This window comes from Cynocephalus volans, chromosome Y (assembly GCF_027409185.1).
Source record: "Cynocephalus volans isolate mCynVol1 chromosome Y, mCynVol1.pri, whole genome shotgun sequence".
In the NCBI taxonomy this organism is placed as follows: Eukaryota; Metazoa; Chordata; class Mammalia; order Dermoptera; family Cynocephalidae; genus Cynocephalus; species Cynocephalus volans.
This window is the reverse complement of record NC_084479.1, coordinates 8930748-9000669: the sequence shown is the minus strand read 5'-3', so window position 1 is coordinate 9000669 and position 69922 is coordinate 8930748. Positions and strand designations below refer to the sequence as shown.

The window sequence follows — 69922 nt, the reverse complement described above, 5'->3', positions numbered from 1 at the left end:
GCAGATTCTCAAAGGGGAGTCTCCTCAGCCACATATACTGGGAAGACTTTTCCCCTTCGACTAGGTTGCTTGACCCAGTACTTGCATTTTGAAATTCTTCTAATACACGGAAAAATGGTAAGAAGAGCAAAATGAACACTTAGAGATGCTTGCTAGTGACTCACGACTTGCTGAGGTTTTGCCATGTGTGCGTGGTGTATCTCTGCACCTGCTGTATTTCTGCTGAACTTTTGAGAGGTTGCAGCCCTGTGACCAGGGATGGGTGTGTTAGGTAGCGAGACAAACAGACTAAAGGACTCCGAGCCACACGTTATCACGTAAGAGAGTTTATCTCCAGCAAACCTGGAGGGGAGATTGAAAGATCAGTTTTCTCCCCCCGTACAGACTAGCGAAGGAGGGAGTTGGGGGAAAAGCCTAAGTTCTGAGAAGGGGCCGGGCAGCTATCCTGACACGAACAGCTTTGTGGTTTTTTTTCCAAGGTCCTGTATTGTGCCCGATGTTATCAGAATACACCAGCCTTGAGGGAAAGGGAGGGGATAGGGGACCGCGTGAGGGAGGGTGACCGTGTCTGTGCTTACCCTGAGCTGACTCTGAGGTCTAACGGGGGACGTCTTTGATACCAGACAGCGTCATTTTCAGAGCTTGGTCTGTTGGGTGGAAGCTGGTACAGCCCTCGGGAGGTGGACAGACCTTCTGGGGAGACTAAACTCCCCATGGCTCTTTAAGGAATCAACAAGAAACAAGATTGTTTGTTTAGGCAGACAGTAGCGGGTTACAGAAATTGTTCAAAAAAAAAAAAAAGAGAAGAAAAGAAAGAAAGAAAGAAAAGAAAGCCTGGGAATGCACCATGGTGCAGTGGCTTTGGAAGACGACTGGCAGTTTCTTACAGCACTAAACACTCTTTCGTTGCGACCCAGCAATCATGCTCCTTGGCATTTAGCAACCGAGCCGTAAAGCTATGTCCATACAGAAACGTGCCTACACGTGTTTATAGCAGCTTTGCTCATAATTGCCAAGAAGCTAGCAGATGTCCTCCGGTAGGTGAGCAGGAAACAAACTCTGCTACACCTACACCGTGGAGCGCTACTCAGCAATAAAAAGAAAGAAGCTATCGAGCTACGAAAAGACATGGACGAACATGAAATGCGTGTTGCCGAGTGAGAGGAGCCGTCTAAAAAGGAGCATCGTGTATGATTCCATCCACATGTCACCTGTGAAAGGCAAAAACCGTGGAGACAGTAAAGAGATCAGGTTGGCAGGGGTCAGGGAGGGAAGGGTGGACAGGTGGCGCACAGAGGGTGTTTAGGGCCGTGAGACTACAACTTCAATGGTAGATACATGACATTCTACATTTGCCCAACCCCACCGAATGCACAACACTGAGAGTGAGCCCGTGTGTGTTAGTTAAGAGTAACATGTCACTACTGGCTCCTGGACGGTAACAAAGCACACTTCAAGGCTGACGTTAGGGGCTGATGTCAGGTTCTCAAAGGCTCTGGGCTTCCTTTTGCTTGTTAATGCCCTAAGGGCAGGCTGGCCAGCTGGTCAGAGGTCAGCAGCCCCAGAGGTCGGCGGCCCCACAGGTTGGAGGCCCCAGAGGCCAGCACACTTTCTCGCTGGGTGCTGAACCGTCGTTGTCCTGAGACTTGGTGCCACATCCAAACCTGAGTGTGAGGCTTTGTCCTAATCCTCTGAAATGCAGGTGGTGTTGGCTCCCGTGAGGGTGTCCCGGGATGCGCAGACTTGGATCTCTATTTGGAGAGGACATACACACTTGCGCCTTCCAGGTCCTCTCTGAGCAGTCACGGTCCTGCGCTTGGACTTCTCTGCCAGGGGGCCCAAAGCTTTCAGCACTGAGGCTGTCACCGGCCATGCCCATCACGCTGCCTGGGATGGACGGCGTTTGCCATCTCCCCTGGACCACACTTTTCGACACTCTGTCAAGATCACTCAGCAAGGCTCTCTGCCTCAGCATGTGTCCTGGCAGCACTGAGAAATTGTCCCGGCTCTCCCACCCATGGATGCTTGCAGAGCCACTCCCTCCATCCCCACTGGATGGCCTTCCTCTCCTCCTGCAGAAGCATCTACGCAGCCAACTGCTTGGATGGGTCCAAGCCACTCTCCCGGATTTTCCCTTCAAGTTTGGTCCCTGTTGGAGGAATGGGAGGGTTTTCCCCACTGCAGAGGCTCAGGGTTTGGGGCCACATTGAGGTCCCGCATTTGCACCATCTCCCCCAGGGGTGTCTCCTGTCACCTACTGTATCAGGCCTCCTGCTCCTGGGACTCTGAGACCTTTTGCATCTTGGATGCCAGAGGTAGTGGTGTGGATATCAGTGTCCCCTCCCCGGGACCCGTTGGCTCTGTCTCTGTGCAGGTGGTCAGTGCTGTCACTGATGACGATCTCTGTCCACTTTTTTGGAGTTTGCATTCTCCATGGGGAAGGCCTAATGTGGGGTGAAACCCAGTGGGCTTCCACTCAGGGGCTGGGCCCGGGGCCTGCTGGTCATACGCAGACACCGTGAGGTCAGCTGCCGGCCCCTCCAGAGCCCACCCTGTCCTGGGTGCTGAGTGTTCTCGGAGGACAGTGCTGGGGCCGCCATGCACTTGGCACGGCATCTTCTCGTCTTCCAAGACCAGCATCTGCTGACCTGCCCTGCTGCTGTTGGCAGTTACATACTTGTGACTTTACTGCTTCTGTGGCTCTCTTCTTACACTGCCACCAACACAGCTACACATCTGGTCGTGTGAAAGATGCCTTATAAAACTCAATTTATTAGTCTTCTGGGTCTCTACTGGTCTTATTTGTTGAAGAAAAAAATGTAGAGGCCAAAGATGGACCTCATAATAAAATCCTGCAGTGGGTGGAGCAGGACACCCCAAAATTTATGTCCACCCAGAAACTTGAAGAGGATCTTATGTGGACACAAGGTCTTTGCAGATGAGATTAGTTAAGGACCTTGAGATGAGGTCATTCTGGATCACGGTGGTCCTGAATCCAATGACAAGTGTCCTTATAAGAGACAGAAGAGACAGATACAGAGGAGAACAAGGGACACCTGGAGCCACCAGGAACTGGAAGAGGCAGGAAGGATCCTCTCCTGGAGCCTCTGGAGGGAGCGTGGCCCTGCCACACCTGGATCTCAGACTTCTGTCTCCAGATCTGGGAGAGGATATTTGTATGTCATTTTAAGCCACCTGGTTTGTGGTCATTTGTTATGACAGTCCTAGGAAACTCCCACACTGCACAGGGGGACAAATTCCTATGGTTTTGGGCTACTGGGTTTGTGGTACTTGTTACAGCAGCCCTGGAGACTAACATGCGTCTCCACAGGAAACCGCTTCTCTCAGAAGCAGAGCTGAGGTGGAATCAGTGCTGGACACAGGCAGAGGCTCCTGGCTGTGGTGTGGGTCAGGGCTAACCAGAGAGCAGGTGTCTAGCGGGTAACAAAACACCACACACATCGTGTTAGTCCTGGGACACTGGATGCAGACCAGGTTTAGAGCCAAGCTGAGGTAGAGGTTTGCAAGACACGCTGTGCTCCCAACCCATACAGGCACCCAGTGTTCTGAGTGTCCTGGGGGTGTCTTCTCTGTGTCCTAATCCCCTGTCTATAAGAACACCAGTCATTGTGTGAGGGCTCACACTCTATCAGGACAACCTCATTAACAATGACCTCTGCAATGACCCTGTCTCCAAATGAGGTGTCATTTCAAGAGTTTGGGTGGACTTAAATTTAGGGGGACATTATTCAACCCAGCACATCCCATCAGTTAGAAAGCGTGAGCTCCACACGTGGATCAGTCACATCATTGCACTTTCACAAAAGGAGATGGAACTACAAAGAGAAGCAGAAATCCCCATCCTTCCTCCATGTCCTAACAGATGGCAGTGCTTGTGCTCTGAGGGACCTGCTCCTCACTGCAGAGACCCCAGCCCAGATCAGACAACGTGACAACAAAGGCGTACCCCAAGGTGGGGGTAGAGGGACGGGCCGGACGGGGGACTGGGGGAGGGGTGGGCAGGGGATATGGGGGAGGGGTGGTGGAGGGCAGGGGAGTGTCTCCGTGGATTTCCTGTTCTGGACATTTCATACAAACGGAGTCACCCACTGTGTGGCCTTTTGTGTCTGTCATCTGTCGCTGAGCGTGATGTGTTCAAGGTTCATCCACATGGTAGAGTGTTTCTCTGAGTCTCGCTCCTTTTCATGGCTGCGTAGTATTCCACTGTGTGGACAGACCACGCTGTCTTCATCCATTCAGGTGCTGATGGTCACTTGTCTGCTGTGAATAATCGTGCATGCGTTCTTGCTTCAGCACCTGTTCTGGATTCTCTTGGGGACATACCTAGGAGTAGAACTGCTGGGTCATGTGGTAAGTTCATGTTTAACATTTGAGGAGCTGTGGACTGCTGTCCAAAGCGGCTGCACTGTGTTACATTTCCACCAGCAGTGCAGGAGGCCTCCAGTTTCTCCCCTGACTACCGTGTGTCTCTTTCAGTACAGCTGCCTCAGTGGATATAACGTGCAATCTCACGGCAGTTCTGCCGACCTGCCAGATTCGCACCCTTTAGTATCAAACATTTTGTAACACTCCCCTCACTTTGTGAAGTGAAATGCACTGATAGCACAACCTCTCCATACATATACTACAATTAAACGTATGTGTCTATGCCATCCTAATTACAACATACAGGAGAGATAAAAGTAGATAACATGTTAATAAAATAAAGTATGGTTTACCATGTAAACATTTGGCCTTAGTTACATGGAAAGCATAGTTAAGTAACCACATGTGTTCTTAACCATTTCTTCAATTTAGATTTAAGATAAGACAGGTGATATTCAAGTGTATTCAACCTTTTTATTTAATATTTTTAAATGGGGCAGATACAGTTTCAAAACACCAGGGTTACAGCGATGCTTGTGCATTTACTGACAAGTCAAAAAATCTGAGCTATTTCCCCATTTTCCAAAATGGTAGAGAACTCTTAGTAAATTTCCAAATAAAAAGGAGAACCCTCCCTAGAATCTCATAGTAGTTATATTCCTGCAAAATTCGTTTTTAAAAAAACATCAAAATGTATCTTAAAATAAGTCCTGTTTATAAGTAGAACAGAGTTCGTGTCTCGGCTCAGAGAATCACAGGTGGGTCATTCACCAGGAGACGGCAAAGGTGGGCAGCACCTGGCACAATTCTGCACCCTATGGATGGTGGCAGCTCCGGGGGGCACCACATGCCAGGTAGCACCCCAGCCTGTGTCAACCCCAAACCCACAGTTCCAAGGGACCCCCTGGGAGAGCTGGCTGGGGCCAGAGGTCTCCAAAGTGGCATGCCACTGTACCCGGCACCAGTGGGAGTCACCTCACAGAACCTCCAGTCCCTGGTGCTCCTCAGACGGGCCTGTCCCAAACCTCCCTGTCCACAGCCAGATTTTCAGGTCAAAGCCCTACAGCAGCCCCTCTTCCCAGGCTGGGTAAATGCAGGGGTCCAGCCTCTCCCGGCTTCTTCAAAAGAGGGTTTGAGATGCACAGGTGGGTGTCGTGAGTGAATTCAGCTACGTGAAGTGGCATGGCTTTTTTGCAGCTTGCCTCTTACCTGTCCTCCAGTACCAAGAATCAACCCCTCCAGGGGAGCGTTGCTGAAAAGAGGGGTGGATAGAAACCTCCACGGCTCAGAGTGAGCAAATCCACTCAGCCCTCCTCAGCCCCCAAGCTCACATGCTCATCAGCTGCAAAGATTGTGACTTGGGCTGGCAGGACAGGGTGGACTGATCGTCACCCCCGAGACTGGGCAGTCAGGACAGGGTGGGCTGATCGTCACCTCCAGGACTGGTTTGTAAGGACAGGGTGGGCTGATGGTCTCCTGTGTTACTGGGCAGTCAGGACAGGGTGGGCTGATCGTCATCTCCAGGACTGGTTTGTAAGGACAGGGTGGGCTGATGGTCACCTGTGTTACCGGGCAGTCAGGACAGGGTGGGCTGATCATTACCCCCAGGACTGGGCAGTGAGAACAGGGTGGGCTGGTCATTACCCCCAGGACTGGGCAGTGAGAACAGGGTGGGGGTCATTACCCCCAGGACTGGGCAGTCAGAACAGGGTGGGCTGATCGTCACCTCCGGGACTGAGCTGTGGGACAGAGCAGGGTGCTTTGGCTAAAAGCCACAGAGCAAACTTTAGGTCATTATCCTGATGTTGGGGGTGGCCCCACAGTGCACCCAGGTGTGAAAACACATCAAATGTGCACTTTAAACATGTGTATTTCATTGTATGTCAATCCACATCTCAATAAAGCTGTTGGAATAACTTGGAGTTTTAGCTAATAATGCATCATGACAGATTTTGCAGATTAGTAAGAATCAGCTTTCTGATCTGTCTTGCTTTCATATCTTGTGAGATTGGCAGTGTTTATCAGTTCTACATCACTTTGATCATGGCAGGGTTGCTTTTACAAGTGTATCCTGTATCTTCCTTCTCACTGGTTTTCTATACTTGCTCTCAACACAAGCGCACTTTCCTTGTGGGGAAAAGTGAAATGAGCCTTTGACGATCAGGGAATCTGAGTGGCCGGCTGGCCAGGCAGGGAGCCCTGGACTCGCTGGCTGCATTTTGCAAGTGCAGAGAGATAAATATGCAGATTTGTCGAAAACACACTTACAGCGCATCCTGAGAATAAGAGTCTTTCTCATAATAGCCAGTCTATTATAAAAAAGACAGAGAATAACAAATGCTGGCGAGGATGTGGAGAAAGAGGAACCCTCCTGCACTGTTGGTGGGACTGTAAGTAAGTACAGCCATTATGGAGAACAGTATGGAGCTGCCTCAGACAACTACAGATAGAACTACCATATGATCCAGCAATCCCACTGCTGGGGATATTTCCAGAGGACTGGAAAACATCAGGTCGAGGGGATACCTGCACTCCCATGTTTATTGCAGCTCTATTTATAATAGCCAGGATATGGAACCAACCTAAATGTCCATTGATGGATGACTGCATAAGGAAACTGTGGGATATATACACCATGGAATACTACTCTGCCATAAAAAAGAATGAAATACTCCCATTTGCAGCAACATAGATGAGCCTGGAGAAAATTACCCTAAGTGAAACAACCCAGGGACAGAAAGAGAAATACGGCATGTTCTCACTCATAACTGGCAGCTGAATCCATAAATACACAAGTGAACAATAAAGAAAGACAGAGAGAAAGAAAGAAACAGCAATCACAGTGATACGTTGAACTTTTAGAAAACTAGAGGTGGAAAAGGGGAGGCGGGGGGAGAGGGAGGGGGCTGATGAGGAATTGGGCAATGGACATGAAGAATGATTGCGTATTGTGCTGACGAATAAGCTAATTATCCTGATCTAAGCACCACACATTCTCCACAATTATTCAGTCAACGTTGCACACCATATGTATGTCTAATAAAATAATAAATAAGTAAATAAATAAAAATAACAGTCTTCCATTTGAAATAAAACTGCATCAGCAAAGCGGGAATAAAATGGACAATACTCCAGATGTCCTGAGCTCTTTGAGCTTATCAGGTGAAACAAGAATCTCTCTAAGTGAGAGAGTAGCTGATAAAATCAATAACTGCTAATTTGCTAAGGGCTGATAAAGCCCTTGGCCCGCTTCCCAGAAATTAAGAAAGGCAGCAGTTGTAATAAGTGGGAAATAAATCCTTTCGAAAGTTCTCAGTTTGCTTTCAAATTGTCAGCTGACAGATCACCTCACCTTTATGTAACATTTGAGCCTGCAACCAGGAAGAAATGAACAGAAGTAGGTGGTGTATTTACAACAAAACTTCCACTCTGACTACTTGTTTATGGGAACAAGGTACCTTAGTGCTAACCTCTGAGAAGTAAGAACCAGGAATAGATCTGATTATTGAATCTTTCTCTTCCCAGCAGTGACACATGGTCCTCCTCAGATTCATGAACAAATTGGGGGGAAAAAGAAAGAAAAGTGGCATTCACTTCATTAAAAGATGCCATTAAAATAAATGCTTGTTTTCTTTAATAATTATTTAGAAAATGTGTAATCATATATTTGCAGTTTTAATGAGTTAGAACTACTCGTAATTATAATGATAATTCAGGGGGGAAAGTAACACTTAGAGCTTTATGGTCGCAGTAAATAAAACAAAATTTATAATCCATTTATAAACATTTTTGTTGCAGAGAGGTCTGTTAGGGTGATTGAGAAAACATTTTAAGGCATAAGAGTACGTTGCATTGGAAAACCGTTCTCTGAGGGGAATGGAAATACAGTTCTAAATAAAAAAAGATGAGCAGGAGCCAGTCTGAAAAGGCCACATAGTGTACAGTTCTGATGGGTTCAGGACTTGCTGCCCCACAATACGGCGCATTTGAGAAAACAGCAGGAGCAGGAAGGTCCCTCTCGCCTTCTCCTTGTCCTTTTCCCCTGAATCAGGTCACGACGCTCATTCGAGAGGTGACCTCCCTAAACCTGGAGGACAGGAACGTCCTTAGCTCTGAAGACACAGGACCTGGGGAAGACTCTGAACACACAGGCCTTGCTGAGATCACCCTGTTTACGGCCATTAGGTCACAGCCCTGTGTCCAGTTGTATTTCTCCACGTCTGTTGACTCTTCATCAAACTTAGCATGAAACACACAGGTTTCCCTGTTTCTTTGGGTCTTCGTTTCTGAAGGCTGCTTGTCACATAACACACTAAATACATTTGCATGATCTTCTCCAACCCGGGTCCATGTCTCCCTGGGTAGAGCGCCTGTCTGTGCTGGTGAGGTGGAGGGGGAAGAGCTGGGTGCCGGGATTCCTGTTCCTCCCTGCTTGGGAGGGTAGAGGTGGGAACTCTATCCAAAGTGCTTTCTGGCAGGAGCAGTGGAGTGAGCAAGTCAACAGGAGATCAGGGGCTGCTAACAGAGAGAGACCAGGACAGTGCAGGGCCGGCCTGTGGAATTGGGGTTTGCAAGCTCAGGAGGGGGTGGGGTTGTCTTGTTGGACCTACTTCCTCGTCTGTGACCTCAGAAGACCTGGGTCCTATTGTTGGGGGAGCAGGACTGCAGCCATGTTGGAACCTCAAACTGCACAGGCTCTAAAAGATTTTTAAAGGACCCGGTTTTTTTCTTGGCATGCATTTCTCTGAGTTCCCTCTTTTCCCGTGGTCAGTTAATATTTTGAGTCTTGGTTATAGGCAATATGACATCAGTTACATGAATGTAAAATTGTTTTCATAGAATTAATGTCATGGAGCCACAGACTTGCCACAAGGCACGTACTATCCAGACCCTGAGAAACCAAGGAAGACATCGACCGAGCTGTGCTGATTCCACCCCGAAGCAGGACCCTGAGATGACAGCAAGGATGGGAGTGGAAACCAGGTGGAGCCTTGGCGAGACCTCACACCTGGCTCCTTGACTTTCATGTTGTTTAGTTTTGAAAGGGAGCAGACAGCCGGACCTGGGCCAGGTAACACCATGAGGTGGGGGTGGTGAGATCAACTGAAAAACAAATCTGGACTTAGTCAGGGGAGACTTTACTCAAAAGGATTATTGCAAGGTGGGGAGACTCTTTCCAATAGGGGAGGGGACTGCTGTGGTTGGGAGGGGGCTGTGGCAGTGGGGAGGGGGCTATTGGAACAGAGGAGGGGATGATTGCAATAGAGGAAGGGAACGGTGACAGTGCGGGGGGGATTATTACACGAGGAAGAACTCTGACCAGGCGGTCTGAAGGTGGAGGAGCCAGAGTCTCTGCGTCCTCAGGTGAGAAGTGGGCAGAGGGGCTGCAGGAGGAGGGTCCAGGGACAGGGGTCAATGGGCAGGGGAGCTGTTGTTACTGGGTTTGTGGTCTTCTTTGTGACTGATAACAATTGTCCAGACCTGGGTAGATGTGGTGATTGCTTCACATTGTGAATAGGCTCAATTCCACTAATGCTAAATTTTATGTTCTGTATTTTTTATCAAAGTAAAATAAAGTTTTATTTATCATGTATTACATTAATAAATTTTATATATTTTGTAAATATATACAACTTTTATGTGATGCATTATATATAACTCAGTACTGTGCACATTACATATGCTTATAATATAGCTTATACTCTATGCAGAACATGATTTTTTACATATGAAAATTTTGCATAATTATATATATAAACATAGACGGTTTTAACCCTCAAATGACGAAACATGGAGCTTACGAACTGCAGACCTCATCGTTGATAGAAATCCAGGCAGCAGGACATATTAAACCCTAACTGCCAGGGCGCCCCCAGTTAATCCATCCTGAGGACACACTGCAGATGAACAGCCCAGTTTCTTCAAGTGAAAACTGCAAGGAGGAAAAGATGGACAGAGACATGACAGCCAGTTACACAGCCAGCAACCTGCACGCCTGGGACTGAGGCAGAGGCCCCGGCTCATCCAGCCTCAGTCTCCCAACAGCCAGTGGCACTTCATGAGCTGACCTGGACACTGGTCCAAACAGGTGCAATAACTTTTTCAATTATGAGACAATGCAGAGATGTGAGAATCAAGGCAAGTGTCTACCTATAACCAGCTAGAATTTATGACTCAAGACAGACTCCAGCCCAACCAAGCTGTAATAATTAAAATGTGTGTGTTTGTGTATGTTATGGATTGCGTGGTGCGTAGTGTGTGCGGTGCGTGTATGCAGTGTGTGTGCTCTGTGTGTGGCATATGTGTATGTGGTGTATGTGGTATGTTATGGAGTGTGTGGTGTGTGTGTAGTATGTTTGTGTGTAGTGTGTGTGTTTGTGTGTGCTGTGTGTGTTCATGTGTGCTGTGTGTATGTTCATGTGTGCTGTGTGTGTTCATGTGTGCTGTGTGTGTTCATGTGTGCTGTGTGTGTTCATGTGTGGTGTGTATGTTCATGTGTGCCGTGTGTGTTCATGTGTGCCGTGTGTGTTCATGTGTGGTGTGTATGTTCATGTGTGCTGTGTGTTCATGTGTGCTGTGTGTGTTTATGTGTGGTGTGTATGTTCATGTGTGCTGTGTGTGTTTATGTGTGCTGTGTGTGTGTTCATGTGTGGTGTGTATGTTCATGTGTGCTGTGTGTGTTTATGTGTGCTGTGTGTGTTCATGTGTGCTGTGTATGTTCATGTGTGCTGTGTGTGTTCATGTGTGTTTTGTATGTTCATGTGTGGTGTGTGTGTTCATGTGTGCTGTGTGTGTGTTCATGTGTGCTGTGTGTGTTTGTGTGGTGAGTGTTTTTGTGTGTTCTGTGTTTGTGTGTGGTGTGTGTTTATGTGTGTCTGTGTTTATGTGTGTGTGTGCTTATGTATGTTTTGTGTGTGTGTTTATGTGTGTGTGTGTTTGTGTGTTTATGTGTGTGTGTGTTTATGTGTGTGCTTATGTGTGGGTTGTGTGTGTGGCACAATGAGGGGAGGGTAGCAGCTGGGGACAGGAGCAGATGGCTGACAAAGTAGCTGTGGCCTGAGCTGGTCGCTGTGGCCCGGGGTGCTGCCAGCACCACGGCTCACTGGACTAATCTTTCCACTCTTACCTGGTTTGAAATTTTCCACAAGACCAGGTTACAATTTATTTTGCTTGAGCCAAATCATCAAATTTTCCTCTAATCCTGCCTCAGCACGTGTGGACGGATCGACTTGTGTTTCTGAGGACTGTGTGGGCGGGTTGGGTGCAGTTGTGGTGACGAAGGGATTGAAAGATCCTGGCAGAGAGGAGGTGGGGAGTGAGCAGTGTCCTGTGGGGACATGGGAGGGATGACAGCAGAGTAGAAGACTCCTTCAGTCCCTGTCCCACCACCGACAACAACCCGAGTACAAATCTCCTTGAAAATAGTACCAATCGCACTGCCACTGGCTCCCAAACAAAAGTCAGGAGGGCCCCTTCCCCACATACAGGGTGGCGCCCAAGCAGGAGGCCTGTCTCCAAACTGGTGTCATAGGACAGGAGAGTCAGGGAGCTTAGAGCTCATAAATAAACAGCTCATACTAAATTAATGAGCTGCCAAATATCCCAAGAGGAATCCTAAATCTCTTTTATAGCCCAGGTCTGGAAGCCTCACAACATGCAAGCGGCTGCGCCTCCAGGTGGCAAAGGCCGGAGGCTACCTGCGAGCCGCAGGCCTGTGTCTCCTCCCATGTCTGCAGGGTGGGAAGTGTCTGCCTCCAGGACCAGGCCTAGCCACGGAGCAGTTGTGGTCTTGCCCAGGGTCACATGTCCCCAGCGGGAGAGGTGAGCATGGACACCGGCATGGTCCCGCACTCACCCTTAGCTGTGGGTTCCCAAGGTGCCACCATGTGACTTTGGGGTTCGTGTTCCCCCAGTGCTGTGGCTCCACCTTCTGGAATCACCCACTGAAGACTCCAAGTCAACCATCCTGAAGGCCTGTATTACTCCTCAATAGTGTAAGGGTGATCAGCAGGTAATGGCAAGTGTGGGGTCCTGTGGATGGTTCCAGAACGTGACAAGACAGTGGCCACTTCCAGACAGTGCAGTGTGAACCTGAGAGGGCATTGAGCCTTTCAGAGCCACGGCTCTATACCCAAGCAGCTGAGCAGTCACACCCCGTCTTTGTAGGGTGGTCGTGTGCCCATCATGGTGACGTGGTCTGGAAGGTCTGTTCCCATGAGACTTCCCATGCGTGTGAAGCGAGGTGCCCAGCCTGGTGTACTGGCTGGTGGGTGTTGTGGGCTCACAAGAGACAACCCAGTGCATTTCTTCCCAACTCTGGCTTTGGTTGTTTGCTTGAAATCAGCCACGGTGGGCGTGTTCACAGCATAGACATCGGCAGGTGCTACAAAGCTTGCCGGCCCACACTGGTCCAGAGATTTGACACCAGCTGGTGTCAGGGCAGCTACTGTACCGCTCCAGAATCTGCGGCAGCCTCTAGTGTCTGGGCACTGGCTTAAATCACTCCTGATTGTGTGGAGCCCCTGCGATTCGGTCCTGTGGCACTGAATTCATTCATTCATTCATTCATTCATTCGTTCATTCATTCATTCACTCACTGTTCCACGTGTTGGCAGATGGCAATGAGATTCTACCTTGTTAACTGGAAGGAAAAATATGAATCTGGAATTTTTTTAATTAAAATTTTTTCCTGGTGGCAAAAGGGAAAGCGATCTTCCCGTTTCCTTCAGCATCATAAGGGCTTTCTGGATCTGAGACGTAAATCTTAAAACCTGAGTGAGCCGCGGCCAGTTTTACATGCGAGGACTGTCTCTCCTGCAGCTAAGCAGCCTCTCTCTGCCTGGGAACCGTGGCGAGGCCCCACCCCCACCCTGTCTGCCTGTCCCTCTGGGAGTTTTGCTCCAAGACGTAACTTCCTGTTGTCAGATAGACGTGAGCAGTTTTATTTTTCCTTTCAATAAAGACAACTAACAAGTATGTAATCGGTTTTATCCACCTGGCTGTGTAAGAGAATGAGATTTTTCTTTTCTCTTTGCAATTTCTTTGGCTGATTTCCTGTGATGCACATCTCAGCCTGGTTGCGTCAGTCTGCTTGGGTCGCCTAAGAAAGCATCACAATCTGGGTGGCTTAAACAACCGACATTTACCTGTCGGTTTAAGATCAAGGCGTGGCAGGGCCGGTTCCTCCTGAGGCCTCTCTCCTGGGCTTGTAGACCCGGTCTTCTCCCTGTGTCCTCACATGGTCATCCCTCTGTGCATGTCTGTCTCCTAATTTTCTCTTCTCATAAGGACACCAATCCTCTTGAATCAGGGCTCACCCTGACCTCATTTTACCTTAATCACCACTTTAAAGACCCTATGTTCAAATAGTAACATCTGAAATCCTGGGGGTTAAGGCTTCAACCTATGAATTTTGGGGGACACAGTTCAATCTGTAACACTGTTTAACGCTTATTTAATAACAAGTTGTTTTATTTTCTTTCCTATATTTTGTGGAGAGAAATCTCTGGGCTGGCAGGAGATTTTATTTTTAATTACGGTTTCTCAACCTACCTCATTTATCATAAGTACTGTTTATGATGTGGTCATGCCTACTATACAGCTGAGGAAAGGGGGACATTTCTCAGGTCCCCCCTAAGATACTGCCGAGAGCTCATCTGTGCACCAGGCACGTGGGACCCTTCCCAAGCCCCCAATCCCGGGACCAACCTGGCAGCAGCAGGAGAGGGGAGGAACGTGGGCTCCATGAGTGATGAGCGAGCCCAGGACCGGCTGGAGCCCCCTGGTGTGGGGACACAGGCTGGCTATGGCATTTCCACCCACTTCCCACACAGTTCACACAGAAAGACACCTTGGCCCACCTTTCCCACAGAGAGGAGGTAATCGGTCACCACCAGCTTTGTCCCAGAGGCATCAGAAAACCCTGCGATGGTGAGAAGTATAGGCTTTAAGATGGGTTTGGATTCCAGGAGGCAGGGCTGAGCTGGCTCCATCCAGAGCAGGGTGACACTCCCCGAGTACCAGTGGGCCCAGAACAACCACACCGTGTGCACAGGCTGGCAGTGACAGCCTGCATCTCTCATCCCACCCACACAGCCTGGCCTGTTCCTGCCCAGTGCTCGTCTGAGGGCTTGGGGGTCTCTGACGTGCGGGGATGCCTCTGAGGGGTGTTTTGGTTCGGAAGTGGCCAGAGTGCCCGCAGCATTGGCTGAGACTTTCTCAGGTCAGTGCCCCTCGCCCCACTCCTCAGCTTTCACAGTCATTATCCCCAAGGGGCTCCAGCCTTCTATAGTGTGTTGAATGTGGCCACAAAAAGACGTGCCCATATCCCCACCCCTGGATCCTGGAAATGGGACCTTATGTGGAAGTAGGGTCTTTGTAGACGTGATTAGTTAAGGATCTTGAGATGAGATCATCGTGGATCAGGGAGGCTCTGAATCCAAAGATTCAATTAAAATTCATTCAATTTAAAATTCACATAAGGGCTGGCCAGTTGGCTCACTTGGGCCAGCGTGGTGCTGGTAATACCAAGGTCATGGGTTCGGATCCCCGTACTGGTCAGCCACCAAGAAAAAATAAATATATAAAAGGTACATAACATCAAATTATTCATTTCAAAGTGTGCGTACGTTGCAGTGGCATTTAGTGCTAGGGTACTTCAAAAAGTTCATGGAAAATGCATTTAAAAGATCATAAGACTTTTTCCATGAACTTTTTGAAGTTCCCTTGTACGTTCCCAACGCTGTGCAGTTTTGCCGGTACATCCCCAACATTTCTTCTGCACTTACACAACACAGACATTGCTGGACTTTTTCATGCAGTAGTTTGAGGACACATTCCCGTATCAGCACATACAGATCTATCTCGCCCTTCAAGGGCATCTTGGTGAACCCTGGGGCGGAGGATAGACCGTTATTTCAGAACCAGTCCCTGTGGGGACACTTTGTTTCCTGTTATCGGCTGGGGTGGACGGCCCTGGGTGGCTCTGTCTGCTGGGTGAGTGACTGGAAGCCACAGCGCAGGTCACAGACTGAACGTATTTCAGATTGGGATGGATGTTTCCAAAGTGGCTGGTAAAGTACAATTCCTGTTCACACAAGACACGACCCTCTGGCAAGAAATTCTGGACTCAAATGATTAACGTCAGTATTTTCATAATTTTTCTAACTGGAGATATTAATAGGTGTCTGTGGTCAAAAAATTATAAAAGGCTGCATGAGAAGACATACAACACATATTGTTATTATGTATTCTATAGCATATATTTAATGTATTACGTATATTTATACTTAATTATACGCGGAGGGGGAGGGGGAGGAGGGGGAGGGGAGGGGGAGTGGATGGAGGAGCTGACGGGGAGGAGAGAGGCCCTGGGGGGAAGGGCCCCTGACCTTGGTCCCCGGTCACCTGCAAGTCAGCAGCGTCAGGAAGAGCAGTCCGGGTGTGGACTTGAGCCGGAAGCGTCCGGCTGCAGCAGGTGAGGCCCTGGGCGCTCAGGGAAAAGAGCGGGGACACCTCAGTGGAGGACACCAGAGATCACATGCCGGGGGCCGCCTGCTGCCCGAGGAGCTGCCCCTCTGCTGACATGAGCGGGCTCGTCCGTCGGTCCCCTGGTGACAGCGGCAGTGGACAGGGCCACAGAGGGGCCCGGCAGTCGGACGTCCTCGATGCCTCTCTGGCCACCAGGACCCTGCAGGCACAGTCAGGATGTCCTCGGAGTCCCTCGTGCCCTGACCACGAGGGCCACGGCCAGCTGTCGGGACGTCCCCTTGGGGGTCTCCGCGGCGGGGGCGGGTCTGCGGTGTCGCGGTCCGGTGGTGGCCGAGCTTCTGTGTGGCAGGAAGTGCCGTGTCCCGCAGAGACCAGGCCGCGCTGCGGGAACCGCGAGACAGACTCCAGCGCGCACCGCAGGGCAGCACCTGTCCCCTCCGCCTGACCCAGAGCCCGGGAGGGCGTGTCCGCAGCACGGGAGGGGACAGCGTCCTCGTCGCTGTCGCGCAGGCCCTGGGGTCTTCCTCCCTGCACCCTGGGGTGGAGGGGCACGAAGGGGCCAGGGACCGTGTCACCCTTCGGGGGGCGGGGTCCGGGCTCCCTGGGTGTAGTCGCCGTGGGATGGGAAGGCGCGGATTCGTCCCCAGGGTCAGACCTGCGGCGACAGCGCGGAAAGCACCGGGCGGCTGCGGGCGGTGGCGAGACGGGACAGGGGACAGGCGCGGCCCTGAGGGCTGAGCTGCGCGGGGGGCGGAGGGACGAGGGCGGGCACGTCCGGGGCAGGTGCGCCCCTGCCTGGTTCGCTCACCCCACAGCTATTCCCGGAGAGGGGGCGACGTGCCAGTCACCAGGAGTTTCCTGCGGGGACGGCAGGTGGGGACTGTCCGCGTCGCACCTGCGGGACGTCGGCCTGGACGCGGACCTTCCAAGCACAGCCTCTGACGCGCCGCGACATTGCGGCCACCGCGGCCGGGAAGGTGCGTGCTCCGTGGGGACCGGCAGGTGTGCGGGGATCTCAGGACCCGCTGAGGTGGGCGGTCGGGAGGCGAGGGCCGAGCTGCCTGGGAAGGGGGCTGGAGAGGAGGATCCCTGTCTACACGACAGCATTATCCCGTGATGGGCAGAAGCCCGCGGAGGACGTGGCGACAGGAAGGGACAGGGCACTGCTCATGGCCAGGGGACCTGGGGTGTGAGGGAGGGCCTGGAGGACATGGTGATGGGAGGGAACAGGACACTGCTCATGGTTAGGAGACCTGAGGTGTGAGGAGAGGATCTGGAGGACGCAGGGACAGGAGAGGATGGGACACTGCTCATGGTCAGGAGACCTGGTGTGTCACGGGGAGCGTTGGCAGGTGGCATCTTCATGAGTGTCAAGGGCAAGACAGGTGAGGAAATCAGCTGGTGTGTTGGGACATTCGTCTCCCCATCAGCTCCACCTTGCTCACACCTCTCTGACCAGCCTCCTCGCAGTCCCAGCGGTGGTGACATCCTGCCATTGCTTGGTCTTGGGGTTTCAGAAGGTCTCAGAGGGTTAGGGTGGGAGCATCTGGCAGCATCTCCTATATCCTGGGTGGATCTGTGGGGTCATTGCCCTTATAATGTTCGATCCCCAATCAGAGATATTTCCCTACGTTTGCATCATCCTTCTCAGGTCAAGGGCGAATATCCCTTGGAAATCCTGTTGTTGGCCTCTCAGTATGAATTAGTTAAACCTAATTATTAAATTTCAACCCTTTCTTGGGATCCTCCCTGAAAAGCTTCGTCTGACTAAGGGGGAAAGAGGGGATCTAAGAGGAGCCCTTCAGGGCGCACAGGCATGGGCCCTGCTGTAAGAGCCTTTCAGCCCCTGTGAGGCATGTCCAGTAAGAGCAATTCCACACTTATTGAGAAGGTGTTGTTCACAAGGACTGGAGCACTGGGGAGTGGACGGGAGCGGTGGGGAGGGGACGGGAGCACGGGAGAGGGGACGACAGCGGTGGGGAAGGGACGGGACCACTGGGGAGGGGACTGGGTTAGTGAGGTGGCAGAACTCTCTGACCTGGAGGTCTGCAAGCTTCTCCCAGTTTAGGTAACAGGGGTTTCATCCATAGGCATGAACAGAAGTAAACAGGTCCGCCTGTTCTCAGGAGGGGCCATTAGCAGGGGTCTGTGCATTTACTGACCAGTGGGGACCAGCAATTCTGCTGATCCGTCCTGAGACAAGGGGCGTGGCTGGAGGGTCAGGGTCTGACCTTCCCCTAGGGAGGGCGGGCATCTCTCTGTCTCCTCTGAGTCATACAGGGCGAGGGCTCTTTGCAGGAAGCTGCGTTCTGCTCAGGAAAAGTGTAAGGGGTTCCTTACCTTTAGGTAAAATCAACATCCTCATGTGGGACTTTGTCCCATGTCACAGGTGGGGAAACTGAGGCTCAGAGAGGCTTATGAGTGAGATGGGTCCCAGTGTGCACATAGGAGAGCCAGGGTGGCCTCCTCCTATGTGGTGGGGGAGAGGGGCCCCTGAACCAGTGCTCCCGAGCACTGTTGGGGGGCCCGGCTCTCCTTGGAAATGGGGGCATTGTGGCTTAAAAGTGATACACCTTCAGCGTTGGGGTGGAAAAGGCAAGCTGGTGGAAAGGGCAGCAGCTTTCTTAACCTGCCCCTCTCTGCCGAGGCCACTCCGGGACCACCAGCCTGTTACTGAGAGGGGGAGGGGACACTTGGAGACTCGGGGCTGCCCCTCTGGCCATGGGCCACCTCTCAGCGTCTCTGCGCAGCTGTATGACAGAAAATGGGAGAAGTGTATTCCTCCATGTCTTGTCCTTCCCAGGCCCGCGTAGAAGGACGGCTCCCTGCCTGGGCCTCCCTGCAGTACAGGGATGCCTGGTTTTCTCAAAAGAAGGAGACTGAGGCAAGCCAGTGCACTGGGGCCCACCACTGCGTGTGCCTCCATGGGCTCTCAGGGGCCCTCCCTCCCGAGTCACTGCAGCACACCAAGGGCCACTGTGGATCTGACAGGACTCGGGGTCTAGGAGGGAGTATGTCTGGGAAGACAGAACTGCAGACAAAACCTCCAGCCAACCAGAGACGCTCCACAAAGGTGGGAGAGGGTAACCAGCCTCGCAGAGGTGGACAACCGCACCCTTGTCCGCAGCCAAGCAGGGACTTGATTCACAGCTCCTGTGTTCATGACTGATTTGTCTTATCTTTATGACCAGAGGTGACTTCGGACTTTCTTCTCCCGGGAACCAGCCATTCGTTGTGTTCTCTGATCACCGCGTTCCTCAGAGGTGGCTCCCAGGATACCCGCAGGAAACGTTCCTGAGCTGCGGACCTGGCCGAAGGCTCGCTCCGCCGGTAAGAGACTTAAGGACGTTTCAGAGGAAGAGCTTACGAGGGACCGAGTCACCCGAGGTAAATGCTTTGACAAGGAAGTCTGTTCCCTTAGTCTCGGCCGGGAGGACCGAGCCTCCTGTTTTCAGTTTCGACAGCCCTTGTCACCAACAGGCCAGGCTCGGCTTGTCCTCTAGCATTAAACAAATGACTGGAAAGTCCAGGAGTTTGTGCAAGGATTAAAGGTTTATTCAGATGACCGGCATCTGGGGGTGACCAGGCTAAAATCATCCCCCCTTCTGATGCCTGTTCTGGGGTTTATAAAGGGGAAGAGGTGGGAAGATGAGGAGAGGGTCTTTGTTCTAAGAAAAAGTGGGGGAAGGGTCTGGGAGCAGCAGATGGTCTGAGTCAAATGTCAGGGTCCCGTGATGGATTGGAAACTTCAGTGTCACAGAGTCTGTGGTCAGCTTCAAGTCTTTGATGTCACCTCGAGGTTGGAGTCCTTATCTCCTCGGGAGAGCTCAGGGATAACAACCTTAGTCAGACATCAGAAATATACCTGACTTGGATTTCTAATGAGCATGAATGCAGTTTTCCTTTAAGTGAGAGGGGAGTTGACAACCAGCTCGGCTGTCTGCCTCTCTCTTATCTTTCCTTTGGGTAAGAAAAACAAGAAACCCAGTTTCAGTCCTTAATTGCAGGCGCACAACCTCTGACGTAAATCAGCATAAGGGGTGATCACATCTCCTGCAGCCTCTCGATTCTTCTGCTAACCTCAAGGAATTGATGATTATCAGTTCCCAAGTTAAGGGCTGACTGAAATTCTGCTGGATTTTAGTTACCCCAAAGATGGTTGTTTTTCTGGCTAAGGTCCCTTTCACCCTCATGTGCTGAATGTGCAGCCCAGGATGGGGTGTTCTTTGTACTTGAGGGCAAAACTCTCAAGCTCGCTGTTTTAGTCACTCGCATTACAGGTAGACTTGTTTTTCTGTCTGTCTCGATGTGGATAAGGCCCAGAAATGATTTTACTTGGTTGGGGATTAAAATTGTAAAACTATATGCAATTAGTGGAACAATTTCCACCACGACCCGTGCTCCTGAGTCTGCTGTCACTAACGTCATTGTGAGCAGCGAGTTCGTTTGAGGCTGCTAGAAAAGTGCATGGGCCAAGGGTTCTGGAGAGGCTCAGGGAAGGGCAGCTGTTTCCCATTCTAAAAATTTACATCATACCTGGATTTTCCTGCAGGAGTCACACATACTACACATAAAAATTTCTGTGCACCTGTCAGGGTGGAAGAGCTGTTAACATGGACAGGCGCTTGTGAGTGTGTCTGGGTGTGAGCTTTGTTTGTTCAACAAGTACAGGTTGAGGGTGTGGGGAGGGAGAAAGCTCTTTTCCCCTGTTGGAAAAATAGGATAATTTAATCAGGCCCCCTAGCCTTAGGTACAGTTGGGGGTGGTGTGGGCCATTCTTTGTAAGCAATTTGTGTGTGTGGGTGGGTGGAATTAGTGCGCAGCCATGCTCTCAAGCCTACGGCTCCAAGGAACTTTTGGCTGGTTATCTAGCTCATAGACCTGCGTTTGAGGGGTCTGGTGACCCAGCCTGGCATGTGAGGGGCCTGGGGACCCAGCCTAAGACTTGAGGGGTTTTTGACCCAATCTGGACAACAGGCTTGAGGGGTCTGTGTGCTCCAGATCCAGACCTATCTTGACACTGGCCCAGTCGGCAGGATTACCAGCAGGTAAAACAGCCTGACATTCCTCCAGCCCTCTTAGGTTCTCAGGCTGGGGCCTTGTAAATTAGACTAACAAAAGGCAGATTATCCAGAACAAAACAAGTATGTTTATTAACACGCGAATACTCGCGAATCAATAACTCAAAGGGATGATAGAATTTGGGGTCGGCGCACCTACCTTAATACAGGAAAGAGAAGGGAGGGAAAAGACACTTATAGAAGAGCAGAGGATGTTTTTGGACAGGTAAAGGGCCCTCAGGAGAATGAGAGAGAGTGTAGTGGGGTGTGGCAGGGTCTGCTGGGGGTGGTGCTGAATTCTCTCTGTGCAGAGAAGACCTGCAGTGGCTCCTGGGAGTGGATTTATGACAACTGAGTTTTTTTGGGAGACTCTGCTTTCAGACAGGTATGGGAATTCAGGAACTCAAATGCCTCTGGCTCAAAATAACTCTTGTGCTAAAATGGCATATCTTGGGGTGGCTGGCATGTCCTGATCTTCCTCAAGGGTCAAGAAATACGTGTTGAGTGTGTACAGTCCAGCTACTAGGACAATGCTAGGTAGACAAGCCCCCTGTTTTGGGGGTGACTCCAGAATTTCTGTGTCTGTGGGGCTTAAGAGTCCCTCTGTGTGATGAGCTGCTGGGTGACCTGTTCATCTGTCCATTCACCTATCCATCCATCTATTCATCCTTTCATACAACTATCCATGAACACATCTGTTGAACAATCAACACCACCATTTTTCCACCCATCCATCCATCCATCCACCCACCTTTCCATCCATCCATCCATCCAACCATCCATCCATCCATCCATCCACCCATCCACCCATCCACCCAATTATCCATCCATCCATCCATCCACCCATCCACTCACCTACCTATCCATTCATCCATCCACCTATCCACCCATCTATCCATCCATCCACCCATCCATCCATCCACCCATCTATCTACCCATCTACCTATCCATCCATCCATCCACCCATCCACCCATCCATTCACACATCTACCTATCCATCCATCCATCCACCCATCCATTCATCCATCCACCCATCCACCCATCCACCCACCTATCCACCCATCCATTCACCAATCCACCCATCCACCCATCCACCCATCCACCCATCTACCTATCCATCCATCCATCCACCCATCCACCCACCCATCTACCTATCCATCCACCCATCCATCCATCCACCCATCCACCCATCCACCCATCCACCTACCCATCCATCCATCAATCCATCCATCCACCCATCCACCCATCCACCCACCCATCTACCTATCCATCCACCCATCCATCCATCCACCCATCCACCCATCCACCCATCTACCTATCCATCCACCCATCCACCCATCTACCTCTCCATCCATCCATCCGCCCATCTACCTATCCATCCATCCATCCATCCATCCATCCATCCATCCATCCATCCATCCATCCACCCATCCACCCATCCACCCATCCACCCATCTACCCATCTACCTATCCATCCACCCATCCACCCACCCTTCCACCCATCCATCCACCTATCCACCTGCCCATCCATCCACCCATCCATCCATCCATTCATTCATTCTGGGGTTTGAGAGATATCGTGGTTCACTTGAGTGACACCTTCTCTTCCAAGGATAATGGGGTTACTCCTGCACATAAATGTTCCTTAGCAGCGGTATTCTTGTTGACTTCTTATGCGATGGCCTTGGCTTTATCATGACAATGTTAAGACTGCCACTTGGACACCCATGTTTCCACTACTACATCTAGCAGGATATATTTGCTAGGGGATCAGAATATGCCACTTTCGCATAAGGTATATTCTGAGCTGAAGGTATTGAGGAAGAGCTGTCACACAAGAGCTCTCTTGCCCACCCCTTTATGCCTAAAGACAGGACATACATTCCCTTTGTGAAGCTGACATACATTTCCATCTGTGAAGGTGTTACCCTCTCTGTTCCAGAAACACCAGAGACTGCACTGAGATGCATATGCAGAACAGTCTTACTAAACCACCCTTACCACTTTCTAGTCACCTTCCCACAATTTACCACTCCTAGGAGCCAGTCACTTCTGCACAATTTATTACTCTTTATTAAAATTGTATTTGAGCCCCTGGATCTAGCTGCTCCTTTGGGTTTCTCACTTTTCTGTGAAGACCTTGTGCACGTGAAATAACATTTGCATGCCTTTTCTTCTGTTAATCTGTCTTTTGTCACTTTAATTTGCAGGCTGCAGTTACAGAACTTTAGAGGGTCAAGATTTTTTCCTCCCTTATACTCTGTTCACTGCCTACGTTGACATTTTTGCATACACAGAGGGGCCATTTTTATCCTGTTTTATCCTAGCAGCAAGTTGGAAAATGGAGGTGAAAGTTTGGAGAACCGCTGTCACCTTGATCCTCTGGTCTTTTTTGCAGTCTAATTGGTATTTCAGGTGAGACTTGCAGAGTGTGAGTTTTACCAAGGGCTAGGTGAAGGGCCTGCAGGCAGGGGTGTGCTGGTAAATGATGTAGAAGTAGCTCTCCAGGAAAAATGCATGCACACATACATAGTTTATTATGTAAGCTGATACAAAGGATGTGTACCACACAATTAACAAAGGAAAATACTATATTACTCTTATCTGATAGACTAATAATACACAAGAGTCTTACTGTAAGTGACTCTCCAAAGAAAGGAAGCATGCACAGATACATACATTTATATAAACTGATATGAGGGGTGTGTGCACACAGTTACCCCAAAATAATAACAGATGATACCCTTCATTGGAAATTTCACATAGCCAACTGAGTGTCATGATGCTTTTGTTCATTTTTGCTCAACTCTTGGATGATTAGCCAAGCTACGGTTGCCATCGACCAATGAGTGTATTTCCCACGTGATGAAGCTTGGTTGGTACTTCTATTCCTTTAAGTTAATTAGTAAGACTACAAACCTGACTGTGAGAAAAACTCACTCATTCCTCAGTGATGGGTCAACCTCTTTGCTGAACTGGATAATTGTATTTAAATACCAAATTGTTTATGAATACTGCTATTTACTGTGTAACAACCACACACACACAGACACACACAAACACACACACACACACACACACACACACACACACACTTTTAAGTTTAATCTGCATTATTAACGTTTTCTCCGTCACTTTCATAAGTCTAGGCAGTTAACAAAAGAATAAATCAAGGCCCGCCAATTTCTGTCGTGTAAATCTTCCCACCATGGACAATTTCAGGCTAGTTTGTTGACCATGGAGTTGCGGGGCGGAGGGCGATGGCTCACCGTTAGTGTTTCCACCGTGCCTATACTATTAAATAACGGCAGGAGCAGAAATAACAGTAAAACGCAGTGCAATAACTAGAAGTGTTGAGTTTTGAGTATTCGTTAATATAACTTTGTTATTAATATAGCTTATTCAAGTGTAGGGTCTTAATTTAATTTCTGGTAATAGCTGCGTTGCACAACTGGTTCACGCAATTCCTGAAAATTTAACACTGGGCTTTGGTGAAGGGATAATCGAGTACCTACCGTTTGGGGGCACCAACCTTCACAAGGGTTGGGGTGCAGGTGGTGTTTGAAGCTTGACAGTCTTTTCCTCTGGAAACAAGATGGCAAGTTGATCCCTGTGAGATTCCCTGGCAGCCCTGCAGACAAGCTTGTTCACCAAATTAGTCTGAGGGTCTCAGTCCCCGGACCATTGAAGCCTGACCTGTCCCATCTGGGACAGGACTGGAGAGGGGAAAGGGTTCCGTCAGTGCTGCAGCTGGATGTTAAAAGACGCAGCAGTCATTTGAGAATGAGTCTAATTGGACTAATAACCAACAGGTCACCCCCATGGGTCCTGAGGATGGGGTTCCAGGCTCTGAGCCCTGGCCCTGTCCCCAGGCACGTCAGATTCCGTGAGGGGGTGCCAGAGGCAGAGGCATCATCGTTGCTGATGGTGGGTGCTGGGTGAACCAGCTGCTGCGTGCCACCTGGCAGACTCCACCTGGACGATTGCTGCACGAATGTCACGGGGCGGCTTAAACAACAGACATTTATCTCTCACGGTCCTGGAGGCTGAAGTCTGCGATCAAGGCGTGGCAGGGCTGGTTTCTCCTGAGCCTTCTCTCTTCGGCTTGTAGATCCCGTCTTCTCCCTGTGTCTTCACATGGTCGTCCCTCTGTGCATGTCTGTGTCCTCATCTCCTCTTTTTATAGCGACACCAGTCCTACAGGATTAGGACACACCCCAATGACTTCATTTTACCTTAATCACCTCCTTAAAGTCCCTGTCTCCAAACACAGTAACATTTGAGGTTCTGGGGGTCAGAGCTTCAACACAGGAGTTTTGAAAGGACACAGTTCAGCCAGTAACAGTGTCCCATTGGACACTGTAAGTGAGGGGACCTCATGGACAGGGTGGCTTTGGCATCAGATGGCCATGGGTGGAGGCTCTGGTCCTGCCCAGGCGTCCCCACCGAGCAGTGTGGACCTGATGCTCAGGCTGTGTCACCTGTGCAGGGCGTGGCTGGTAGTGCACAGTCACCTGCCTGCTTATCGTGAGAGCAAGTTGATGACTGTGCACAGGTATTTGGCACGCACATTGCAGATGTCCAAGGGCAGCAGCTGGGGTCACAGTTTAGCAGCACATGTCTCTTCCGGCTTCCTTCTGCCCTCAGTGTTTTGCGGGTTCTTTGAAGGAGACGTGTTTCTGTAAAAGGTCCGAGCAGGAAAAAGCCATCAGAGGTTGGAGAGTAAAGCAGAAAGAATGCAAATCCAAATTAACACTTCAATGTAAACCCAGTTTCAACCTAGTGAGAAGGTCCATAGTTAAAACTCATAGCCTATCTGGAAACTTGTTTCTAGCAAACAGAGGCAGGTGGGACATTTGCTCCAGGATTCTCTTAATCAAAGCAAAGAAAGATTTGGGGAAACCAAGATCTGGGCAAATACCCGGCATTATTTAGAAAAAGGCCCCAGTTTTTAACTCTTTACTTTTTTATTACCCAGATCCTCTTTTTTATAAGTCAGAAAGATTTCCTGCACCCGAGCCTGATATCCCAACAGATGGAGGCAGAGCAGCCACGGGGCCAGGCTGGGAGGTGTGGAGCCCAGTGCTCCCCCAGGCAGGGCCCTGAAAGGCTGTGCCATAGCCAGGAGGGGGGACCCTACACCTGTGAGATGCTGCAGCTGGAAGACCCCACACCCAGGAGACCCCACACGGGAGACCCTGCAGATTCACCGCTGCGCCCCTTTCCACAGTCCTGGATTGTGGGGTGGAGTTAGTGTGTGATCTGAGGGCAAGGGCTCCCCTGGAGGCAGGACACATGCTGCAGCCACTCCAGCAAAGGGGCTTTGTGGGCTCTTAGTGTGGGGGTGCCCCAGGTGGCTCTGGGCACCTCTCTTTCTCTCCCTCCCTCTCTCTCTCTCTCTCTATTCTGTGTGAAGACGAAGGGGAAAAACCCTTTCTCTACCCTCTTAGGTTCTGTGAACAGGGTCCTGCAAAATAAACTGACAAAGGACAGATGAACAGGGGAAAAGGTTTATTTCATATGCATGTGGTGGCCTCACAGAAATGAAATGAAAACCCCAAGAGATGGTCTCTTAAACAAAGGGTGACGTGTTTGTGGAGAGGGGACTAGACAAAGGAAGGGATCTGAGCTTCTCGGAGCCATAAATCATGTGTGTGTGTGTTGGGGGGGTAAGTATCTGGGGAAACTAAAGGGAGATGGGTCGTTGTAGGAGGTTTGTTCAGTGGATTCCTCTCGGTGAGTCTCTGGGCTGCAGAGCCTGCAGGTCGCCTTGGTGACTGGGACCAGAGCTCCTCACGTGGGCAGCTGTTTCTCAGGTGCCTTTGCCTCAGAACAGTCCTTATCTACCGTGGGTATTGGGGGGCACTTTCTGGTCCCCTGCATGTTTCTCAGGACCCCTCCTCCTCTCTCTCCCTCCCCCGTCCTCAGGAACCCATCTCCGATCTCCCCACAGCCCAGACCACCCTGTCCTCCTCCGGGGAAGTCTGTTGGTTCTTTTTTATTTCAAACCCATGCTCCCTGTGTAACCAGTACAAGTTTTCACCCTAAAAAACCTCTTTTCTTTCCTCGGGTTGCACAGGGCTTGCTTGCAATGGGCGGCCAGGTGAGCGCTGCCAGCAGCTTCCCGAGCCTGCGCTGTGGGAACGCCAACGCGGACTGGATGACCGGGCTGTGCCCCCAGCTGTGGGACGTGCCCCTCCACTACCTCTCCTTCCCAGGTGAGGGCGAGGTCGTCTCTGCATTCCCAAGCAGGGATGCCGGCTGCAGGATCAGTCCTGGGTGTGGGGAACCCCGCAAAACACACACACACGCGCACACACAGATGCACACATGTGCACACACATGCACGTGAGCACACAAATACACGCGTGTACACATGCATACATGCACACAAATGTGCTTATGCACAAGCATGTGCACGTACACACAGGTATGCACATTTGCACACATCTCCACGCACATGTGTACACACATCTACATGTATGCAGAAGCATATGCATGCACAAGCATGTACACACATGCGTGCACATATACATACACCTGTCCTTCTCTGTCTCCTTCATCTTGATTTGGCTGCAGAGGGCACGTGGTGCACCCCAGGACAGCACAGCTTTGGCAGCCATCACGGCTGAGGCATTAGTGGCTATGCTCCCTGCGACTGGTCTGTCCTTGCTTTGAGGACACCGGTGGGAGTTCCAGGCCCCTCACTGCTGCATTCATCATCCCCGTCAAAGGTGCATTGAGCATCTTCTGTGCTTGGAGTTCCAGTGTCAGGTTTGGCCCACCAGCAGGGCAAACTTAAATGCTCAGGGACTTCTTAATCAAATGAAGAATGCTTGACACGAGTCTATAGCAGCAAAGGCCACGGTGGCCACTGCAGGTATGGGGATCCCAGGGGGAGGGGCCATGGTGTCCCACCTGTGCCCATGAACTCGAGCACATGTGGTTCACCCTCCACCATGGTGTGGGTGAGCCTGGATCCCCACCGCCAGCACCGCGACTGACAGTCCCCGCTGCACCTGCGTGAAGGTGGGATGCTTTCTGTGGTGCTGCGCATGTGGCCCTCCAGCTACGAGGGGGCCGAGCTTCTTCTCAGCAGAGCCTGCCTTTGTGCCTGGGCCTCTCCTGCTGTCTGCGACCCATTCATGTGAGCCTGGACACTCAGTCAGACACCATTTCTCTCCGAGATGCAGTTTTGTGTGCTGGGGTTCGTTGCCTTGATGCCTATTGGGTTTCTCTGCTCACCACCCCAGGAGGCACCACAGCTCACAGGCTCAGCTGGGGGACATTCTGTTCTCTGGATCTGCCCAGCACCCCCACTGTGGGAAGGGCCAGTGCACACCTCAAGGAAGAAAGGTCCTGTCAAGTACCCTGAACAGTGAGGCCCTGGGGTCCTCAATGCTCTGTAAACAAGGAAGCGGGCTCTTCGCTCACCTCCTGGCCAACCTCAGGCCCATCAAGGAGCTCCAGCACCAGGTGTGGCCAGGTGCGGTTGGGGTAGGGCCACCTGAGGTGACCGGCAGGTGGGCCCAGCTGGGAGGAAGGCAGTTTGGAGGGGGAAGGGGGGACAAGCCTCCTCTGAAAAGGGGCCCAGTCTCGTCTCCCAGGAGACACTCCCCTTCCAACCTTCAGACATCCTGGTGGCAGAGGACCAGGCCAAGGGTCAGGCCAGCTGACCTGTGGCCCTTGCTGCTCCAGGGTGGTCTGTGGCTCAGCTCAGGACTTGGGGTTTCCCTAGACCTGCAGAATCAGATCTCCCCTTCAGCAAGATGTGCTGCTCATCAGACCTCCCCCGATGGCTGAGCCTCCTGTGGCAGGTTCTGGAAGGTGCCCAGCACGGCTTCCCCATGCTGCCCTCGGTTGTCCCCGCTGCCCGCAGGGCCAGCCGAGTGGGATCTGCCCTCCTGGCTCCCTATCTCGTTCAGCATGAGGAGGCTGGTCTTGAAATGCAACGTGGAGCAAGAGAGGGAGACAGGAAAGGGACGCAGTGGTGTCTCTTTCAAAGGAGCTCATAACCAGTGGGTTCAGGTGTGACATCTGCCCCTGCACACTCTATTCTTCATGCTTTATCAAGATGTAATTCACACACCACACAAGTCACCCATTTAAGGTGAACAATTCAGGGGCATCTAGTCCATCCACAATGTTGTACAACCACCACCTCTATCTAGTTCCAGAACATTCCCACCACCCCAAAAGGAGATCCATCACCATCAGCAGTCCCTCCCCCCTCCCCCCTCCATAGCCCCTGGTGACCACTAATCTGCTCCTGTCTCTGTGGATTTGCCTGTTCTGGACATTTCATGTAAATGGAATCACACACTGTGTGGTCTTCTGTGTCTGGTCTCTGTCACTGAGCATCATGTGTTCAAGGTTCTTCCACGTTGCAGCAGGTGTCAGAGCTTCACTCTTTTCATGGCTGTGTAATATTCCACTGTGTGGGTGGACAACATTATGTTTATACGTCCGTCTGTTTTTGTTTCTGTTTTTTGGGTTTTTTTACCATGGTTGTTGAATCGTGTGCATCCATCTGTCCCCCGAAACATTGCCAGTCAGCACTCTCCCCACCAAAGCAATCCATGTCCTGACTTCTTCCACTCCAGGTTCCTTTTGCCTCTTCTAGAACTTTCCACCGAGGAAATCCTACAGAATATACTCAGGTATCTGCTGCTTTCACTCAGCAATGCTGTTGAGATTTGTCCATGTGTTTGCTGACCCTGTTGGTTCTCTTCCAGAATTCTATAACCTTTAAAAAGACATTTAAATCTTTGATTCATGCACTTATTTTGGTGGAGCAGGATCTGATCTGTACTTTTTCCGGAGAGCTGCCAGTTGTTCTGCCACTTAGACTCCCCCAACGGCCTCAATCCTACCACTCGAATGGCCTGGCCGTGCGGTGCTGTCAGGACTTCAGAGAGGAGAGACCTCCCTGGGTCAGGCCTGGGCCTGAGGCACGACTAGGTGTAATAACACCTGATACAGTGGGGAGAATGGTGTCACCTGAGAATGGGACCTTATGTGGAAAGAGGGTCTTTGCAGGTATAATTAGTTGAGACCATCCTGAATTAGGGTGGCCGTAAATCCAATGACAGGTGTCCTCATAAGAGACAGAATAGGAGACACAGACACAGAGGAGAAGCCACGTGAAGATGGAAGCAGGGACTGGAGTGATGCGGCCACAAGCCCAGGGATGCCTGGAGCCACCAGGAGCTGGAAGAGGCAGGAAGGATCCTCCCCCAGAGCCTCTGGAGGGAGCACAGCCCTGCCACACCTGGATGTCACACTTCTGGACTCCAGACCGAGAGGGCATAAAGTCAGTTGTTTTAAGCCCCCAGTGTTTGGCTGTGTGCTGGTCTGTCATCCCTAATACGGAAGGCCCGAGTCCCTGCATGTGGGGACGTGCAGTGTCTGGCAGCCCGCCCACTCCCAGCTCAGCATCCGATGCCCCTGGACACCTCAGGATCCCTCCCAGCTCTCCTGCCCACTAGCTGATTTTCATGAAGGGAGCGTGTCTTCACTCCATCACCTGATACGAGGCTGCCGTTCATCTCTTTAATGCCTCTGCCTTTTGGAAATCTCAGCTATACAAACAACGTTTTCAGTGTAAAGAGCTTATTTTCAGGTAGAATTCCGGAGCTGCAGCCCCTTACTAAACTGCTGTCCCTGTTATGAAGGGCGAGGAGGTCCCAGCTCCCCTTCCTCGCACTCCCCCTGCTGAGAGGGGGCGTCTCAGATGGCACAGCACAGTATGGGGTGTGTGGGGTGGGCTGGTGGCTGCAGCCCTGCTGGGAGACATCCGTGGGATGCAGGTTTGCAGGAGCCGTGGTGTTGACGGCCCCGTCCCAAGGCAGCAGGAAAGGGTAAAAGTGAGTTTGTCTACACCGCTTAGAAATCACTACGATGCTGTATGGCTGCTAATAATTTTAAATATATGATTTGTATCAAAATTTACCACTTAGAAAGCACAATGAAAAACTACCCCCTCCATTTACAACAGCAATAAAATATAAAATGCGTAGAAATAAGTTGAACAATTTGCCGCATGTAGATACAGAAAACAGGCGCCATCGGTAAGGAATGTGGAAGATGTAGATGGACAGAAAGACACGTCCAGACCCTGGGAGGGAGCTCCCCGTGGGCAGAGACCTCCCACCCCAGACTGTCCCCCAGCCCCACACAGGCCCTCCGGAGACGCTTCTCTCACCCGACGCAATAACCCTCAAGTTATCTGTATTTAAAAATGTTAAGACTATCTAGAAAACTTTGGGGGGGGAGGAGTAAGAAAGGAGATTTGCTGTGAGAGCCACTGCTATATATTAATAAAGCTGCAGCAATAATTAAAACACCATCACACTGATTCCATAGGCCAAGGGATCAGAATGTGGAATTTAAAAGTGGATATAATTCTAAGAACTTAATACAGTCACAAGAAGACATTTCAGATCAGTGGACGGAAACGCCAAGTGAGATGCTTGCCTTTTATTTTGCATCTAAATGTGTTACCGGATGTTTAAAGATCAAAATGGTAAAATAAGAGAGTTCTGTGACAGTATAGAGGCAAATCTGTGGTCAGCCTTTCTAAGGATGATAGTAAATGCAAAAGCCACAGAGGAAAAGACAGATTTGACTTTATAAACAAAAATTTAAATCTTCCTTCCTTAAGAAACTGTATACACAAAAGTTAGAGACAAAAGTTAGCTCTTACAGCAGAGGCCATGGGAAGTCCCTGCGGTCACTGAATAATGTCTTAAAGATGTTCGTGTCCTGATGCCTGGAGTCTGTGAACACATGACCCTGTGGCCGATGAGTCTGAAGTTGCAATCAAATAGAATAGCTGAGATGAGGGAGAGTCCTGGCTTTAACCGGCGGCCCGAGGTCCTCACAGGGTCCTCAGAGGAGGAGGCAGGACGGTCAGACTCAAGAGAGATTAAAGATGGTGCACTACAGGCTTTGCAGATGGAGGAAAGTGCCACATGCCCTGATGCTGGGTCTCTGGAAGCTGGAAAAGGAGGAAATGGCCTCCCCTGGAGCCTCCCGGCCCTGCCACAGCCTGACCCTAACCTTAGCCCTGCGATGCATTTTGGGTGTGTGGCCTCCGGAACCATAAGGTGATTCCACTGTGCTGTTTTAACCTGGTCACTGTGGTCATTTGCTGCAGCAGCCGCAGGACACTCGGCACCAGAAGGCCCCCTGAGGACCAGGCACTCCTGACGCTGTTGGTTTGCAGCTGAGTCCCTCCCCAGGGACTTCAGTCCCATCCCCAGGCAAGCTGCACCTGCAAGGGGCACAGAAGGGACCCAGGACACAGATCGTCCCTCTCTTGCTTCATGAGCAATTCCCACTAACCTATCCCTGGGAGCCTGTCTCCACCCCAGGAAACCCAGCCCATGGCCGACTTGAAACAATACGTCTCCACTCACACAACACGCCCAGGGATGCTGGCTTGGCACAGAAAGAGATTTTACAAACCCACACCAGGAATGAGGGCTCCCCAGGGCAATACGGGAGATTCTCTGGTAGAGGTGTGGCTGGTCCCGGGAGGTGGGGCGACAAGCAGCTCGTGCAGTATGCAGAGTCGCCTCCCTGCCCCCAGATTAGGCTCGTCTCGCTGTTCTCAGTTCACGCTCTTACTTGCTGCGGGAGGGGCACTAGAGTCTCAGTAGAAGTCACCGTCCTGCCTGTGCCCTTGCTGTGGACCCAGGACCCTTGGGTCTGAAGGTGCCCTCCCTGGGGCCCACTCTGCCCATACAGGCCCTGCTCACTCCCTGCAGCTTCCAGACCTCACACCTTTGCACAGGCAGCACCTTGTGTATGGCCATGTGTGAGCTCTTAGACACGTGCACACTGGCGCACACATGCACAGTCATAGACATGCACGAGCACACACACATGCACATGTACCTGGAAACACGCACAGACATGCACGCACACAAGCCCACACGCACATTCACACACATGTACATGCATGAGCAAACATGCAAACATGCACACAGACATACACACAGACATGCACACACAAATATACATATACACACATGCAGACATAATGCACATGTTCACACATGCAAATAGACGCATGTGCATACACAGACACATTCACACCCATGCACACCTATGCACGTGTTCACCTTTACATGGGAATGACGTGTGAACAGAGAAACGTGCACACAGACACATGGACACATACACATTCGCACACGTACATGCATGCACAAACATGCACACATGCACATTTCTCCACCCAGAAGGCTCCTGCTCTACCCTTCTCCCGCTGTACTGCGCTCCCCCCGCCTCCTCCCTCAACCATGGAGCCCTGGCCAGATGGCCTGACTGTGGTTTCTGCTAGACCGTGTGCCTCATCTATTTCCTTGTACGTGATTTGGCACATCTGTGGAGCAAGTTTTGTCCTTGGAAGCCCCTCCACAGGGGGAGTTTCCTTGTCTTCTTGGAGCCCCCGGGAATGTCTAAAGGACTGCGCCCCTCCCTTCGCCTCCCAGGACAAGCTCACGGAGATCTCGGAGTGGCTGGAGAAGCACCCCCGGGAGGTGGTCCCCCTAGCCTGCAGGAACTTTCAGGGCCTGAGCACGGACCTGCACGAGTACCTGGTCACTTGCATCCAGAACATCTTTGGGGACATGCTGTGCCCACGGGGGGTGAGCGTCCCTCCCACATCTCTCCTGGCGAGGGTGGGGGGTGTCATCTGCAGACTAGACTAGCTCCCTGGGCCCCCCCCAGGTGTGATCCCAAGATCATCCTGGTGCGTGTGGGGCTGTGTAGTGGGGTCTTCCTGCCTCCTACGTGCAGAGTGGGCCCAGCTGGCCTGGTGGGGATGGCTGCACATGGGAAGTTTGCTCGATGGCAGCAGCAGTGATAGTGGAGTGTCACAGACAGCAGCGAGGGCCTCAAGGCGGGTTCACAGCTGTGTCTCCTACACCTCAGGCTGTGCCCGTTACTAGTTCAGAAGTAACTGCAGGGTCGTGATACTCTGCATAACCTGCGGTTGCTCTCTGTGTGGGTCTCCTGGGGCCTCCTGTGAACGGCAGGGATGTGTCTGCCTCGCAGCTGTGGACCCAGGGGTCTGAGATCAGAGGCCACAGGGCCACACTCCCCTGACCGCGCTGAGAGAGGGGGCTCCAAGCCTTGCTCCAGCGTCTGGAGGCACCTGGCTTGTGGCAGGATCCCTCCAACTGGACACGGCATTCTCCCCGTGTCCAATTGTCCCCTTCCTATAAAGACACCCTCACAGGACTTAGGGCCACCCTACTGCACAGTGATCTCAGCGAATCACATGTGCAATGGCCTTGCTTCCACATAAGGTCCCGCTCTGAGATACCGAGGGTGAGGACTTCCAGTGTGAATGGGAGAGACAGCTCACTTGGCCACACAGTTCCATCATGTGCTGATTTTCCCCTTTTCCATGGTGGCGATGGGCGGGTGCTCTCCCCTAGTCTCCAGGAAGCCGAGAAGTTAAATCTATGTCCATTTTTGGTCGAGGTTACCATTCATTTCAAACCATTTTATGGGTGGCATTTCTCCAAGGACGTCTTTAAGGCCAAGGAGAGCATCCCAGCCCGCGGGTTTTGGTGATAAAATAGAGACGACGGTGGTGCCATGAGCCCGCAGGACGTCCTGTTATGTAGAGTTCCCAGAGGAGGCGTGGGGTCCCTGCCCTCCCACCCTCTCTGCCTGGGGTCCTGACAGAGGACAGGCCTTGCTGTGGAGACCCCTCAGTAAAATGGGAGTCTCCGCCTCGGGAGACACTTTCTGTCCTTTGACAGGGACATCTGCAGTGGAAACCAACCTTCCCTGTTGTTGGAATCGCTAACAGAGGTCTCAGAGCGGGTCCTGGGGGCTTGGGGTGGGCATCGTGGGCTGTGGGTGCCTCTCACTTGGTACCCAGAAACTCTGTCCCTTCCAGGAGGTGCCGACGCTGCGCCTGCTGTGGGCACGGAGCCAGCAGGTGATCATCTTCTACAAGGACGAGGACACCGTGAGCCGGCACAGGGAGCTGTCACCGGGGGTCTGCTACTGGTGGGGCAACAAAGTGAAGGTGCAGGAGCTGATCCGCTACCTGGAGGGCATGAAGAGCTGCGGCCGCCCAGGTACCTGGAGCTACTCCTGAACAGGGCCAGACTGAGGCCAGTGACACACTTCTGCAGTCTTGGGGGCACGTTTGCTTTCAGTTTTGAGTGAAAGAATTTTAAAGGTGATACATGTGTGTGTGTGTGTGTGGTGTGCACATATGTATATGCACATGTGCATGTCTACATATATGTTCACATGTGTGTGTGGACACACATGCTCACACATGTACATACGCATGTGTATACATGACAGTACTTCAAAAAATTGTCTTTCAATTCAGTTTTCCCAAGACCTTTTTGAAGTGTGATGTGTGCACACGTACACACATACACATCACACCAGTGCTGAGGCGTGGGAAGCTCTCACTCCCTCTCAGTCCCACATGCCCGTTTCTGCTCGGCAGCTGCTAGTCTGCAGCTCCAGGGTACAAACACGAGCACTCCATATTGATCTGCAGTGTCAGAAACACGCCACAGATGCCATAGCACACACATGCTTACGAAGGACTGGTATTTGATGCACATGTGTATACACCACGCGCTTGCTAAGTCCTGTACAGACCTGAGCATGTTAGTCTCAAAGCATCCTGTGCAGGACACAGTCCTTTTTGCAGGTGAGATGCGAGGCCCTGGCCCTGGCCCCTGAAGGTGCCACCTCGGCTCACGCCCTCTGTCTCTCTCAGCTTATCTCCGTCTCTCTGTCTCTCTCAGTTTATCTCTGTCTGTCTGTCTCTCTGTGTTTATCTCCATCTCTCTGTCTCTCTCAGTTTATCTCCGTCTCTCTGTCTCTCACAGTTTCTTTGTCTGTCTCTCTCAGTTTCTTTGTCTCTCTGTCTCTCTTGGTTTATCTCTGTCTCTCTTTCTCTCCGTCTCTCCATCTCTCTCTCCATCTCTCAGCCTCTCCCAGTTTGTCTCTCTCTATCTCAATCTCTGTGTGTCAACATCTCTCTTCTGCTATCAAGTTTAACATCTTATTTGGTTCTGACCTTCCTCGCTGCTCATCTGTGTGTAGCTCATGCATGTGACATGATTTGACGAAACCCCACCCAGAGTCCTGTTTTGCACCATGGTAGGTGACACGCATTGTGCAGAATCTTCCAGGCCCCCAGCCCCTCACACGCTCAGTGTCCCCACGTCCTTTCCCAGTGGCCGCGCCTGGCCTCTGCCCTGAGTGACGACTGGCATGGGATTCGCGTGTTTTTGTGCATTTCTTTTTCCATTTGCCTGTTTTATCCACTGCGTTTCCCTTTTTCTTAGTGGTTTGTCAGACTTCGCTGGACTTGTTGGGTCTCCAGGGACCTGGGGCACCATCATTCTCACTATGAACCAGTAGCAGGTGGCCTGGTGCCTTGTGTGCTGTTGCTTGGGCCACACTTAGCAAACACCTCTGGCCTTTTCCTCTGAGCCAGCGTGATCTACAACTGCATTTGAAACAAACCCAGCACTGACCTGTCATGCTAACACCATGCGAGTGTTATCCCTGTCTGCCCAAGCCAGTAATGTGACGGGCCAGAGGGGCTCCACAACTGGGTGCAAGGACACCTGACGGAGGGACAGAGGCACAGAGGGACCGGGGCTGGAGGGCTGTAGACGCCAGCCAGCATAGGCTTCCTGCAGCCGGCTCCACCTGCCCCAGTGTTTCCACTAAAACCGTTCACCTTGGTGGGTTTTGTGCTCAGTGCTGCCCTTCTGTGGTTCTTTGATCAGTGGTTTGTCTTTACAGAAAGGAGTTCCTGCTTTTGTGGCCATTTTGGTCAGTGTTGTCAAGCACAGTGATGAGAAACTTTACAGAGGATGGGATTTCGGGGGGGAGGAATGCGGTCCCAAACCTGGCTGGACGTTGGAATCGGCTGGTCCTATGTCATGGGTGGGGCCCAGGATGTTTACAGGGATGAGGTACCCCAGGTGGCCCTTGGGGTTGAGTGAGTAGACAGTGTGCTGTATCCACACAGTGGAATACTATGCAGCCATGAAAAGGAACGGGGCTCTGACACCTGCTACAGCGTAGATGAACCTTGAACACATGATGCTCAGTGACAGACGTCAGACACAAAAGACCACACAGTGTAGGATTCTACTAACATTAAATGTCCAGAACAGGTAAATCCACAGAAACAAAAAGCAGGTTGTCAGGGGCTGGGGAGGGGGAATGAGGACTGACTGCTAACGGGTATGGGGTCTCCTTTTCAGGTGATGAGAATGTTCTGGAACTAGTTAGAGGTGGTGGTTGCACATATAGTGAATGCACTAAAACCCACCGAATTGGTCACTTTTAAATGGTGAATTTATAGTATGTAAATTTCACCTCAATTTTTAAAAAACCCACTGGGGTCCGTCTGGTGCAGCAGCTTTGCAAACCACATCTTGGGTCCTTCAGAGGCAGGAATCCCAGGCCTGCAGCAATGAAGGGCCCCGCACAGCACAGGGTTAGGGTTGGGCTGGATCAGCCCCAACGTGCTGCTGTTCACACTGCAAAGCGTGACCCAGGAGAGATGGGTCCTGAGGGAACAGCACAAAACCAGGCACCACAGACCAGGAGCAGCTGTCTGCTGTTTTACTATCTCGCCCTCTCACGTGTATGTAATTGACAAGGTTCGAGACTTTGGAGATAAGAATGAAAAACCATTTGCAGAGAACTTTATTCTCTTAAGGTTCCAGAGGTCAGAAATCCACAAAAGGTGTCACAGGACTGGTTCTTTCAAGGCTCCAGGGAGAATGGGTTTCCTTGTCTTTCCAGCCTCTGGAGGCTACAGCAGGCCTTGGCCTAGGGCCCCACATCGAGTCTCCTTTTCTCCACCTATTTCCTTCTCCATGTCACCTACTCTTCTTCTGTATTCAAATCTTCCTGTCCCCCTCCTATAAAGACACTGTGATGACACTGGACCTGCCCAGATAATCCAGAACAATCTCCCATCTCAGGATCTTCAACTGAATCTCATCTGCAAAGTCTCCTTTGCCGAGTAAAGTCACATATTCATATGTTCCAAGTATTGAGACATGCACAACTTTGGGGACATAATTCTGTACACCACATGGGGATTAGGATGTGGACATCTTTGGGGACATTATTCTACCACATGGGGATTAGGACGTGGGCATCTTTGGGGACATTATTCTGTCTACCACATGGGGATTAGGATGTGGACATCTTTGAGGCCAATGGTCAGGCCAGCGTCCTCTGTAACGAAGTCCAACTAATATGAGGCCTCTGCTGAGCATTGTGCCGTCAGAACTCTAACTTCTGAAATGAGTATGGGGAAGACAAGCGGGTGACGGTGGCAGTGTGAGACGGGACATATGCAGCAGCGTGCGTGTGTCGCATAATTGCTCTACCACTTCCTTATTTCAGGCGGGTTGTTTGTGGCTGGCATTAACCTTACGGAGAACCTGGAATACATCCTGGTGCATCCGTGTGAGTCCCTGCAGAAGATGACGGTGCCCGAAGTGCCGTACCTGAGCACCTGGGTCCGAGCGCAGTGCCCAGGGCCGGGCTCACGGTGCACCAACGTCATCGCGGGTGACTTCATCGGCGCGGACAGTTTCGTCAGTGACGTCATCAGACTCAACGAGAAGCTGCTTTGGTGCTGACGAAGCTCAGTACGGGGCGGGTCCAAGATTCAACCATAATCCTTCAAGTATCGCGCTCTTGTTTCGGCCAAGTACCGGTGAGAGCAGGGGTCTGGGAGTTTGGGGCGAGGCCAGCATGGCCTCCTGCCACCTGCCCTCGTTACCCTCCAGTTTCGACGCGGGATGGAGTCAACGTACATGCTGATGGCTAAAGATGACTACGCGGCAGCACCTTCAAAGGAAGACGCGACTCACCTGTAAACGTGGGCTTCTCCCACCACCGCGGCCGTGGCGTGGGTGCTAATGACAACCCTCAAGTGTGTCCTTCACCTGACCACTTTCGAGAGCACCACAGTGCAGTGACGTTTGAATAGTGACAAGGCGCTCCTTAAAGTGCTCACGATTGTGATGCTGGCGGAGTAGGACTAAGGGGGTTGAAATCCTACCGAGAAACACATTTTTTTAAAAGAGAACGAGGGTTACCTATTTTTAATTCTGATGAAATCACAGACTGTTCCCCTAGGCCAAGGGGATTCTTGGGTGCTCGCTGGTTTTGCTTTGGCTTTTCCAGCTGTTCATAGGAACAAATTTAATGAGATGTTTGAGGACTTACACAGATGGGGATGACGGGCCGTGTACGAGATCGGTGTCGAACACACGCTCCTCACGTGTCCCCTGGGCCTCCCTGTGCTGTTCTTATGTGCAGGAGTAAGAACACAGGTGTGAGCGGCACAGCACAGGTATTTTGGGCCCCCGTGCCACAGCCATGCTGTGACCTCGCTGTCACAGCTGTTTCTCACGTCTTCTCTCTCACCTGCCACTTCCAGTAACCTTCCTGGGCCTCCTCTGTCCACCCATCTCTCCCTCCAGGTGAGAGGCTGCGCTGCCTCCGCCAGGTGTCCCCAGTTGCCGGCTGAGATGCAAGCCCACCTGTCCTTCCTGCAGTCCCACCCTCTCTGCCTGCCAGTAACTCTTCCCTTTCCTCCAAGGCCACGGTGGGTTTGTCAGTTTTCCAACGTTTCTGCCTGTTCTGTGTTTTCTTAGATTACATTTTTGTCTGTTTGGCACCTTTCATCACAGGGCCGGCTGTATTAACTACATTTTCCTATTTCAAATTCTGGATGCTCTGGCATTTGGGGGCCTTACAGATGAGAAAAGAGACTGCCCTTCCCAGGGCCAGCAAACTCCTGAAGGTAGCCAGCGACCCGCTCAGGAGCACCCTGCTCCTGTGCCGCCCCTTTTCCTAATTGTCACACACCCAGCCAGTATCTCCCTGCCCTCAGTCACCTCAGGGCTGGGTATCAGGCCAGCAGAGGACCCCCAGCAAGAAGCCCACTGTGGTTTTCCAAACTCACCAGCCCCGAGCTGTCCACGCAGCCTGCCTTCCCCTCCTGTGGAAGCTCCAGCAAAGGCTGTGACCCAGGCTCTCCGTCGCCCCTTCCTGCCTCCTGACACACACCAGGGCTTTCCTCACAGCCCCGTGTGCGGTGACGGGCCCATCCTCTTGATTAATGTAGTAATTTCTTCTTTCAGTGGCATTGGCCTGTGTTGGCAGTTGATCACCTCCAAACTTAAAGGCCAACGGGTACAAATGAGACTCCCCCACTGTGGCCTGCCGTCCTTGGGTGATGTGACATTTTCCAAGTGGGTTTTTGCTTTACTTCCCAATACTGAGGGGTCCAGGTTTCACAAACCCCAAAATCACAGAAATACCTCCTTCTGTACATCTAGTTTTTCAGAGCTGGTGGTTTAAATTCTCAGCCACATAATGGATACCAGACATAAGTTTTCTTCCAGTTCCCTTGTAAGAGGGTACCCAGCAAGGGATTCTTGTTTGTCCATGTTCTGGAACAAGACAGGTTTTCTTAGGATAGTCTTGAAAATAATTCTTTAATCTACGTTGACGTGTGTTGTTTGGAATCCAATTAGTCGTTCTCCAGAGGAAAATCTGCTTATACTTTCGGTATCCAGTTGCGATGATTCTATGAAGGTACCTGAAATCCAGGAGGACAAACTCATGGGCCACCACCCACTGGCTACCTCAGACCCATGAATTTCCTGGATCCAGCAGCCCAAAGCTTGATGCTCAGGAAGAACACGATGGAGATGAAGGAACACGTTTAAGGATAAGTCTGTGACACTGGCCAGTGTTTCCACTAAACCCGTATCATGATTCCGTCGTCTGTGCTATTCAGCATGACTCGTTTAATTCCAGAGATTAAAAGAAATTAAAGTCAAATGTCTTTACGGGTTTTTGTGACCATGTAAACAGCCAAGACAATTTTGGTAGATTTCAGAATAATCCATGGGAAGAATCTAGAAAATGTTACCTTGATCGAACACTTTTTTCAGATCACAGAGTTAAAAGAAAACAATAAAATCTTGCCTCTCTCCTCCTCAGGTTACTTTTGTCATAGAAACTCAAGGATTGGGTCAAAGTTTTGAGTTTTGCATGATTTAAGCTCCTCCATGGGGACATTAAGTAAAGATTGTGTATTGAATTTTAAAGACGAACTTCTGAAGCTTTTGAGTTCAAAGAGACATGCTCTGTCAGAAAGAGCTTTCCGGCGGGGAGGGACTCCATTGCTCTGTGCACAGAACGCCAGCCCCGTGCAGGGCTGAGTCTGGCCCACCTTCCCGCCTTCATAGCAGACAGTGCAGCTTCTGTGTCACTACCCGATAACGTTTGCAAGGGGACCTATGTGACACGGGTACACCTCGGGCTCTCTCGCAACGCGTCACGTGACAGATCCGGGAGAGGGGCCCCCATGGGGATCAGCCCAACGCAGACCCCCTCCTCTGAGTCCTGCTTTCCTCCCACCCAACGGGGTTTGTTCTCAGGACCCCAGTGCTCTGGTACAGCCAGATTGAGGAACTGGGAAGGGACAGGCCCAGCAGCAAAGCAAGGAGACTGGAGACACTGGGAGCTGGGAAGGATGGGGTGCTACACCTGTGCCTATCCCACACGAAGCCCACCACCCACTGTTCTGGGCTCCCTGAGACACCCACCATCTCCTCTGGGCTGCATGAGACCCCCACCCCCTCCTCTGGGCTCCCTGAGACCCCCCTCTCCCCTCTGGGCTCCCTGAGACACCCAACCCTGTCCCCTGGGTTCCCTGAGGCCCCCACCCTCCCCTCTGGGCTCCCTGAGACCCTCTCCCTTCCCACATGAAGGCCCCTGTGTTGCCGAGCTCCTTGCAGGGGGTCTCTCACTGGGCTGTGCCTGAGGCAGCAGTGGGGGCCACGCTCTCCCTCAGTGTCTGAGTCAGGGTGGAGACCACGAGAGTGGCCAGGTGGGTGCTGGAGGACAGCCAGGAGACCAGACCCCGTGCGGCCATTCCTGTGTCACCCAGACAGGGAAGACTTGGACAGGACCAGACACAGTCTGGAGCCAGACCTGGGAGGACAAGCTGGCCTTGCAGATGGGGAGAGGTCTCGGGAGCCATCTGGCCCTGCAAGTCCCAGGAGGGGGTGTCTGGGAGAGCTCCTAGGAGCACAGTGGGCACAGCCCCGGGATGGCCACAGGCTGGCAAGCGGTGGGCTGTACCCCACGAGCCCCCAGGAGGCACTGCCCAAGCACGATGCTTCACAGCCCACAGAGGAGTCTCCAAAGTTGCAGTGAAGTGACTCCTCCACAGCAGAGCCCAGTGAACCAGATGGGCTGGGGGAAGCACCCGTCTCCAGCCACCAAGTCCTGAGGCCTTCAGTGGTCTCCTCACCTACTGGTCCCTGTCCCAGACGAGGGGGCTGTTCTGCTCCACTTAGTAAAGCCTGGGCGACCTGCACGTGTCATCCACCCTGTGAGGCTGGGGGCAAAGGGCTAGACAGAGGGTGCAGCTGGGACCACGTGCAAGCTCTGTCCTCACCTGTGGGTCCCAGGACACGGCCCCAGCCCTGGAGCCTACTCTCCTCACCTGTGAGAGGTGTGGGAAGGACAGGTACTGAGCTGGGGGGAGTGGGAGGGAACAGGAGGGGCCGTGTGTCTGGCAGGGCTGTGTGTACAGCAGGGCCACCTGGCCCGCCATTGGAGAAGTTCACACGCACCCCATTCACACACTCAGGAGAGGGGTACAGATTTCTTTTTGTTTTTTGAACTTATCCCTGAATGCTGAATTCTGGAACTCAAAAACACTGACCACTATAAGTTGAATGTAAACCTAAGAAAAAAATACGATTTTTCTTTAGTGCCAAAAGGGAAAAAGGACACTACCCGTCTTCTCTCAGGCATTTCCTTAGGAAAACGTGCCTTCGCAGGGCTCCCTCAGTGTCTCCGACTCTGCAGATCACTTTAAAATCTGAATGAGCCTGGGGCCAGCTGTGCATCCCGTGAATGTCTTTCCAGGAGCCGAGAAGCCTCCTGTGCAACGTGAGCATTAAGTGGGGCCCTGTCTCCCTGCCTTTGTTGGAGTTTTGCTCTAAGAGGTAATTTCCCACTCCTTGAAAAGATGCAAGTAGTTTCACTTTTCTTTTGGGTAAAGACAATGGATGTGTATGTGATGGGCTGTATCCACCTGCATTTAGGAAGGTGAGATTCTCTCTGTCTCTGCGATCTCTTAGCGGTGTTCCTGGTTTGTTGCTTTTCCAATAATAAAACTGTTTTCTTTCTCTTTTACCTTTGTGGGGAGCTTTCTGGGCTGTGTCTCGACACCAGCAAGGGGACAGCAGGGCAGTCTCTGAGTCCGTGAACACCCGGTGCCCAGCACGCGCTGAAAGAACTAGAAATGCCAGTTGAGGCGCCTCAGAACAAAGCTTTTAATACCTCGTCACTGAAACATCCCAGAGGGAAACCAGTTCTTGCCACACACTGATGGCTGGCCTGGATGGTTCAGAGCTGACACTCCAGCCGCCCACTCCGAGGTGACACCAGCCCCACCGTGGTGTCGTCATTGGCAGCAGACGCCCAGGCACACACAGGCGGAGGTGGCCTGCTCTGCTCTGATGCTGGAAAAATGCGATTCGCTGGCCGAGGGTGTCTTTTCATTCCAGAAAGAGCTTCCGGAATTTGCCATAGGTGGCGTTGCTGAAGGTGACTGTAACATCGGCTGCCCCGTCCTCAGGTATCACGTCCACCTGCTGCACAGTTGCCTCCTTGTACAGCCAGCTGGGGACGGAGGAGCACGTTCCATGAAGACCGTGAGGACCCTCCACCCATTTGGTCAGTTTCAGCATAAATACCCTGGAGGACAGCCTAGCCACCCCCAAGCCCCTGCTCAGACCTCCTTGTGTTGCTCAGGGAGGTACAGCCTGTAGCCCAAGAATGTCCATGAGCACATATTAGGCACCTGGTGTACGCAGGCTGAGTCATTAACACAGCTCAGGTCCTTTCAGAAACATCCCAGCTACTTGCAGAAAACAGACCTAGGGTTGCCAGGGTGGAGGGGGGCAGGGGGAGGGATGCTGGGGAGAGGTTGGGTGGGGACACAGGGAATAACTGCAATTTGTGGTGAGGGGCACACAGAGTATTGATCTGATCATCACATCTTGGGCACAGGAGGTGATAGCTCTGTGCTCCATGAATATGCATAATCAATTAAAAAAATAATCCCAGCTGATGCCTGCACATCTAAAGCTGGGGGTGCTCTGCCTGTTTTGTGGCTCTCCCCAAACACCCAAAGGCCCACTTCTGGGCCTGGCGCTGGGACCCAGGTCATCGCCCTTTCCCGCCCACCAAGGCCGCTCACCTGAGCTGGGCCCCTGCCAGGCGGACACGGAGGGTAAGGACCCATCTCCTGGTGGCTCTCAAAACTGACTCTTCCAGCCCAGTTCTCAGTTCCTCCAGCCCATGCCCCAGGAGGGCGGACACAGCCAGGACGTTTGGTTCTGTGGGGCTGTACCTGCCAGGGTAGGACACAGACCTGGAGAGGACACAGACCCGGCTCAGACTCAGGGATGACCTGTCGAGAAGAGGGTCCCCATGTCACCCACCCACAGCCGGCTTGTGACATTTTAATTGGTGCAAGGTGAAGACACCAGCCCCACTGGATGGTTAGGACATGGAAGACTGAAAAGAGGTGGCAGAGGCGGAGGCAAACCCCAGGCTGGGAACGAGGAACTGTCCTGAGATCACCCCTGCCCGCCTGATGGCCACACCTGGGGAACGGGATGCTCAGCCGGCACTGGATCCTTGGCTCACCCGGGCACCAGGTCCACCTTGTTGTGCACTTCCACCGTGGAGTCCAGGAGCGGGGTGGGCAGGCCCAGGCCCTGCAGGGCGGACAGCACACTGGCTTTCTGCAACTCCGTCTCGGGGTGGCTCACATCCCTCACATGGACAATCAGATCCTGCAGGACGGGCCACACGTCAGAGCTGAGGTGAGTCCGACCCCAACCCCACACCCGTGGATGGCCTGCACGGTCACTGCAGGCCGGTGGGGGCAGGAGCTGCCCCGCATGCAGTCTCAGACGGGCACCTGAGGATGGGGGCTGCTGAGGCCACCCATCGCCCCTGCGTCCGGATCCCACCCACTACCCGCCATGACTCGCTTAGGCCACTGCTTGTGTGACACGGGGACCACCACTCGGTGCCTGACTGGTCTCCGGGGCCACAGGTACCGGCTCTGCCCCTCCAGATCCACGGACAAGGTGAGTGCCGGGTGTGACCACCCATCCACTGACACCTCATTCAAAACTTCCAGCTGTTTAATCCTTCTGAAAAATCTTTAAAAAAAATTTTTTTAAGTGATTTCATGTTTTAAAGGATGCTTTTCTTCATTTTAAAAGTATCTGTACATAGGTTCCTTATGGAAAGTCTGGAAAACACAGAAGAGAGGAAAATAAAAGCCACGTGTAATCCTGCCACCAGAAACAGGTGCCACTTACAGTTTAGGGTCTTCATGTCTAGGTTTTGGGGTTTGTTTGGATGTTATGTAAGCTTTTAAAAAATCTTTTCACTTTGGAAAACTTTAAGACTTTCAGAAAACTTGCAGATGGTGGAGTGGGTAGCCCCTGGCCCTTGGCCACCTTTTCCCACAGTCCACCTGTGATGTGAGTGTAGGCACCTGTCCCATTGGAGGGCTGACACTGTTACATGCTTGTCACTCCTCACCTCATTTGATTTCACTAGCTTTCCCTGAAGGCCTCCTGCCCCAATGCCCAGAAGAAACAGATATGTATCGTCCTCACGTCTCAGGCTCCTTGGCTGTGACTGCCTGTAGTTCTTCTGCTCCAATGGCTGTAGGATGTCCTCTGTCTGGAGATTTTCTCAGGTTGACACGGGGTTAAGGGTTTTGGGGGTAGACCACAGAGCAGGGTGTCCCCTTCAGCACCTCATGTCAAAGGCACTTGCTGCCAACCTGACCCTCCATTGGGGAAGCCAATCCTGGCCACCTGGCTGCAGAGTGTTTGTCAGGTGTGTCCCTGTTCAGTGACTCTCTCCCCAATGATGTCCTTCTTGGAAGACGTCACTAAACACAGCCCACACTTGTGGGAAGGGTCCACCTCTTTGAGAGGTTGGAGCTGCATCAGTCACTGTTTTCAGGAGATTTATCTCTTTTCCCCATTGCAGAAACATAATTGAGAAGGAGCTGGAAGTGGCAGGTAGGATCCTCCTCTGGAGCCACCCTAACCCTAACCCTCACCCTAACCCTAACCATAAACCTAACCCTAACCCTCACACTAACCCTCACCCTAACCTTCACCCTCACCCTCACCCTAACCCTCACCCTAACCTTCACCCTCACCGTAACCCTCACCATAACCCTAATCCTAACACTCACCCTAACCCTAACCCTAACTCCTAACCCTAACCCTAACTCCTAACCCTAACCCTAACCCTAACCCTCACCCTCACCCTCACCGTAACCCTTACGCGAACCCTAACACTCACCCTAACCCTAACCCTCACCGTAACCCTAACCCTCACCATCACCCTAACCCTCACCCTAACCCTAACCCTAACCCTCACCCTCACCCTCACCCTAACCCTCACCCTAACCCTAACCCTAAACCTAATCCTCACCCTAACCCTAACTCCTAACCCTAACCCTCACCCTAACCCTCACCCTCACCCTCACCCTAACCCTCACCCTCACCGTAACCGTCACCCTAACCCTAACCCTCACCCTCACCCTAACCCTCACCCTAACCATAACTCCTAACCCTAACCCCTTTGAGATCCCCTGTGGACAGGACCGCGGGGCAAGGCTACGCTAGTGCTGAGAGCCAGATCTGTGCCTCATGACAAGCCTGTAAGGCCGGTCACGACCTGAGAGACTGCTCTTCAGGACTCGAGGCTTCTTGACTGACGCATGCGCAGTACCCAGAATGGCGAATGCCTGAAGTTTTGGGCAGGATCGTCCACCAGGCGGGAAAGAAGTGGTGCCTATTACTGACAGGTTTAGGTTCCGCCCTACTCCCCGCCCCTTTATCCCCTCCTGATCGCTTATTGGCAGGAGCTCGGATTGGCGGTTTGGTGGTACCGGCGGCTGCGTGGCCGTTTCAACGGTCGTCTCCCTCCTGAGAGGATCCGAGCGGGCGCCAGGCCAGGGTGGGCCGCGCGGCAGGAGAAAGCCAGGGAGACTGACAGGAACTCGGGAAGTCTTTGCCGTGCAGTAAGAAACCCTTGTAAACCTTCAGCCCAAGACCTTCAAATTTCAGCCTGGGAAACCCCAGATCCCCTGATCCCAAAGAGACCTCGAATCCGCTAACCTGGACCGACCTCAAACCCCCTCGGCCTGAGACCCCGACGCACCTCAGCTTCAGACACCTTCAAATCTACCGTTCACCCACAGGAACGCCAAATCCTCTAATGCTTAGAGCCCAAACACCCTAAGCCTGAGGAATTACAATTCCCCTCAGCCTAAGGCACCCCAACCCCCTCAGCCTGGGAAACCCTAAATACCGCAGCCACAGAGAGACCAATTTTCCCCAACCTTAGAGATCCTGCTCAGCCTGGAAACGTCCTTCAGCTTCAAAGACCCCCAAATAACGTCAGTGTCAGAGAGCCTAATGCCCCCTAATGAGAGACCCCAAATCTCCTTAGCCTGAGAGACCCCGAGTTTCCTCAGCCTCAAAAATGCCACATCCTCTCATCCTGAGAGACCCCAAATTCACTTTACCTGATGAATCCCAAAGCCTCTCAACCTGAGCATCCCAAATCTCTTCAGCACGAAAGACCCAAAATCTTGTCCTGAAAAACCCCAAATACTATCAGCCTGAGAGACCCCAAATCCCCTCGACCTGAGAAACCCCCAGAACCTCAGCCTGAGAGACCCCAAATCTCATTGGCCTTGGAGACCCCAAATCTCCTCAGCCTGAGGGATTGCTGCTCCTTAGAGATCCAGGCTGCTTTACTCCCAGAGTTTTCCAGAATCTCCTGGTGGAGATCCCGGAAGCCTTCCTATGAGAAATGTTCATTTCCTCTCGCTGGAGGAGATCCCCGCTGGTCAGTGTAACCTGAGTCCCACCAGTCAGGGGGCCTCAAGGTCTCCATGGGACTCCCCTAGCCCTCACACCTCAGGAATCCCCTTGAAGACCCCTAGCCTTGACCCTCAGTCACCTTTGCCACCCTTCCTCAGATGCGTCAAGATGCAGGGGAACTGAAACAAAACAGCTTACATTAGGTGGTCTGTGATGGCCAGCAGAGACCCCCCCCATCCCGTCAATAGCCCTCAGACCTCCCCAACACCCTCCAGTCCTTGCAGGGTCCCCACATCTTCCTGGTCTGGACACCCTGGCCAAGTGGAGAAGACAGAGCCTGGCTCTGGGCAGTGGTCTGGGCTCTGGCCCCCTCTCAACAACCTCTCTTTCCACAGGAGCTTTGGCCTTGCAGCTGGGAGACTCACGGGACCTTCTCCGCCTTGGAGGTGGAGCAGGGCCTGCCATCCTGTCCCAGCACCATGAGCTCCAACAGCTCCCCGGAGGAGAACCCTGAGGGAGATGCAGGGAGAACAGGGCGGAAGCCCACGGTGAGAGGTGGGGGAAGTCGAGCGAAGCTCCAAGCAGGATTTGTACGAAGGATGGAGAGGGGGTACTAGTGACAAGCAGCTGGTGTCTGGAGGGCCGCAGACTTGTGGCCTGCAACTCTGTGTGACCCTGGCTGTGCATGTGCATGCAATGCGGACAATTGGTCCTGTCTGGGACATGAGGGAGAAAAGGACACTAGAATCAAACTCTCTGTGTTGGGGAGAGCTAGGAAAATGCTGTGTTCTCTCAAACAGGACACAATCTGGGGAGGGAGGTAACGAACATCTTTATCCTTGTTTCACAGAGACCACCCCAAGACCCCAGGCTATGTTCTGCTGGTTAAGATTACAAGGCAGAAGAAAAGGCCCCACTCGATCTTGTGATGTGTGCAGTAAATCACTGATGAACTATGTTATTTTCTCTAGGCTAAAGATGCTTCCAAAGACATTTCCATATACTTCTCCAAGGAAGAATGGGCAGAGATGGGAGAACTGGAGAAAATTCACTATAGGAATGTGAGAAGGAACGATAATGTGCTGATTAATTTAGGTAACTTCAAGTGCTGGTTGCAGACTGGCCTGCGAAATATAAAACAGGTCTTCTGTCCCCGTATTATTTTGGCTCTCTCTTAGGCAGCTGCATGTGCCCACAGTTCCCTTCTGTATGGAGACAAATCTGGAGGGGAAATTTTGTTCTTCTTCATCTTTTTTTTTTTTTTTTTTGTCAGTGCACAGCTGAGTATCAGCACTAGTCATGCAGAGCTCACATCTTGACCTTGTTCAAGACTCTCCCAGCACGCGCTGAGCCACACTGGCTTTGTGGTGCTTTCCATTGCCACCACCCTTTGTTCCTCCTCTCACCTCTTCTCTTTTAGGACAAAGATTTGGCTTCTTTCCAGGTCTCAGAGCCTCTCAACCAGCTTTCCTGTGTCACCGAAGGCAGACCAAGCACCATGTGGATGACACTGAGGATTCTGATGAAGAATGGACACCTCGGCAGAAAGGTGAGGGGCCAGGAGGAATTAGAGGTGACCTCCTGAAACCATCCTGGGTTGATGTCTCGGCTTTATCTCAGGAGTTAACAAAGGAGACCATGTTCTCTCAAAAACCTAAATGTTCAACAAACAAGCAAGGTGCAGTACAGTATATACAGTAAGAGGCTATTCATATAAAGGTTTTAAACCTGTAAAATAATTACATATTTTATTTACAGATACAGTAATAAGTGCTAAATTTATAAAAATCTGAATGTGAGTAAGAAATACCAAACTCAGAAGTTATTATCACAAGAGAAGGAGGAAGGGCTGGCAGGTGGCTTCACTGCGTCATAGTTAGCTCTTTTGTCTGTTTTATGTCTATTTTTGAATTTTGAAATAAAAAGTCGAAATGAAAACATTTCAACCAGCTGTGTCCGAATGTTGAAATGGGACTGGATGGTGACGGATTTATAGGTTTTCCAGCATTATTCTCCACACTGTTCTATATGTTTAAAGTTTATCATTCTTTAAAGTAATAAAAGAAAGACTGGTTTTGCTAGACATTGTTAATTAATCAGCGGGAAATTAACTAAACTTTCATTGAACTGTAAATCCACCAAAAAGCTTTCTAACCCTAATGTCTTAATAGTTCAGTTATTGGATCAACGGTCTTAGAAGAAGACATGACTAACCCCATGGTTTGTCATACATCATTATCTGGACTCAGTTGATCCCCACCTTAGTCAGTTTATCGTCTCTTATCGAGAAATCTTGTGGGATTTCTACAAGAATTTTTTTTTTCCTTTTGAGATTTTTTATGAGAAATCACACAACGTCAACTTACCCTTCCTAACAATTTTTGAGTGTTTGATATTATTAACTATATACACACTGATGTGCAAGAAACTGCTAGAACTTTTTCATCTTGCATGACTAAAGCTACACCCGTTGAACAACAACACACCATTTCCTCCTGCCCCAGTTCTTGGCAAAAATTCTACTTTGTTTCTATGAATTTGATTACTTTAGATACCTCATATAAGTGAACCATGCCATATTTGTCTTATTGTGACTGGCTTCTTTAACTTATCAAAATGTCTTCAAGGTTTATCCACGTCATAGCACTGGCAGGGTTTCTTTATGTTCTAAGGCTGAATAATAGCCCATTGTATTTATATACCACATTTTCTATATCTATTCACTTGTTGACGGATATTTAGGTTGCTTCCACCTCTTGGGGGAAATCTCTCTCTTCCTCTTCTTGTAAAAGCACTAATCTCATCATGAGGGCCCCACCCTCATGAACTCATCTAACCCGAATTACTTCCCCAAAGCTCCATCTCCCAATATTATCACACCAGGAATTAGAATTTCAACATATGAATTTTGGAGGAGCAAAATCCAGTCATAGCACCCATTTTTTAACTGAGTTTTTTTTGTTGTTGTTGAGTTGTAGGAGTTCTTTACATATTCTAGGTATTAACCCTTTATCAGACATATGGTTTGTAAATATTTTCTCTCATTCTGTAGGTCGCCTTTTCACTCCACTGATTTTTTCTTTCAGTGCTCAGAAGTTTTCAGGCTTTACATAGTCCTCTTTGTCTATTTTTGCTTTTGTCACTGATGCTTTTGGTGTCATTTCCAAGGAATCATGGCCAAATTCGATTTCTTGAAGCTTTCTCCCATGTCTTCTTCTTGGAGTTTTATACTTTTGGGTGTTAGATTAAGGTCTTTAATCTATTTTGATGTTATTCTTGTATGTAGTGTAAGATAAGGGTCAATCTCCATTCTTTTGCATATGGCGATCCAGTTTTCCCCATACTGTCTCTTGAAGAGACTGTCCTTTCCTCCATTGTGTGGTTTTGTTTAGCGTTTTTTCATGAAAGTTAAGCCAATTCATTTTTTAAAAGATAAATGTAATGGAAACCTTGTGAACACAAGATGAAGCAGAGATGAGGTTTGGTGTTGTTTTCTTTGCTTTTTGGTGGGTGACCATTTACCTCAGTTGGTGAGAGAGTGGTGTTAACACCAAGATACAGGGTTCTATTTTTAAAAAACATTTTAAGAAAATTAGCAATGCCTCCAATAGAAGCAAAGGTCTTAATGTTACTTCAGAAACCGTTTTCAAATCACCCTTGGATAATACTTGGAATTGTCACTCTAGTTCAGAATTCTCTGTCCCTAATGAGAATCTTCTGAGCTGGCAAATATTTACCGACCAAAACACTGATTTCTCATCACCTTTTAGTCAAACCTCCTCGGGCGGCCTTCAGAGTGGGACAGAGTAAACACCAGAAGGTGAGTAACTGAAAAATCCTATCGACAAGTCCATCTTCCTCATGGAAGATCCAAACGCATGTAAGGGAAGGAGAATGTGCAGAGTATCCTAGGACTGCTGCCTTTCTTTTCTGATCTCTTCAGCACAATGTCTGACATCATCATTTTAAGAGTTAATAAGAAGAGCAACAATAATCACTACCACTCGTTTTATTTTTGCAATATTTCAGACTTTATTTTAAGCATTTTATATGAATAAACTCACTCAAACCTTACAACTATAACTATAACCATTTTGTGGATGAAAAAACTGAGCTACAGAAATGTTTGAGATCACAGTCAGTAGTGGTTCAGTCTAATCCAATACTCCTTCATTCTCTAAAGTACTTACAAGCTCATTAAAACTTTCGTGTTTTGTAAAGTTCATGCTGCCTTACCCGGACACCTTTACATTATTCATCGGACTGATTATTTCAACCTAATTCTTGTCTGCTGTGCTAAGTGAGAGATACGCTAAGACACTCTGAGGGAAACTTGCAAATATACAGTCAATTTGCACTGCGCACGGTCCCAGAGGAAGACGGAGATAGTTCCTACTCTCTCACAAGGGATGCATTCAGATGTGAGAAAGTTGCTCCAGGCCCTGAGAAGTTTGAGGTTTGACTGAGAAACAACAGATAGGAAAATGACTTAGCACTTCATGTATTTTACACTATCCAGTAGAAATGCATCCTGGTACTGATTTTAAACTCTCCTTCCTGTAGGAAGAAGTAACTACTCCTTTCTCTGGGCCCAAATTAGGCAAATGTCATGCTGTTTCGAATCATTTATTTAGCCTGCTGCTTCTGTATTGTGAGCTCTTTGAGAGCATGGTCCATACCCGATTTTTCTCAGGAGTCCCAGGCGAGGCTTAGAGCCCCTGAGGGCCCCCTGAATGTTTTCTGAATGATTCCAAGTTTTGCAAATTAAAATACGTGTAACAGGGTCAAGTAATGCTGAAGATAATATCTTTGAATTAGATTTCAACTGTAGAGATGGTTGAGGAGGTAAATCGATGTCGGGACTATAAGAGAAATTATTAATCTCATGTTTGCACTGTATTTAACAACTCACAAAACACTTTGGTGAACATTATTGCATTTCATGTTCACTATACCATTAAGAATGAGAATGCATGCCAATTTATGGATCAGAAAGCTGAGTAGAATTAACTAATAGTACACCCTTACTTAAGTAGAATTGGTACAGGAACCAGTTCATTCAATTCCAAAGTTAAATATTCCTTCCAGGTTATGGCAGTTTGCAACTCTTAGCATCACTTTCTTAGTTGTCTGCATACATTTATACCAACTGTTTCTTCTCTTCCCAACCTCACTGTTCATTTTCTAGATGTGTGTTGTACCCTCTGTGCTTTTCTACATTTCTCTTTCCATCAAAAGTCTACTAGTTCATAGAAGATCCCCTCTTTTTCTCTATAAGCCCCTACCTCCTTCTTTCACAGACCTGGTTGAGTCTCCGGCTAGTATTCCAAAATATTCTCCCTCCCTCACTCTCACATATATAGAGAAAGTTGAAAGAAAAGAGCCTTAAGACATGGGTTCTAGTCCTGGAGTCACTACCCAATCAGGCCTTTCCCTTTCTCTCTGGTATTCAGACACTCCAGGTTTTTCAAGGGACTGTTGAACAAAACTCCTACATGTGAAAACATGTTGCAAGCCCTAAGAAACTAAATAAATGTATGTTGGTTTTTAATATGTGACTCTCACATTAAAGGGAATGTCCAGGGCACTGTTAAGTAATGAATCTAGTTTGAAGAAATTGCCCGGAACAACAGATTTACTGAACACAAGTGACTCAGAGAAGGCCCAGAAACGAGTGTCCCCTCCTGCAGAAGCAAGTACCTCCAGATGGCACTCTAGACAAAAATTGGGTAAGAGAAAATAATTTGGGGACTTTATCCCCTCTAGGTCCTTTAGAAAAGTTGATGAGTATGGTCTAGATATGTGGGGTAGACTTTCAATAGGCCTGCACTTAAGCTGGACTATGCTGAGACCAGAAGTTAGGTACTGTACTGAATAGCATGTGGGAACACCAACTCTGAAGTCACACGCTTGTTTTAATCCACGCAGAATCATTAGGGCCTTGGGCAGACATTATAAATTCTCTGCACTCCTTAAAGCTAATCTGTAAAATGAAGATAAACACATGTAGCTCATATATGTTTTAAAAGCATTAAATTAAATATAAAAGAACTGATACATACATCTGTGATAATAGAGACCACATTTTCTTATTGTACATCCATGCCTTTGTTCCATGCCTAATATGTAATGCACGCTCAACAAATATTTTGTGGATAAATAAATGCATGAATGAACTGTTTTGTAAGTAGAAAGTTTGGGAGGTTCAATCTGATCATGGGAATCCAGAAACTAAAATTGACTTATGCATCTGTAGTCAGTGTGGAGTTTTAGTCTCTCTGAAATAATAGTTAAGAGGTACTGAAGGGGTGGGGAGCCAGAGTATGTAGAAGGATAGATAATAATTTGATGGTAAGAGATTTCACATCTTCTGAAAAAACAGAAACAAACACTCCAGACTCCTAACTTCACTCACTTACTCTTCTCCAATGTAGAACTCGAGAGAAAGGAGATTGAAATGAAGGTGTACAGCCTGCGAGAAAGAAAGGGTCGGTCATACAAAGAGGTCGATGAGCCTCAGGATGATGACTACCTGTGTAAGTGACCCTTTTGGCCCACTCATGGAGAAGGCTATGTCCTGGTACAATAATTTTATCTTGTTGTTTGACCCCAAATCATTCCTTTACTCTGGTGTCTTGGATTGAGGCTAAATTATGTAACTGCTGGGCTCTTTCTGAAGCTCTTTATATCCAGGAACACGCACTATACTTTTCCAAATCCCTGCTGCTCTCGCCTCCAGATTGTGAGAAATGCCAGGACTTCTTCATCGACAGCTGTGCGGCTCATGGACCCCCTACATTTGTAAAGGACAGTGCAGTGGACAAGGGGCATCCCAACTACTCAGCCCTCACTTTGCCCTCTGGGCTGAGAATTGGGCCATCGGGCATCCCTGAGGCCGGGCTTGGAGTATGGAATGAGGCATCCGATCTGCCATTGGATCTGCACTTTGGCCCCTTTGAGGGCCAGATCACAGAAGATGAAGAGGCAGCCAACAGTGGCTACTCCTGGATGGTGAGAAGGGCCTATCTTACCCCATCTTCTGGCTTCCTATATCCCTTCTGTGCCTTTGGTGGGACATCACCTTCTACATGCTAGAACATGGATAGTGGCAACATGGTTAGCTCTGTGTACTTAGTGGTCTTTGCATGAACCTGGAACTACTATTTAAAGGTCAGAGGGTGAGTGGGAGAAAAGTGGCACAGAGACAAAAAAGTGCATTCTCCCTATGGGGCCTCAGCTCTGACTGGACAAATCAACTCAGATGTGTAGATGATGCTGAGGAGTACACAGCATGTGTCACCATTGGCGGCTGAATCCATGCAGGCTCAAATGCATGGATGACAGTAGAATAAAATAATTCTGATTATTACCTGCCCCTCAACCCCCAAAATGACTAACTTATTTTTCTGAAACTCAGATCACCAAGGGGAGAAACCGCTATGAGTATGTGGATGGAAAGGACAAATCTCGGGCCAACTGGATGAGGTAAGGCCAATAGGTTTCGGGTTCCAGCAGGGACACTCATCTCTCTCAAGCTCAGCTTCTTTCCTCCTCAGCATGCCTCCCTCGATGGTTTTTACACTCTCTGTTCTCCTTACAATGTTCTTTCATATTATGAACATCCAGGAAAAAAAGAGATAAAATATAAATATTACCATTTCTTTTATGAAAAAACTAAATCTCTATGATAGACAAAATTGGGGCACCAGGATAAACGCTGAGGAGCCTAGATTCATTGGGGATGCTGGATTCACACTTTAATTTATCTAATCAGCATTTATTAAGCACTTACTATATTCTTGTTTAGAAAATGGAGTACATCACATGAACAGATCACACAACCCATGCCCTCATGGAGGACTATTGCGGGCAGATGTGAAACATTTGGTTATAGGAGAAGTACACAAGGCCAAGACAACCTAAAACAAGGGACCTTTAATCTGTGAGGGCAGGAAATCTTGCCAGCTTCAATGAAATTAAAACCTGAAGCCTGAGAAGTGAGCTGCAGGGTGGTCACGGGCCTCTGTGCTGCATGGACCAGCCCCTTTCCATGAGGGGCTCTTATTTTATTAGAAGATAAGAATATGGACATGCTGTTATTATTCTGTATTATCATGCTAGGACAAAGGGACCTCTAAGTTTCTATGGGAACCCAGGGAGGCAGGTGAATGGCACCTAGGTAAACTATGGGAGATTAGAGAAAGGTCTCTTAAAAGAAGATAGACTTGGGGTGAGTATAGAATAATGTGAGCTAATCTAGAAGCGGAGTACATGACTGATTAAACAGCAAATTCTGTGGTATAAGTAGAAATCGATTGAGAGTTTAGAGAAGTGAGAAGTCAGTGTTTTATGGCCAATCAAGGTGGAAGTAAGTCTGGAATTGGGCTTTGAAGAATGGTTAAGTAGGCAAGGGGGGAAAAGCATTCCAGGCAGGATGAGCACCATAAGCAGGACTTGGAGAAAGAGGCTTAGGTATGAACAGCAGGTTCCTGGAGGAGGGTAACGGCATGGGCAGTCACAGCATGGGGGCCTTGACCGTCTGGTGACAAGCCCAACACGGCCCTGGCAGGTAGTGGAGACTCACTGCCTGTTATTTTCTGTCCCTTTGTCTGCCTCAACCCCAGGTATGTGAACTGTGCCCGGGATGATGAGGAGCAGAACCTGGTGGCCTTTCAATACCACGGGCAGATCTTCTATCGAACTTGCCAGGTCATCAGGCCGGGCTGTGAACTGCTGGTCTGGTACGGAGATGAATACGGCCAGGAGCTGGGTATCAAGCGGGACAGCAAGTGGAAGAAAGAGCTCACAGCAGGGAGAGGTGGGCACCACTATTATTCTTTAAATAGAACAGAAGAGAAAGAATTCTCCTTGGGAATTTTCATGGTACAACTCTTAAGTAGAGTAAAATGCAGTCTAAAGATGGAAAAATTTCAAATCAGGTGCTTCTGAAATTAAGGATTCATTTCATTTGCCTTTGACTCTTAGGGACAATTTATATTTTGAAATTTTTGTTCTGATTTTATTTTTTAACTTCTTTGTATGAAAAATATATAACAACATATAGTCCTGACAGGCTTAGAGACAAAGAACAAGTCTCAAGCACCTACCAGCTCTTTCATCAAGGCAGTTTCTTCTGGCTCTTTTAATTGTTTCTTAATTTCTTCCATATTTCTAAATAACATGCATATGTTGTTTTTCATTCATTCATTATTTCAATTAGTTGTCATGTGAATTCCTACTCTGTGCCAGACAATGTTCCAGGAACAGGAAATACACACAGAACAGGATGATCAGAATATGTGCTCTTGAGCAGCTGACACGTGAATTAAGGAAACACGCAGACACGCACAGGCATGTGCATATCAGACAGTGATTCGTGATTTCAAGAAAACTAATCCAGAAAAGAGCCTAGAGATCATCATGAGGGGAGGGAGGATGTGACAGGGGATGGTCAGGGAAGGTTCCTCTCAGGACATAACATTTGAGAGGTGCAGAGTTGTGGGCAAAGGACTCCAGGCAGAGGGAGCAGCTCATGCAACAGCCCTGAGGCAGGAGAGAGTGAGGGTGTTTGAGGAATGGCTGAGACCACCCAGGTGAAGGAAGCAGAGAAGGGAGCAGAGGTCAGAGAGATACACAGAAGCCTGGACATGTAGTGCCCATGATTCCTGCCCAGAAACTGGGGATTTTCCTAAGATGGAAACAATTGTGGAGTTTTGGTTAATTTTCAGAAAATAAACTGCAGTGGGTAATCCCATCAGAGGCCACTTTAGACTCCAGGTAAGAGAGGATGGTGGGTTGGATAAAGGTGGGAGTCAGGAGGTAAGAAGTCTGATTAGGGATATAATTAAAACAGAACTTTCTATTAAATTTGCAATGGCCTAAGACTGAATGAAATAACTCAAGTAGGAATATTTGGCGTGTCACCCAAGGAAGGACATATTTTCATTTTATGATTTGTGGACACAGAGAGAAGCAATTCACAATCTAGTTTAGGCAGCAGGAACCAGAGTCCTTTACTCAAGGGGGCCTGGACCTCTCTGAATCCCACTTCCTGATGGAGAACCAGGTACACAAGTGTCCTCAATTAAATGTCTTTGACTGGGGAAACTCAAATTCAGGTGTACTTACACATGTTCTTTAACCACTACACTGCTTTCTACATTTGTGCATCTCCAGACGAAGTGGCTCCTGACTTTATAGATCCCATTCCCCTCATAAGAAAAGTCACTAAGGATGAGTCCATCCATAATAGCCCCTTTTCATTTTGCTATAACACAATACCTGAGACTGGGTAATTTATAAAGAACAGAGGTTTATTTGGCTTATGATACTGGGACAGCTGCATCTGGCATGAGCCTCAGGCTGCTTCTACTCATGGTGGAAAGTGGCAGGCAGCTGGCGGGTACAAGCGGCAAGAGGAAGCAAGAGAAAGAGTGATGGGGGAGGTGGTAGGGTCTTTTAAACAACCAGCTCTCATGGGAACTAATAGAGTGAGAACTCACTCACTACTGCAACCTTTCAGGGAGAATAGTAATTCATTCATGAGAGATCTGCCCCACATGACTCAAACATCTCCCAACACTGCCATATTGGGGATCAGATTTTCACATGAGTTTTGGGGGGACAACACATCCAAACTCTATCACCGTCTACGTAATCCAAAGTCAGTTATTATTTCTCAGTAGAACAAAATAGCTGCAGATGCTCTATCAGGAAAAGTACCCAGAGATTAGGGGGAGAAGACAATATGATATGACCCAGAAGATACTTGTAGTGTGTGTGGCAAAGTCACTGCAGTTCTTTCTGTACAAAGACTGAAGCTGCCTCTGATGCTACTGAAGGTCCCTGGTTGGGCTGATACATAGACAAGGCCCTTGACCTAGGATTTCTGGGTTTCTGAGGAAGATGTAGAGAACAAAAATGGAATGAAAAAAGACTGTAAAGGAACACTCGGTGGGAGACAGCAGGCGTTACCACATGAGGAATGATTAGGGGAGCAAGCCTTACCATACAACAAAGCAGATGTCCCAGACAGTGTTGTCTACACCTCCCCTAACCAAAAACTTCCTCTTTCAGCAGAACAAAAGCCAGAGATCCACCCATGTTCTTCAAGCCCTCTGGCCTTCTCCAGTCAGAAATTCCTCAGGCAACATGTGGAACACAATCACTCCTCTCAGACCTTCCCAGGGACATCTGCAAGAGAACTTCTCCAGCCAGGGAATCTCCATCGAGTTGGTCAGAATCAGGAGCAGCAACGTTCTGATCCACACAGCTGGAATGACAAGGCTGAAGGTCAAGAGGTCAAAGAAGGGTCCAACCCCTTATATAAAAGGACAAAGCAGAGGAGAATTTCAAACACATTTTCCAGTCCACCCAAAGGACTAATGGGGAGTTCTAGGGAGGGTGAGATGGAAGAAGAGTCCAGAACAGCCCAGAAAGTGCATCCAGAGGACACAGGCAAATTATTTGTGGGGGTAGGAATCTCAAGAATTGCAAAAATCAAGTGTGGAGAGTGTGGGAGAGGCTTCAGTAACAAGTCAGGCCTCATCCGACACCAGAGGACACACACAGGGGAGAAGCCCTACCTTTGCAGGGAGTGTGGGAAGGGCTTTAGCCGAAAGCCACACCTCATCCGACACCAGAGGACACACACAGGGGAGAAGCCCTACCTCTGCGGGGAGTGTGGGAGGGGCTTTAGCCAAAAGCCACACCTCATCCGACACCAGAGGACACACCCAGGAGAGAAGCCCCAGCAATAAAACCACATCTCAACAGAGAGAGAGGTGGCCACCACACACCTCCACGCCCCAGCACTGACGGGGCTTCAGAGAACGTCTTTTGACCTCTTGCCTTCCCCCGGAGTGTTGAAACAGATGTAAGCGATCAAACACACCCTCCACTTTCATGACCAGAGACGAGACAGAAAATGTGGGGGGCGGGAGTTCCTTAAGGGCTCACGGGCTATGGACAGGTACAGATCCCCTCCATGTCCCACATGGCTCCCCTCTATGTTCTTCTGGCCTCCTGTTCCAATAAACGTTGTTCCCACACAAACCTGCAGCACGGGCTGTGTACCTCGTCCCCAGTTCCAAAGGCGAGAGAGTCCGGGAGGCCACGGGAACTCAGACTCTCAGCCGGGTCTCCACGGGAACCAAGTCCACTTAAATCACCTCCTGGGCCCAGGGAGAGAACCAGGGGAGGAGATGGAGACAAGGATGGGTCGGGAGGGGACCACCCCCACCATCGCCCCCTTGGTCTCTCCCGTTACCCCCATCTCTGTAGCCTCAGAGGCGAAAGCCAGGCAGGGACACGAGTGGGAACTCAAGAGAAAAGGAAAAGGAGTCAGGAAACCAGTTGGCCAAGGCCCCAACTTCTTCTCTATGGGTCCAGTCATCAGGTTGGGTATCAGGTATCATAGCAGAGGAGGCAATTGCAGCCCCAGGATCTGGGGCACATTTACAGAGCAGGGCTTCAGTGGTGGGGTGGTCCCAAACCCTTTAATGACAGAGCCCTCACCAGCTGTGGGCTCTTGGTCCCTCCTCCTCCAGCTCCGGGAAACAGTGCAAGGGGGGCGGGGAGAGACCGCTGGGATCTGGGTTTGAGGCTGCCCTACATATAATCAGGGTATGCTCCTGGGTAGGTCCTCTCCCCCAGTCCCAAAAGTTCCACCTCTAAAATTAAGTCTCTGAAATGGGGGAGAGGGAGGCGGGGCCTAGAAAAGGGAAGGAGTCATGGGACAAGTCTGCCTGGGCGGGGACTCAGGAGGAGAATGCTCTAGGAGGTTGTAGATGGATGGAGTCATGGGAGTAACATTTTGGGGACTCCACTGTGACCTGTCTGAAGCTGGGGAGCTTGGGATGGGGTATAAAAGGCTGGTGTCCAGGGCCAGGGTTCCACAGAAGAGCTGGGGGGAGATGGGGATGGCACTACACCCCCTGCTCCTCCTCCTGTCCCTGTCCCCTCTTGGGAGTGAGCCCTCACACAGAGAAGAAAACCAGGTCACTGCACAGACTGAGTGTGTCTTCAGTGGGAGGCCGGCGGGCACTGGGGAGAAAGCTGATGATCCTGTGCCAGGTGGGCTCTGAGCTTCGGGGGCACTGCCTGGCCTGGGAGCCCCACGTGACTCAAGGCCCTGTCTAGACACAACTCAAGGGAGCTAGGTGGGCAGGCCACAGGCCCAGACTTGAAGACCTCTGCCCCTTAGGGCTGTGACTGTCATACAGCATTCAACGTGGGAGCCAATTTCTGATCAGACTCTGCTGTTGAGAGAGAAACAGAGAGGTGGTGAGTTCACAGAAAAAGCCAGGCAGACCTGGAGTTGGCAAGTGCATCACAAGCAATGAAGTTGTGATGAAACCCAGAGTCGCAAAAACAGCATTTAAGTCCTCTAAGAAAAGTGCTAAAAGTCAGAAGTGTCGTGGCTGTCCTGATGTGCTCAGAATGCTGAGGAAGGAAATCAAAGGTTGCCGAAACATCCACTTGCTGGTTCAGGGTTACAGGATTTAAACAACATGCTGGAGACTGACTGCATTGGATACATCACAAGGTAATATGGGGAATCTTAAACAAAATGCTGGAGCAAATTGGGATCCTAGAAAAATGCGACTGAGTAGAGGAAGCGCTTGCCTGGGCCCTTTCAAGGTAAGGAAGTGTTTGAGGTTACCTGAGAACCAACCCTAACCACAACCATGATATCCAGCCCTAAACCTCGAAGCGTAATCCTAACACTAACCCCTGCAATACTGGCCTCCCTGTCCCTGCAGTTCCCATCAACAGAACCCACCCCCTGGGGTCTTGGGGTGGGGCTCGGGGCCACACAGCTCTGGAGCTGAAACCATTTCTCAAAACTCCTGTATCTTGCTTTCCAACCGGGAATCACAACCCTGTCTACATTGCCTATTTCCTTTCAGTAGACGAGAGTGGAAGCCAGACTGAGAAGGGGCCTGCACATGGATCACAGGTAGCCCTGAACCCTATGATGACCACATAAGAATTTCAAATCAACTTGCCAGAATGAAAAAAGAAGCATCCCCAGAGCGCCTGAAGTGCAGCCAGGGATGGCAGTCACAGGACCATGCCGGGTGTTGGGATTGAGGTGTCTGGGCACCCACATTCCCCTGGGTGGATCTTGTCACCACAATCTACCCATTGTCCAATCTGACCCTCAGCAATGTACCCATGGTGCCCGGAGGTGGGCAGAAACCATCACACATCTCAGAATTCACCCCAGTGTCCCCCAGCTGATGACTTTCAGAGAGCTGACACTGAGCACATCTGCCTGACCTTGTCCTAAACTCCTCGTGTGTCAACCCACATAAACTCAGAAGCAGCCAGTGACATTGATAATACTGTGATAGATGGAAAAGAACAAGAGAGCAGAGTTTGATTGTGTGAGATATACAGTGATAGATATAAAGTGAGATATATATATATATATAGTGAGGAATTCATATAGTGAGGGATATATAGTGAGAGATATATATAGTGAGAGAAATATATAGTGACATAGTTATAGTGAGATATTCATATGGTGAGAGATACATACAGTGAGCTATATGTGCTGAGATATTTATATAGTAAGATATTCATATAATGAGAGAATTATCCAGTGAGAGATACATAGTGATATATTTGTACATAAGCACACTATTATAAAAATCTCCATTTCTTGGCAAATTACCCAAGAACTCAGCCAATCTGTGGCAAAATTTAGTCACAGACCCTCGTGTATTAGCCCATTTTTGTGTTGCTATAACAGAAATACCTGAGACTGGGTAATTTATAAAGAACAGAGGTTTATTTGGCTCAGGATTCTGGGACAGCTGCATCTGGCGCGGGCCTCAGGCTGCTTCTACTCATGGCGGAAAGTGGCAGGCAGCCGGTGGGTACAAGCAGATCACATGGTGAGAAGCAAGAGAGAAAGAGAGAGACAGACAGACAGACAGACAGACTCTTTCTCTCTTCTTATAAAGCCCTCAGAACCACACGCCTGACCACCATTATTAATCCATTCACTACTGCACGGTCCTACAATCCAATCACCTCTTTAAGGATCCTCCTTTCAATTATCCTAATAGGATTTCTCACCCTCTTAACAGTCACAGTGGGGGGCCAAGTTTCTAATACATAAAACTTGGGGGACACAATTCAAGCTGAAATGAGTTTTGGGGGGGGCATGATTCAATCCGCTACACCTGGCGTCGTGGCTCAAGCTCTGCTCAGGTAGCCCCTGTCCGGTGATGGCAGATCCCCTGGACTGCTGACGCCCTGCACGCTCGGCTTCCCACCTGCTGACAGGCTCCGTCTGGCTCGCGGAGAGGGTGAAGGATGCAGTCAGAAGGGGGACACTCGGGAACCAGCTAAAGTAGGGGCAAACCTCCCGTCTGCCAGCTGCCCACTTCCTACACCTGCACCCCAGCTGTCACTCTGCGGCACCTACACCTGCCCCTCAGCTGTCGCTCTGCAGGACCTACACCTGCACCCCACCCTCAGGCTGCCATCTGAGCCGAATGCTGGCGGGTGGGACCGAGCGGAGCCGGACGGTGGCGAGTAAAGTCGAGCGGTGGCGGGTGGAGCCGAGCGGTGGCGGATGGGACCGAGTGGAGCCGAGCGGTGACGGGTGTGGCGGGTGTGGCGGGTGTGGCGGGTGTGGCGGGTGTGGCGGGTGGGCCGGGTGGCGCCGGCAGAGAGCGGGGCGTTGGACGGGGGGAGCGGCGCGGCTGCTGGGCCCCGGCGAGCAGGTGGCCCGGGGCGCGCGGCGGTGACCGGGCGCTGGGAGGCTCACGGCGGCCGTCGCGCAGCCTCTGGCAGAACCTGGCCCTGGGCGGCACCCCGGTTGCCCCTTTCGCTCCTTGGCTCCCTCCCCGTCCTGATTCCCGCCCCGGACCGCGCCTGGCGCACGTCCCCGGGGCTCACCATGCGGTGCGGCTGCGAGCCCCGGGCTCCCGGGCTCCAGGCTTCACCGCCCCACAGCTGTGTGGACCCGGCCCGCAGGGTCCAGAGACGGGCCGCACACACCGCGACCCGGGGTCCGCCGCTCCGCCCGCGGGTCAGGAGGGCTCTCGAGGACACCTGCTCTCTGCCGTGTGGCCACCCGAGTATGGATGGACACGACGCCCGCACAGCCGCGCTCCTTCTGGGACCATTAGTCCTACTCGCTGCTGCAGCCCGAGGGTCCCCTGGCCCTGGACAGCCCCGGGATGATCCCTCGCCAGGACGCCTTTCTGCTGCCTGCGCCATCCTGGGCTGGGGACTGACGTCCCTGGCCATGCCACTGACCCCTGCGAGCGCCCAGTCCCGGCGCCTCGCAAGCTGCATGGCTTAAGGTTGGGGCCCCACCCAAGTGGGGCCCATCTAAGCCCATCTCTCAGTGCACCCGTCAGTATCTCTCTCTAAGGAATAATCTTTATTGTGGTGAAACATTCGTAACATAGAACTGACCATCTTGACCATCTAAGTGTCCAGGTCAGGGGTATTGAGCACGTTCACACTGCTGTGCAAACATCACCACTGTCCCTCTCCAGAACTCTCTCATCTCCCAGACTGAGACTGCACCCACTAAACACCAACTCCCGCAGTGCTGGGCTGGCAGCAGCCAGTGGAAATCTGCCCCGTGGGAATCTGACCACCCTGGATCCCAGTCTCTCCGCAGCTGGACTTGTGGTGAGGCTGTCGCACGGAAAAGGAACCAGAACGCCCAGGTGAGAATTGTAAAAGGGGGTCTTTACCGGCAACTGTCTCTCCAGATATTCTGGTAAGAGAACAGCCCTGAGTTTAAATTGAAAGGGTCTTTTAAAGGCACATAGTCACACAGGCAAGAAAATCATATAGTCACACACTTAAAGTTATCATATAGTCACACACGTTTCCTCCTAGTGTGAGGAGGGAGGGGGTTTTGCGAGGCCTCCTGCCAGCTGGTTACAGAAGCCAAGACAAGCCAGTTAATCACTTAGGGACAGCAAAAACTTCCACAGGGCGGTTTCCTCCTCAGGTTGTCTAGATACATCCAGATACAGCTCTTGGTTTTATTAGTCAGGGACAGCATAGGCGGGAAACAGCAAAGGCAGGCAGAATTTAAAATTTGTGTAAGAACAGGACAATTTTTAACCTTCAATTTTCACCATAGGTGTTGGGGGGTGGGTTCAAACAAGGACACTTTTCGAACAGTAAAAATGGCATTAGCTAAATCAATCTACCTCGTCACAGACTGTGAGGTGTGGCACATGCTCTGTGATGGGAGAAGAGCCAGGTCTTCCTCCGAGGGTGCAGGGGGAACAGGAGACAAATACAGTGCAACCAGTCCGCACCCATCTATCTCTGTGGCCAGGTCTGTCTCTCGCTCCTAGGCTTGGTCGTTCATTCCTTCCATAACATAGCCCATACTCCTCCGCCACGGGCCCATTTGCTTAAGATGGTTGTCTTATCTCCACACTCATGTTCCTGCACGTTGGGGGTGCGCTGAGGGATCACATTTCTCCAGGGAGCCTAAGGAAGCTCAGCATAGGACCCCAGAGGCTGCAGAGAGACGCCTCACTTCTGCCGGGTCCTGACCACGTCAGCCAAGTCACTAAACCTCTCTGTGCCTCAGTTTCTTTGTCAGAAGTACAGGGACAGTATATGTGCCTGTCACTGTGAGTTTGTCAGGGCTGCCATAACAAAATACCAAGCACAGGGCTTCAGCAGCAGAGCTCTATCCTCTCACAGTCCTGGAGGCTGGCAGGCCAAGATCGAGGTGTGGCAGGGCCAGTTTCTCGTGAGGCCTTTCTCCCTGTGTCCTCGCGTGGTCTTTTCACTGTGCACAAGCATCCCCTCTTTCTGTCCAAATTCCCTCTTCTTATAAGAACAGGAGATAGTGTTAGGGTCAGCCCTAACAACCTCATTTTATCACCGTGAGACCACATACAGTCATATTCTGAGCTACTGGGGGTTAGGGCTTTAACTTAGGAGTTGGGGTGGGGGAGCACAATTCAGCCCATAGTGCTACCTCACAGAGTTGTTGCAGGGCTAATGAATGTGTATAACACACTTAGCACCATGTCTGGCACATGGTAAGTACTCAATAAAAGTTAGCTCTCGATATTATTATGTATGTCGTTGGTTGCTTGTATATCTTTCAAAGGCAGACTGGTATGGCTTGAATTGTGTTTCCCCCAAAAGTTGTAATCCCCAGTACCTGTGAATAGGTTCTTTACAGACGATCAGTGTAAGATGACGTCATTGTCATGGGCCTATAATCCATTACGACTGGTGTCCTTTTTGAAAGAGGAAATCTGGGTATAGGAAAGACATGGATAGGGGAAAGCTGGCTGTCTACGATAGGGGGAAGCTGGCTGTCTACAAGCCAAGGCCGCTGCAGCCGCTGGAAGCTGGGAGAGAAGTGTGGGGCAGGTTCTTCCCCACAGCCTCAGAAGGAGCCAGTCCTGCCGACACTCGATCTTGGGCTTGTGCCCCAGAATGGTGAGAGGGGACACGTTGCTGTTCAAGCTTCAGCTGTTCGAGCTGCCCAGCCTGTGGTCCTCTGTTGTGGCAGCCCCGGGAACCTAATGCACAGACTGCCCTTTTCACTCCTAAACACCCAGAGCCCAGTCTAGCCCTGGCGATGCCGCAAGCGTGCTGTAAGTAGGTTCTGAGTCTGCTGCGAAGTTTCACTGTCTCTCTGTGTTGAAATCATGTCTCCTCATCAAGCACTTACTGCTGGTTCACAAAAGTTCCTTCACGATATTTAAGGTGCTGGAGTCATGAAATAATTCTTCCGTCTTTTTTGAAGGTATGATTTTTTGGACTTTTTTCCCCTAAGTTCCCCCAAGAGATCCTCCAAAAAAAACCCAAATAAAACCCCGAGGTCTCTTTTATTCTGCAGGTGTCTGGGAGATGGAGAAGGAGTGGGAGAGAATCTGTCCCAGTGTTCCTGTCCCTGGGGGCCATGATTCCCCTCAAGCCTGTGGAAGTCCTGTTGCAGCTGGGAACAGGTAAAAACTTGCTATTTAGTTTTTGGACAGTCAGATAAACAGGCCATTTGCGGCAGCACCAGTTTGGGCTTAGGGCTGAGAAGAAGGCTGGGATCCAATTGCTCCCCTTGATAGCCAAAGCAGCAGCTTCTCCACCCCATGTCTGTCATCCAAACATGCCGTGGACACCTTGGGGGTGGGCAGGGTGACTTACTCGATGCACAGTGCCATGCAGAGTGGGAACCGTGGAAACCACAGCACTAGACCCTCCCCGGGGCAGAGCGTCTCTGCTGCCTGCCACCCCAGTGATGCCCAGCAGGGCAGCCCTCTGAGCCACCAGCCTGCGCCATGGCAACTTCACAGCAGCTGGTTTTAGAGGCATGACGCATCTGAACTGAGAGGCTCAAGCCACCGAGGCCGCTGCCTTGTGTGGCTCAGAACCTGCCTCAGCCAAGATGGCCCCTGACCACCCCTTGCCCCTTCCTTGTCATCGCTATGCTGATGACACCAGCAGTGCCGCCTCCACCTGGGCTCCTCTCCCCACCTCCAGCTGCATCTATGCAGCCACCAAGTGGCCACCTCCCCTGGGGTCTAAGAGACATCCAGTCAGCAGAGATGGGGTTTGCTGTGCCCACACTGGGGGTTTGCTCTGAGCCAGACACAGGGGCTGTCCCCTATCCCCCACTCCCCTTCACACCCTAGCTCTGCACCTTAGTGTTCCTAACGGTTCCTCCTCCAGAATCTAATCCCACCACTCATGCCACCTGCAGCCACAGCCCCGTCAAGCCCCCACCTGCGTCACCACCTAATGCACTCCTCGCCCCCAGCATCACACACCCAGACCCATGAGGCTTCCGGAACCAAACGTCAGACCCGGGCACCCCCACTCCCAACTCCTGAGGGTCTCCATGTTTGCTGAGCATCTGTCAGGGGGGACATCACACAGACCCGAAGTCCTCTCCAGGATGCCCCTTAGCTTCCTGACACCAAGCACTCCTGGGTGGGTTGCATGGGTGCCCCAGAAGGTCGAGGTGACACAGCCTGATGGAAGACACCCCAGAACCGCTCAACTCAGGAGGGGATTGGCCCCCTCACCATGGGATTAAAAGTGCCAGTGGATTTCCCAGCTGGGACTCCAACCCCTGCTCATAGAGTGTCCCCCAAGCCACCACATCACCCCATGGGACTTGAGGCGAGAGGGACTAGAACACATTTTAGCCCTAAGTAGGGTGCATGGGCTACGCCAAGTCCCCTTAAAGCTCATGTGTTGGAGCCCTGACCCCAGGACCTCAGAATGTGACTGTGTTTGGAGACAGGGTCTTTAAAGAGGTGATTAAGATAAAATGAGGTCACTAGGGTGAGCCCCGATCCAAGAGGACTGGTGTCCTTATAAGAAAAGAAGATTAGGACACAGACACACACAGAGGGATGACCATGTGAGGAGAGAGGAAGAAGATGGTGTCTACAAGGAGAGAGGCCTCAGGAAAAACCAGCCCTGCCACGTCGTGATCTCAGACTTCCAGCCTCCAGGACTGGGAGAAATAAATGTCTGTTGTTTAAGCCGCCCAGGCTGTAGGACTTTGTTATGGTGGCCCTGGCAGGCTCACACAGAGTAAAATCAGATCCCAGACTCAAGGAGCCCACGCACCCCCCTTGTATGTTCGCTGTAACTTTACAGGGTCCCCAGGGACCTGGGGGTGTCCTGAGGAGAGGGCTGTGCCTTGGTGTACATAACCTTTAGGAAGCAGCCTCTTGCTCCCTCTGTCAGTCTGGCTGGTCTGGCTGCGACGTGTGCTTGATGCATGAGTGCTTTCGAGTATTTGACACTGTGCATAATTGACTATGCTGAGCATCACAGCCATGCTTAGACTGGGACTCTTCTAACCCTAACTGGCAGCCTCGAGGCTGCGATGCTGAGCAGTTAGGGGCTGCCCTGGGCGCATGGATAGCAGAGTCTGCTGTCCCAGGGTGCACGCTGTCAATGTTGAAACTCCATGCAACTCTGCCTCCAGCTCCATGCTCCCTGCACCTCCCAGCAACATCTCCCACGTGACGAAGGGATTTCAGCCTTGGAGCAGGGATGCTGCTGTTCTGCAGGGGCAGATGGTTCACTGGGGAGGGATGCTGGGCTCACAGAGTGTCTGTTGTGTGGAGAACCAGGGTAGAAACCATTGTGCCCATGCCTCAGCCTTGACCTGGTCTCTTGCCCAACTCACCACACAAACATGGGACTCCAGGTGTCCTCACCTGAGTGTGCTCAGGCCACACCAGGCTCTTCTGGACAGTTGCATCTGTTCTACTAATTTTGACAATCATGCCAACCTCATTTTTGGCCTCCTGGATCCAGGAGTGGTCCCCATTTGGGACCTCCAGGTGTGTCCCTTGGGTTCCAAAGATTAGTGTATTCTGTGGCCAAGGAGGCCACTGTCTGCTAAAATGGGTGTTCTGTGTCGGGCCCTGACCAGGAGTTTACCTGTCATGCGATGAAGTGGTGCCTGCGGTCTGCTGGCATCTTTGGGCCTCAGTGACCTCCCTGGGGGACAGCGGAAACAGAAGCAGTTCTGCAGATCTCATCAGAGCTACCAGGCACCTCTAGTTGGCCTTCTGCACACACATGGTATCCTTTTGTGAAAGGGTGTGTCACACGTGTGGCCCCAGCCCTAAGCTGCCCCGTGAACACAAGGTGAGACCCTAATGCTATGTGGGGTGCTGAGAGCACTTAATGCCTCTCAAATGAGAGTGCTGGATATTTTCTGGGCAACAGAGACTTATGGCACCTGGGAATTTTAACTATGCAGGTTGATGTCAGACAAGCTATTGGCCATTCTCTACCAAGTGTCTGCAATTATAGCGAATTTGCTGGTTTGTGTTGTTAAACAAAGCGGGCTTCCTGTAAGCATGGCTGTCCCACTTGCAGGCTCTCTGGGAGGCTGGGCTGGAATCAGCTGAGTGACAGGTTAATTGCCACTTTCCCTCATAAACCCTGAAAATGTTGCCATTACAAGCATGTTCACCCAAGTGCTCACTACAA

The 69922-nt window shown here is 50.6% G+C and overlaps 2 protein-coding genes across 2 annotated transcripts; both read left to right on the top strand.

Moving 5' to 3' along the window:
- The first annotated feature begins 27027 nt into the window (after positions 1-27027).
- Positions 27028-38608, top strand: LOC134368982 (PI-PLC X domain-containing protein 1-like). Its single transcript, XM_063085212.1, has 7 exons — positions 27028-27154; positions 27966-28083; positions 28190-28422; positions 28635-28825; positions 33434-33589; positions 34855-35038; positions 38370-38608. The coding sequence occupies exons 1-7, from the start codon at positions 27028-27030 to the stop codon at positions 38606-38608; spliced, it is 1248 nt and encodes a 415-aa protein (XP_062941282.1).
- Positions 38609-45061: 6453 nt separating this feature from the next.
- Positions 45062-56821, top strand: LOC134368981 (histone-lysine N-methyltransferase PRDM7-like; the record flags this gene model as incomplete). Its single annotated transcript, XM_063085211.1, has 9 exons — positions 45062-45169; positions 46978-47136; positions 48340-48492; positions 49365-49493; positions 53517-53673; positions 54379-54480; positions 54684-54955; positions 55362-55429; positions 56569-56821. Coding segments are annotated over exons 1-9 (1401 nt in total), but the record flags the coding sequence as incomplete, so codon positions are not given.
- Positions 56822-69922: the final 13101 nt, after the last annotated feature.

Bases quoted from the DNA above. Each gene is read 5' to 3' on its own strand.
- LOC134368982 (XM_063085212.1), top strand. From the start codon at position 27,028: ATGGGCGGCCAGGTGAGCGCTGCCAGCAGCTTCCCGAGCCTGCGCTGT. The intron at 27,155-27,965 runs GTGAGGGCGAGG...ACCTGCGTGAAG, and splicing joins CCACTACCTCTCCTTCCCAG to GTGGGATGCTTTCTGTGGTG. The intron at 33,590-34,854 runs GTGAGCGTCCCT...TGTCCCTTCCAG, and splicing joins ACATGCTGTGCCCACGGGGG to GAGGTGCCGACGCTGCGCCT.